Source organism: Microtus oregoni, unplaced genomic scaffold (assembly GCF_018167655.1).
Source record: "Microtus oregoni isolate MIOR12 unplaced genomic scaffold, Mior012 000121F_000, whole genome shotgun sequence".
Classification (NCBI taxonomy): Eukaryota; Metazoa; Chordata; class Mammalia; order Rodentia; family Cricetidae; genus Microtus; species Microtus oregoni.
In genome coordinates, this window is record NW_024544750.1 from 476,354 (window position 1) to 548,442 (window position 72,089).

The 72,089-nt window shown below is 40.1% G+C and overlaps 2 protein-coding genes across 5 annotated transcripts in view; one reads left to right on the forward strand and one right to left on the reverse strand.

Annotated features, from left to right (window-relative positions):
- Nucleotides 1–2,729: 2,729 nt before the first annotated feature.
- Nbdy (negative regulator of P-body association) lies at nt 2,730–19,493 on the reverse strand. 4 transcript variants are annotated; one of them, XM_041646120.1, is made up of 5 exons: nt 19,132–19,493; nt 17,227–17,363; nt 13,838–13,915; nt 12,573–12,643; nt 2,730–2,989 (listed from the first exon to the last, which is right to left on the reverse strand). In XM_041646120.1, the coding sequence occupies exon 1, from the start codon at nt 19,365–19,367 to the stop codon at nt 19,161–19,163; it is 207 nt and encodes a 68-aa protein (XP_041502054.1). In that variant the 5' UTR covers nt 19,368–19,493; the 3' UTR covers nt 2,730–2,989; nt 12,573–12,643; nt 13,838–13,915; nt 17,227–17,363; nt 19,132–19,160. The 4 variants fall into 4 exon arrangements, with proteins under 4 accessions (XP_041502054.1, XP_041502055.1, XP_041502053.1 ...); XM_041646121.1 differs by lacking the exon at nt 13,838–13,915; XM_041646119.1 differs by lacking the exon at nt 12,573–12,643.
- Nucleotides 19,494–67,373: 47,880 nt separating this feature from the next.
- The window catches only part of LOC121444304 (BTB/POZ domain-containing protein KCTD12-like), a 6,762-nt gene continuing 2,046 nt past the window's right edge, over nt 67,374–72,089 (forward strand). The window contains exons 1-2 of the mRNA XM_041646125.1: nt 67,374–67,497; nt 71,090–72,089. The exon at nt 71,090–72,089 is cut by the window's right edge and continues 2,046 nt beyond it. Of these exons, the coding sequence (XP_041502059.1) occupies nt 71,096–71,974 (879 nt within the window). The 5' untranslated portion in view covers nt 67,374–67,497; nt 71,090–71,095 and the 3' untranslated portion in view covers nt 71,975–72,089. The remainder of the gene's footprint in view (nt 67,498–71,089) is intronic.

Consider the following 72,089-nt stretch of genomic DNA (forward strand, 5'->3'; position numbering starts at 1 on the left):
GATGTTTCACAATGGAAGAAACGTCTGCCGTGCCCTTGTGTATGTGAGCCTGCATGCAAGTCACAAGTTTCTTGGGGCCCACACCCTCAGCTTAGTCTCAACCTGTAAAGAGAGGTGGTTGGGACTTGGAGGCACATAAATGAAAGTACCTCTGATCCTTAGGTTTGATGGTAAGACCCCTCTTTAGGATTCTGTGGCACTGTACCAGTGAGCAAGCAGAGAGTTCAGGGAACTCCTCCAGTGTTCGACGTCTATGTAGGTCACAAGTGCCCAGCCTCCTCGCTGCCTTTTTCTTTTCTTTTTTTGGGGGGATGGGGTGGAATGGGGTTTCCAAGACAGGGTTTCTCTGTGTAGCCCTGGCTGTCCTGGAACTAACTCTGTAGACCAGGCTGGCCTTGAACTCAGAGATCTGCCTGCCTCTGCCTTCCGGGTGCTGGGATTAAAGGAGGTGCACCACCACCTCGCCACCCCAACCACTAGTGGCTCATTTTGTTTTTCAAACTGTATTTTTGCAGAATGCAAGAACTGTGAAGTTCACTGGGACACTTCAATTTACAGCCCCACTGTCCTACTGAAGAACATTTTGACTTCTTGCCTAGGTTGTGATCAAACGTCAATGCAAGGTTGTCCCCCCCAGCCCCGGTTTTCTGAGACATCGTTTCCGGAACTCACAGAAATGAACCTGCCTCTCAAGTGCTCGGATTAAAGGCATGCATTAAAGTTGGTGGTGGCAGAGGCAGTGGCGTACACCTTTAATCCCAGCACTCGGCAAGCAGATCTCTGAGTTCAAGGCTGGTCTGATCTACAGAGCAAGTTCCAGTACTGCCAAGGCTACACAGAGAAATCCTGTTTCGAAGGGGTGGAACGAGGAACGCGTCACCACCCCTAGTCTCTATTGTTGTTTCTTTTATAAATTTAACATCCAATATCTCTGGATTTCCTGGCCTCTATTCTTGCTCAAGTACTCAAGTACTTTTCCACGTCACCGTCTCTCCTTGAAGACAAACCTCTGCTTTATTTTAATATAGCAGATATAGGAAAATGCTAGAAGTCTCCAACCCACCACTTTCCTCTCCTCATTGTGCTCTTTGAAATAATCCTTTAATTTTTTGACTAAAATAACATATGTAATTATAATATCAAGATTACTCACATTTCTCATTGTAACTTGTTCTTTTTGCACAAAATCTAAAATAGATAATTTGAGCTGACAAATACACCTGTTTCTTTCCAAGAATTTTAGAATGTAACCATTGGGTTGATGTCTTTGATATATTTAAGGTTAAGTTTTGACTGCGTGTCAGGTGGGTATTTAGCTTCATTCTTTTGTATGTGGATGGCCGCTAGTCGCAACACCGTCTGGTGAAAACACCATTCTTTTTAGCCTTCCTTGGTAACCTTTCAGAAATTGCCCATAAAAATGACAGCTTGTTTCTAGGTTGCTGATTTGATTTCATTAATCAATATGTCTATCATGCACCATTTTGCTTATTGTATTTCTGTACCAAATTTTCATATCTGGAAAAATAAGATATCCTGGAAATGTTTTGGCTTTTTGAGTTCCATCACTTTTCTATGACCTTTATATCATCTTGGAACTTCTGAAGGCAACGTGAACTCAGATACAGATTACACTGCATATTTCAGAAATTGGCATCATCTGGACACTGTTGAGTCTTTGGCCCATGACTTGCCTATCACCAGTTATCATTGGGTTCAAGAAGTCCATGATTTCTGTTTGGAGTTTTTGTGCTCCTTCAATAGTTTTAAAGCTCTAAAGGGCAATGAGATACAGGGTTTTTAATGTCCTTGCTCAGAATGTATTAATTGTGCATGGAATAGAAATAATTATCAGTGTATTTGTGATTAATTTTTTCCAGATCCCTTGCTTCTGGGGCAAGGACTGATTTCAGTGTTCAGAATCAAATACATTTCACACCTTTTTAAAAATATTTTTCAGCTTTAACTATTACTTGAACAAATTATGTGATCATTATATATACTAACCTATAGGCATGTTTATATGTTGCTTTCAGATATGCTGTGTACTTAGAAAAAAGTACTTTTCCATTATTATAATTCAGAAGACAGAATTCTCCTTCTTATACCTCTGTCTTACAGTTGTTATAGTACATACACAATTTTCCTGTGACTCTCTAATCCCTCCCCCAAACCCTTGTTGGCATTATTCCTAGTTTAGGCTCTGGCACTTTGGAGGACTAATCCGGGGACCTGCTGTGTTAGGCAAGTGCTTTAGCATTCAGCTACTTAAACCCCTAATCATGAATAATTAATGAGCAATTCATTAACTATGTCAAGTGTAAGACTATGCAATTAAAGTTTTACCATATTATGTGTGATTTTACCACACAATGCCTATAAATATTTGTAATTAGGATACTCACTGTATTTAATTCTGGCCATTTAAGAAGTAGCAAATTAGAAAAACAAGCCCACAAACCATCTTGACGAAGAAAATAGTTAAAATGTGGACTCCAGGCATAATACGGCATAAATCAACTGTCAATTAATGTAGCTTACTGGCAAGCTAACTCTTAAGTTTTTACCTACCCATGCCTTTCCTGCCATAGTCACACTACCGTGATGATTAGATGACCATCTGTAGAAAAAGATCGAATTTGGGGACTAATTTTAGAACTAGTTTATATTTAGAATTTTCACATGATACTTAATTCAAACTCAAAATTTAGTGATAATTGACACATAGCTAGAACACAGCAACAACACAAAATTTATTTGGACACCAATGCATTTATGAAGCTTTAATGCAATAGAGCAAAGACTGGGTGTCAACAAAAGAGAGCAATGATTGGCTTCTGCAGGACCATGTCAAGGGCTTGCTTTGGTGAGTTTACCATGATCCACACACACCATGGCCTTCAGTCCTAGAAGTATACAACCCGATCTTGCCCACGTCCTAAATTCATCCAAATTCTGGAGGTGAAATCACAGTCATTACATCATAATACTGAAAGATATAAAAAGAGAAACATATTCATTTACAATGAGAAATGCAATTATACAGGTCAAACACGTGTTCAGAAGGCAATGCTTCAGATCCCCTTCTAAACAGGCTATAGGAGAAACAGATCATAGGGTCCTGATAATCTGCTAGTGCTCGGTACCTAATGTGTTTGAATGTAAAAAAAAGCTTTTGTGTCAACGAGATCAGATGTCTCTACTACCCTTAGTGTAATTTTCTCCCAGAGAATTGCTGGAATGCCTATTTCAGTGGCTCTTGCTTTCCTAGGAAAGCTGCTTCACCGCTCGTGACTACCTTCTTATGTTCTTTAGAAAATTCATATTTAAACAATATAAATAGAAACTTTCTTGTCACCAGACTTTTACCATTCCTCAGATTTCCCTGTATCTCCAGATAAAAACATCAGCATCGATTACTTCTTTACCATTGTCTATGTATGTTTGTATGTATGTACATACACATACATGGTGGTTACAATACAGTATTTTAGATTTGGAGTTTGGAATATGAATTACATCATCAATTTATATACTTCTTCACTAATTTTTTACCCATTTAAGTTCTAGCTGTTTTTCTTTTTGTGATAATATCTCACTACCACTGTACAGCCAGGGCTAGCCTCAAACTCAGAATTTCCCTCCTGCCTGTTTCCCAAGTGCAGGGATTATGGGTGTGTACCATTATAACCTGCTCCCTTAATAATATTTCGTTATAAAAATTAACTTGTCTCACTGTTTCAGTTGTCTCATTCTATTATATGGCAATATTACCTATTAAATTATTCCTCTGTTAAATGGCATCAAGTGTGATTGCAACTTTTACTTATGAAAAACAATAAAGTCGATTTATTCTTACATAGGGTCACTTTCATCAACTCCACAAATGAAAGACAGGTCAAAATACATACCTGGAAAAATGCTGATGTTGTTAAAAAATCTTTCAACTGTTTATACTTTCATTGTATGTAATTCACATATTATATATTTGGCATTATCATTTATAAATCTGAGGATTATGGAGAATTCATCTTTTGTGTGTTAATAGGGTGTGTGTGTGTGTGTGTGTGTGCATGTGTGTGTATGCATTCACATGTGGGTGTACATGTTCCATGATGTGCATATGGATGTCAGAAGATAATCTCAGATGTTGGTTCTCACCTTCCACCTTGTCTGACACAGGGTCTCTCTGTTGGTCACAGGTGCGGAGGCCAGGCTAGCTGGCCCACAAGCTTCCAAGGATTCACCTCCCATCTTGGCGTAGGAGTGCTGAGATTACAGATGTGTGGTTCCACACCCAGTTTTACCTGGTTTATGGGGACTCGAACTCAGGGCTTCACACTCATGCAGCAAGCACTTTACCCACTGAGCCATCTCCCAAGAATTTTGACTACTACAAATAGAATGAACTAATAGTGAATTTGTAAAATTGGGGATTTCCCTCTTGTCTCTGTTTCCCAAGTGCTGAGATTATGGTATACACCACCACACCCACCAAATTCACTTTATAAACATTCTTTAAAAAAACTGGCTTACCTCAATATTTTATTGTTTCACAATGTTACTTTACATTATATTACAATGTTAACTTCTTTAATCATTCAGTTGTTGAATGGCATTGAGTATGATATAGTTAGTACAAATGAGAGATTCCCCAACGGTTGATTTATGACAGAATGGGGGTGGCTCCTGTTTGTATGTTCAGTTTTGATTTCAACAGATTCAACTGCCTTTTGACTTCCAGTAAAGAATGCACAAAGTCATTCATCGTGGTTGACCACATACATTCTGTCTTCCATGACCTGTCCATTCTTTTAATTCATGTTTTTTTTTTTTACTAAAAGACAGGACTATTTGATAGGTTATTAGGAGTAATTAATGAATTATTCATTATACACATTTGTATGTGTGCATTAATGTAACCGGAGTGTGTATCAACTGACTTCATATTGTTTATGATTTCTTTCTTTATATATAAGCTTAAAAGTTTCATTAAAATTATTTTAAGATAGGTATAGTAATAAGGGATAAAATATAAAATGTATAAAGACAAGATTAGAAGCTAGGTGTAGTGCATACATGCCTGTAATCTCAGCATTTGGGAAGTTGAGACAGGATAATTAGGCTGGCTAAGTAAGACCCTATGTCTAAAAAAACAAGAGAAAGAAAAGTTTAGTAATTTTTTTCCCAATAAGTCCCATTTCTAGTCTCTGCAGGTTGACAGATGTAGTCTAGAGTACATGCTCCCATTTTTAAATTCATCATAAACAGATATATTGACAAATATGTAGGTTTCCCATTTGTTATTAAAATGAGTTTATATAATATACATTATTATGCAATGTTTTCATTACTTATCATTTTACATTTAGTATATATTATAGATTTAATATACTCTTTTGAATATGTATAAAATAGTATACCACAAGATTTTACAACTTAATAATTCTCTAAATAAAGGGCATGGAATATCTTTCCAATTGTTTTCCTTTTATTGTTTTTTGAGACAGGGTTTCTCTGTGTAGTCTTGGCTGTCCTAGAACTCACTCTATAGACCAGACAGGCCTCAAACTCAAAGAGATCCATCTGCTTCTGCCTACTGATTGCTGGGAGTAATGGCATGTGCTATTACCACCTGGTTCCAATTGTTTTCATAAATATCCAAATATATTCTCAGCCTGTTGGATTATGAGGCAAACCAAATTTCAAGTTTCCCCAAGTATCTACCTGCCAGGAAATGGATCCCAAACTCTGTTAATATTTAACTCCCTTGTATAAATTGGCATCATATTTCCATATAAATGACATGCATGCTTACATTCTCATATATAAATATCATAGATTACTTGCAATGCCTAAAACAATATAAATGCTATGCAAATAGTTGTTATATGGTTTAAGTAGTCATATAAAAAAGTCTACCAGCAAAACAATCAAAGATTCACTAATACAGTATAGGACAACCATAGCAACAAAAGGACATTTGAGCTAACCGGGGCTGGAGCTAACTGAATCCATCAACACAGAGCCTTTGATGGAGGGCCAACTGTGCTCTCTTAAAATAGGTATAATAATTCATTCTCTACATGTCTCTACATGAGGCAGACCTCAGACAGAACTAGTGGCTCTTTTACTTAAAGTTTATGAAACATGAAATAAACATTTGATAGCTATGTATCAGCACAATTATGAGGTTATATAAACAATTTTTTTTTAAAAAAATACCTTTAGCTTCTTTAAATGTAGTATTTCATGTTCAAAAACAAATTATAAGCAGGATGTGGTAACACATGACTGGAATTCTATCACTTGGGAGGTAAATGTAGTCAGATCAGGAGACTGAAAGCAACCCACTGTGGTGAGTTCCAGTCAAGCCTGGGCTCCATAGCAAGAGGTTATCTAAAAGAATTTATACTTAAAATTCCATTGGAGACCTTAGTAAAAGCTACACTAACCTCCTAAATAGATTTAAATTTTCCTTCCAAATATAATATTTTACAATATAATACACTGGGTCTTGAATTTATTTTAGGAGGTGTTTTGGTGCTATGAAACAAACCCAGGGACTCATACAAGATAGGCATGTTTTCTATCAATGAACTATATGCTTAATGTATGATGCAGTGTTTTATGAACTAGTATTTTGCTTTGTTTTGCAAAACAGTACAGAAAACAAGCAAAGACAAAAAGTGTTAAGAAGCACATTGTGGCTGATGGACAAGTGAAAAACTTTCATTTGTACCAAGTAATGTCAACTTACACAGGCAATATAGACAAGTCAGAGAAAGTAATCCTTTCCTCAAATAGGAAAAGCATCAATGCACACAAAATATAAGGAGTGAAGGAAGTAAAGAATATGATGCACACTTTAGTATGATTTGAAATGGTAGGACAAAAACCATAAAAAGATGCAGAGAGATTACAGTTAATTATTTTTGAAAGAGATTGTGTGACATTGAAAGCGGGAATCCCACCATTCACTTGTCCAGATCTCTGCACGTCTCTCCCTCCTCTTATCTTTCACAGCTGAAGTGGTGGCCTTGTATCTAATACAAGACTTAGGAAAAGTCTCTCAGTGGTTGATGAATGACAGACATTTGCTACTATTTGTGAGTCTGGTTTTGGACTCATCATATTTAACTGTTGTTCCAGTAAAGAATGCGCAGAACGCTTATTTCTCAATTCAGTCCACAGAAAAATGCCAGAATGCCTTGGGAGGACAACTTTCAAATTTGTCAAGAAGCTCTGTGCATTCCCAGTGTGGCCTATGCCTCTAAGGAGGTACAAGTGAAGAGAAAGCATTGGTCATATTGAAGAAAATACCAGCATTGCATAGCATAGTATTCTATATGCACTTAGTGTTCTAGAGACCCATCACCTCCAAAAGTGAAACCCTAGGACAACACAGGTAGCAGCATGGAGGCCAGTGAACCTTAACATTAAATCATGTGGGGCTAGGTCATTGGCCAGTGACTTAGGCACTGGGCCATTGATACTGGTATCCTTTGTGAAGATCAACAGTGTGACCAATCCTGAGAGCTACAGGCATGCTGGACCGGGTCGCTCCTTTCCTCACAGGAACACCAGTGGGGGGTAGGGACACAACAGTAGCGTGGTTAGGCATTTGTACTTGGAAGTTCCAGGCCTCTGTCTCTGGGAGCCTACCACCATATCTGCCTCTCCCTTCTCAGAGTGCTCCCAAGCAGTGGAAGCCAGGTGCCTTTCCTTCTTGTAGTAAGTCCAGTTAAAGTGTCACCCGGAAGACATATGCTACTGGCATTTACTCTGTGCTTTCCACTGATGGGCATCACTTACACTTTCCTCTGGATCGTCACAGATCACAGCTACAACTCTTTCCCTGCCCATCTGTTGATGTGGTCCTCGAACCATTCCAACTGCTAGCAAAGACCAAGAAAGTGCTAAGCAAGAGGCTAAGAAACTAGGGACTAGTTGGCTAGGGGCCTCACAGGAATCCTGTTCAAGCAGCAGCTTGACTTTCCCCTCCCTTTGGCCTTCTCAGTCTCCCTTGGTTCCTGCTGTAACTTACAAGAAGAAAAAAAAAATTTTAAAGTTAAAACACACACATGTAGTTCCCTGTGACCCCATAGGAAGATTCAAGTCATAGTCCAGCTCTCCACAGTAGAAAGTGCTGGTCACAGTACTGACTTGATCATTATTTTGCTGCAGGATTACTTTCTGACAGGCCTGTGAATTCAGCTGGAGACCATACTGTAACCTTGAGCCCAGCCAAGCAAACGGCCAGGGAAGACAACCATGGGGTAGAAGACACGGGTGTCTCTTATATGAGCACCAGGTAGCTCACCCATGTGCAGAGAATGGACTGACCATCAACAGAGAGCCCAGAGAAGGCCACCAGATAGCTGAAAGGCCCAAGATCTCTCTTTAGAGCATTTCCTCTGCCCTGTTCTGTTCTCTTATCAATTAGGAGTGGGCCAGAAGGGAAAGAATGGGACACGGAAGGTGAAGAGGGGAAAAACTTGGTCAGCTCATGCTAAGGGGATGTTTCCTTGCTCCAGAGCTTTGGAATGGGCGGTAACTCACATATCTAGTGAAGAAACAATAGGAACTCCCTCCTTCCTGGAAAGGGTCATAATACCAAAAGGCCTCTTGTTGATCTGAGGCCCCTCTAATAAGTACAAGGGCATTGATCCAGCTGTAGGCCTAAAGGACCTAAAGATGGTAAAAGATGAGTCTGAATTGTACCCTTATTTTGTCACCAGCACAGTTTAATGGGACAGAGATGGTCCCAAAGCCAACTGTGCATTTCAATATAATAAAAAAAATGTAGTATTTTATTTTACCCTAGGTCTCTGGACTATCTAGTCTCAAGTCACCCAAAAAGTATTGGGTATGGGTTCCATCTCATATAGTGGGTCTTAAGTCAAACCAGACACTGGCTGGTTATGCTCAGAAGCTTTGCCATAAATGATTGCACTAGTGTATCTTGAAGCCAGGACAGATTGTAGATCAAGGATTTTATGGCTGGGTAGTGGCTCGGTTGATTTTAAGTTTCTCTTTTGGTAGCCTGTAGAGTGCCTTCCTATATCAAAGACACTAGAATGGAGGCACGAGCTAGACCTCTCCATGTTCAATGAGTCGTGTATGTTGTCTTCAGCAATAGGCCCCACTGTCAGTTTGTGAAGAACAACTTATTCTCTTAGCAACAGCCTGGGTTGTTTAGGGATTTCCATGGGACCTCTTCTACTGGTCTCTTTTAAAGTAGGGATAAAATGACTCCTAATGGCATTCTGCTACACTCATAGATCAATACCTTACTCAGCCATCATCAGAAAAGCTTCTTCCTGCAGCAGATGGAAACAAATCCAAGACCCACAGCCACACATTACGGGGAGAGGGGTGTTGAATGCACAGCTCTAATGGGATGTCTCCATCAAATCCCTCCCTCAGACCTCAGGGAACCCCGTGAAAAGAGGAGGCAGAAAGACACCAAAAGAACAAAGCCCTCTAAATCAAGTGAGCAAAAGTCATCTGAACTCACAGAGACTGAAGCAGCACGCACAGGGACTGCACGGGTCTGCACCAGGTCCTCTGTGTATATACTATGGCTTCCAGTTGAGTGTTTTTATGGGAATCCTGAGTGTGTGAACTGGTGGGTCTCTGACTCCTGTGCTTTATCTCGGGATCTTTTCTTTCTGTTGATTTGTCTTATCCAACTTGGATGTGAAAGCTTTGTTTTTAGCTTATCGTATTTTGTTTTGTTATGTTGTTATCTCTTAGAAGCCTGTTCATTTCTAGTGAGAGAAAGGGGGTGGGTCCAGAGGGGAGGGCAAGTGGCGAGGAGCTAGGAGGAGTAGAGGGAGGGGAAACTGTGTTAGAAAAAAAGTCTATTTTCAATAAAAAGGGGAGAAATAAGTAGACCCAGCAAAGCTCTGTTGTTCACAGCACTGTTCACACCACCGTTCACAATCCACAAGGTGGAACTTAGCAACACCGAAATTTCTGAGTGTGTCTACTATTTTGATATCTGATATGTGCAAACAAATACAAATACTGGAACCAGAAATAAAGATGATTACAAAGATGCAATAATAATGGCTTCTTGAAGTCAGGGAATTAGGGTTAAATCCCCCAAGGCCATGACAGATAGGCGGCTTTGTAAGGCAGACTGCAGAGACATCAGAGTTCCAAATGTAATATGAAATGAGCCTGAAGTAACAAGAAGTTCAAGAGAATCATAGTGGGATAAGGAATCCAATGAAGCTGGGCAGTTTGAGGCCAGCCTGGTCTACAAAGCAAGTTCCAGGCAGGTCAGCCAGTACTACAAAGAGAAACCCTGTCCTGAAAAAAACAAAACAAAACCATGAAAGGAAAAAGAAAAAAAATCCAACAAAAGGCTTTTGTGCAGTTGGTATAAGGTGAAATGCTCACTGGTAATACATCAGGCTTGAGAGACATGGCATATGTAATCTTGCAAGCCATTTAAGATTTTATTGTAGATATGAGGAAATCATTAAAGAATTTTAAGCAGAGAAACATTATGTGTATATATATATATATATATATATATATATATATTAGAGACATCATTCTCAAGGCTGTGTTAAAAGTGAAAAGGCAAAAGTAAAAAAATTTCAATATATTAAACCCTTTGCCATATATGACAGTTGCTTCCTGAATTTTCTTTCAAATCTGGACAGCAAACTCTCCCAGGACCTGCCCTCTAAATCCCCTTCGTTTGTCTTTCTCAGCTGCTCTTGAAATGTCGGTGATTTTAGAGTTGATTTCAGACAGTTTTCTCTATGGATTTGTGCTTTAGAGTATCTAATTTGCTCCCTTGCCCTAAATGGTCACTCTTGATAGCAGTTTTTACCCTACTTATCAAAAGTGCTCTTGTCACCTCAGAGCTTTACCAGCTTGCCAGGAATCTCTCTGTCTAGCGAGCTTACTGAAAATAGTGAAAATTATCCCATGTATTGCATTCTGTCCCTCAGACAGTGACTTCACACAATACTAAATTCAGAAATTTGAGAACTGCCTTCCTTCATATAGAATTCTTATCTGTCACGAACGTTTGTTGCTAGTTGGCTAGCTTAGAATCTACGGTCCCAGGGCAGCTGTGAAGGTATTTTGCTTTTCTTGTGGCTGACATCTGCAACCAGCTGGCTTTAAATAAGGAGCTGGGAGATAATCTTGCGAGATCTGATTTAGTCAATTGATAGGCATGAAGAATAGAGATAAAACTTCTCTGAAATATGTATCTCAGTTGTAGCCTGAGCTGGAGAATTTCAGGGGGCCCATCCCACGAACCTACTCTACAGATTTCAGACCCAAGTCAATACACCACAATTGTATATAATTTCTTATTACATATTTCCTACTGATCATGTTTCACAGGCTAAATCCTGAATAATATACCATCTGATCAATATTTCAAAAATCATTCTTAATCCATTTCTCTGTATTTCATCTCAACTATCAATGGCTAAGCTCAGAGTTTTATTACTTGAAGGGTTTTCACATTATTAACTGTCTTTTCAATCCAGTATCTTCCTATGCTATCTTCTGCATGAAGACTGGTATATGAACATAACACTCTCCTTATAAGAGACCCTGTTTTAAGGCAGGGCCTGACTATGTAGCCTGGGCTAGCCTGGACATTGCTATGTAGACCAGTTTCACCTTGAACTCACAGAGAGCCACCTGCCTCTTCCTTCCAAGTGCTGGGATTAAAGGAGTGTGCTACCACATTTGGCTTTCCTTAAAAGTTTGTAATGACTTTATATTTCTTATTGATTTATCTGGAAACTATTCAGTAAAGAGCACAAAATTTGCATATTCACCCTACATCCTAGGAAGTTACATGACTTGCAGACGTAGCAACTATTACCTGTGTCCTCTAAAAGAACAGGCTGTCCTGAGCTCTGTATTTTTGGTCATTACAGTCTCACTACTTATTCTCTACTTGCCCTTATGATGGTTTGAATGAGAAATGTCCCCAGTATTTGACACTTGGTCCCCAGTGGATTAGTGCTGTTCGGAAATGTTATGGACGTGGTGGCACATGCCTGTAATCCTAGAAACTTGGAGGTTGGGCAGGATTGGTGCTTAAGAGTTCAGGGCCAACCTCCTGGATTTCAGGAAATGTTATGGAACCTTTCTGATCTAGAGCCTTTCTGGAGGAAGCAAGGAAGTGGGGGGGGGGGAAGTGACCATTGGGGGTGTAGAGCCTTGCCCCACTTCCTGTTAGCTTTCTCTGCTTTCTGTTCCTGGATAAAATGTGATCAGCCAGCCTCTTGCTCCAGCTGACTGCTGACATGCCTTCCTCACCATTACGGATTGTCTCTCTGGAACCTTAAACCAAAATAAACCCCTTCTTCCTTGGGTTGTTTTTGATCATAGTATTTTATCAGAGCAACAGAAAGTAACTAATACATTTTACCACTCCCCAGCCTTAATACCTAAGAGTACTCTTTAAGTCCCAGCACAGACATCGATGCACACAAAAATCCATCCTGGTATTTCTCATCTAGGCAGTACAGCCTCTTGCATTCTCTTAAACGGCAGTATGTGCTAATTCCTACGAAACTTACCAAACTGGTTTATGGCTTTAGTGGGTGAGTTAGACATCTTATTTTGGCAGTATGGGCACTTGGTACAATGTCTGTAATATAACAGATGTTTGCTTTAATATATGTTTAATATATGTTTTAAAAAATATTTCTGCTGGTTGAATGAAAGAATGGATTATCAAACACTGAATTACGGTTATGGTTAACTGCAATAATGGGATGTGTGGAAAGCAGAATAATAGGTACATAAAGGGGTTCACATCATAATTCTCAGGACTGGCGACTATATCGCTTTTCATGGTAAAAGAACTCTGGCAATGTAATTCGGTTACGGATTTGAAGACAGAATAATTTCCTCTGGATTAACTGGGTGGCATACCTTGGCTGATTGTATATTAAACATAGAAATCCTTTTCCTACCTGAGCAGAGAGAGGGTGGATGAGAAAAAGAAACAGAGAAGTTTTAAGTGTGTAGGGGACTCAACTGAGAGTTGGCTTCGAAGACAATGAAAGAGGGTCACAAATGAAGGGCTTCTAAAAGCGGAGGACACCTGTCAGCTGCCATCCAACAAGGAAATGGGGCTCTCACTCTTAGCTTTGTAAGGAACTCAGTTCTACCAACAACCTAAGGAGCAGAGAACCAATTGTCTTCTGGAGCCTCTGGGAAGAAATGCAGCTGGCCAGCACTCTGATTTAACCAGATAAAACCTACACCAGATCTATAGCAGTGTAATATAATAAAGCTGTTACTTTGAGCCCTAAATTCACAACAAACAAAAGAATGCAAGAAAACAGGATACATAGCAAAAAAAAAAAAAAAAATGAGTGAGGCAAGGCATGGTGGCGCACGCCTTTAATCCTAACACTCAGAAGGCAGAGGCAGGAGGATCTCTGGGAGTTCCAGGCCTCTCAGGGCTATATCTCAACAGAAAGATGACTAGATTAAAGAACTGAAAAGCAAATGCCATCGCCACAATGGAATCTTGCAAACAAAATAGATTCTAAGGAAAGATTTAAGAAAAGGGTCACAAAAAGGATAAAAGTTGTATCCTAGACTTTACTAAGACCTAGGAGACTTATACAACACAGTAACACATTTAGCAGATATTTATAGATCCCTATAACAGGCTGAATATACAAACCTCTTACAAACATACAAGCAATAGTAATCATTAAGTTCTCTAAGACATTCGGCAAATTTCAACAACTATGAAACCATGTTTGTACTCTAAAATTAAATGTGAAATAACAAAGGATTAAAAAAAAAAAGATCCATAGATCCACACCTCAGCTTGCAAATATGATCTCCCAGGAACACAGTCAAATAGAGAAATGGTCAATGGGGTAGAAAATATGAGATGAGCCTGAAAGTAAGGAAGAAAAGAAATGTTAAAATAAATATCTCTCAAAGAATGGTGCCATGCCAAAGGGTAGAGAAAACAAGCTGAGTAAAATAATTATGATAGCAACAGGCTATTTATAAAATAACATAAAAATTTAGGTGTTTAAATATAATAAATAAATACAGAAAAGCTTTCTCTTCAAGTAGAATATACACTAGTAAATGCAATAAAAATGATGGAGCTTGAAATTCATTATTCTGTAGTCATAGTAAAAACATTTAGTCAAGAATAATCAACAGATACAAAAACTAGTAGAAGATAGTTTGATAAGGAACAGAAAAGATACACAATCTCCAAGTATTCAGAGCAAAATTATTGGGGGCTGGAGAGATGGCTCAGAGGTTAAGAGCATTAGCTGTTCCTCCGGAGGTCCTGAGTTCAATTCCCAGCAACCACATGGTGGCTCACAACCATCTGTAATGAGATCTAGTGCCCTCTTCTGGCCTGCAGGCACACATGCAGGCAGAATATTGTATACATAATAAATAAATAAATCTTTTTAAAAAATTATTGACTGTAACAAGAAAACAAAGGATTAATCCAACAAAATCCCAGCAACTTAAGCAAGAAGTCAATGTGGATATGACATCTGCATCATGAGCAAATTATGACTATGATGCCCAGAGAAAAACTTAATATGAATTCTGAGGTCTTCCTGCCAACATACATCATCAAAATATAAAAAGGAGGAAATGATACTGACACCTAAATTGAGGAGCATTCTATAAAATAATTATCTTATATTTTGAAAAATTGTCAATGTAAACAAAGACAAAGAAGATTGAAGAAACTGAAGAAACTTCCTGATCAAGGACTAGAAAGACACACACACACACAAAAAAAAAACAAAAACAAAAACAAAAAAACTAAGTATAACACATCATCCTGGACTGCAACTTCAACCAAAAAAACAGATAATGTATGAGAAAGTATTTATTCCAAGTAAACACAGTGAAGTATTAAGAAGTAAAGCAGAAATATAGCTGCAAATTCCTTTTAGATGGTAGAAGGAAAAAGAATGGTAGGGCAAATGTGGCAAAATACTTGCTGATAAATGTGGAGAAAGATATGGGAGGTTTTCTATAATATCCTCATGGTTTAACTGTGGATTTCAATTAAACATCCTAACCATGATCTTTGTATTGAAGAAAGAAAAAAAGCTTTCAGTTTTTGTTTTGTTTGTAGACAAGGTGTCATTATGTAGCCCAGGCTAGCCTGACTCACTCTATAGACTAGGCTGGCCTCAAACTCAGAGATCCACCTGTCTCTGCCTCCTGGATACCGGAATTAAAGGTGTGCGCCACCATACCTAGCAAAAAAAGCTTTATATTACCAAATTCTATTGAGATGTACAGCATATATGTAAATTTCTTTTCTGTTGTTGCTGCAAGGAAGTTTAAAAATATGTTAAAGTAGCAGAAAATAAAACTTAACTTATAGCTTGGTGAATGGTTTCATCATACAATTATTTCGAAAAGAATGCATAAATAACTGGAAATTTAAAAAGCAAAACTCTTCAGCTGGGGCTGAAGAGATGCTGGTTCAGCGGTTAAGAGCACTTGTTGCTCTTGCAGAGGAGCCGAATTCAGTTCCCAGAACCCACATGGCCACTCACAGCCATCTGTAGTTCCAGTTCCAGAGGATCCAATGCTCTCCTCTGACATCCCTAAGCATTAAGCATACATATTTACATGCAGGCAAAACACCCACACATATAAAATTGCCAAATTAAAAAATCATTTAGACATCATAAAGCAATAATTGTTAAAGTATAACAAAATAATAAGCAAATTCTTACAAACTGGTAGAGAATAATTTGTAGTTTTCACCTTTTTAGAAAAGAAATACTAATGAGCTAGAGTTCAATTCATTAAATCAGAAAATGAACAAATGAAAGGGAATTAGAAGAAAAAGAAATATAGATTAAATAATTAAAGGAGAAAGCAGGGCTGGAGAGGTGGCTCAGTAAGCAAACTGCTCACTATTCAAGCAAAAAGACCTAAATTCTAACTCTAGCACCTAAATAAAAGCTGGGCATGGTGGCCAGGCTTGTAATCCCAGTGCTGGGGAGGTAGGGACAGTGGTCACCTGGGCTTACTGGCCAGTCAGCCTATCCTCATCAGGACCCAGTAACAGCTCTTGTCTCAAAAAACAAAACAAAACACAAACAGACAAAACACACAAAAAAGCAGATGATTCCTGAAGACCAATATAGGAGGCTAATCTCTGTCCTATCCCCATCCCCCAAAATAAAAAAGCCTTGTTAAAACCAAAAAAAGGAAATTCATTAAAATTATTGTAACTTATCACATTGTCATATTGCCATATAAATGGGGAAAATGCTTATGCAAGTAGATATAGACAAAATATTTGGTGGGGAAAAAAACTCCATAACCATTCACAATAAGTCTTCTCAGCAAACTATGAAAATTGAATTGAATAAAATGTATGCTCTGGCAATGCTGAAGTGTGCATGGGCAGCCCGTATATGGCGGTTCTGTTGAACTTGTCCATATTGGGTTTCATGGTCTAAGCTGAGGAGGACGACTGACCAGGGCATCAGATCTCATTACAGATGGTTGTGAGCCACCATGTGGTTGCTGGGAATTGAACTCAGGACCTTTGGAAGGGCAGGCAGTGTTCTTAACCATTGATCCATCTCTCCAGCTAACTGTGAATACTAACTAATTTTCAGCTGGGTGGTGGTTGCCCACACCTTTAATCCCAATACTCAGGAGACAGGAAGTGCTCTGTGAGGTCAAATCCAGCCTGTTCTATAGAGTGAGTTCCAGGACAGCCAGGACTGTTACACAGAGAAACCCTGTCTCAAAACACCCCCTCCCCCCAAAAAATTTTCTTGGGCAAACTAAAACAATGCATTTTGGTAAAAAAGACAGTGCCAATACAATATAATTACAAATAGCCCAAAACAATCTACAAATTACTAGAAAAATATAATTCAGAAAGGATGCATGTTATAAAATCAATATAAAAGTACAAATCATTTTCCCCTTCACTAGTAACAATTACAAAATGGGCTTTAAAAAGACTCACTTTGCAGAAACTATAAACTAATCAGCAGTAAATTTACTAAAGTGCTTCACAGATTTACCTGGCTAGTTTTTGGTGCATATGGTTTCAATTTTATCGTTAATGCTAGCTTTTGGGGTTTTGTCAGTTATTTTGAACGTGTCATTTTCAATTCCTTTCTTTTTTCTTTACATGCATTTTTAGTAAAGAAAAAAAAAAGAAAAACAAAACAAAAAGATTACCTTTAGCAACACAACTTCCAGCTGCGGGACACCAGCAAAAGCAGGGTAGCATTGGCAAGGATCTTCATGGTGGTCAATGGGTGAACTGTGTTACAAACGCACCAGGGAAATGGAATCATACTGCAACCTCTCAACGACTAGAAAACAGGAAGCAAGGTGAAGTCATTCTGTCTGCCACATTCAGTCTGACTCATCTTCCCTCGACTTTTCCAATTCCTTATGTTCCTTTCAGCTCCCAATTCAATGACACAATTCTTATTAAATAGGTACGCAGTATAAGGGGGCATGTTCAGCACAGCAGCTTACAGCATCAAGTCTCTGGAACCAAGCATTTTCTTTTTAATCAAATCTCAACGTGTCTCATCACTGGTAGTAACTTAGGAACTTATGGCCTTATCCAGACATCCTTTGGTGGATATGTGATTAAACTCTAACACACCAAACCCTTTAGAAAATGTATGGGACACAAAAAAAATTCACTAAGTTTCACCATTACAATTTTTTATGATTTAAATCACTGGGGAGAAATTACATAGCTCCTACACACTTCTTGCCCTGAATAGCTTCCTTTGTTTTCTAGGTGAGCATCTCCCTCCCTATAGCCCGCATTATCACATTTTGCCTTTGAATAGAGGTTTAAAAAAAAAAAGACCCACATGGGAGGAAAAGCCTATGGAATAACTAAGGATCAGCTGCTTTCGGATGAAATGGAACTCCTTCCTTTCTTATGTTTTAGCAACAAACCTAAACCCAGAAGATCCACAGTTGCCAATGTTATTCATAACTTGCTTAAATATCTATTTCACTCCTGCTACGCAACAGCCACTGCACCTTCGCCATCTGCCCCCACATCTCCCTGTGCAAGGCCTAACCACAGCAAGGACTCCAGAAACGCACGCGAGGAAGAAGGATTGATGAGACTTGAGTCAAACCTGGGTTCCCCCCGCCTTTTTTTTTTGTTTGTTTGTTTTTACAATCTATAAGGCTCATTTAAACAGGCTATTACTTTCCCGAAAGGAAGAATTAGTCTTAAAACACAAATGGCGCTTGTTTGGAAATCGCCTATGATGATATTCCTTGCTTCGAGAAAAAACTGCTTACTCCTTAGCAAATGGTCAAAGTCTGTAGCTCATTTCTTTCACACAGTCAGGATTACAGGCAAGCTGCCTCAGAACAAGCCTGCCCTGGGCCTTTCATCCTGGAAACACTAGGCCTAAATAGCAGTCCATCTCAGATGGCAGATGTCACTCACCCTTTAAGGCCCACCCAAAGTTTTCCCTTCCTCTTAGATGGCTCTCATTACTAACAAGCGGTGACTTGGTCCATCCATGATGTCTCAATACCTCGGACAAGCACATTTTTATGGTACTTGGGTTTGAGCATCATTTTGTAACTTTTGTTTTCACTTACTAAATCCCATTTTACATTAAGAAAAAAAAAACTAGTTCTCAGAGCTCATCTTACAGGCCGTAGGCCTTACGCACATCTTTGCTCTTGAACTAAGCATTTCCATTTAAATGGAAAAAAATTCCAATATACACAAAAGTAGAGAGAACAGTATAGTAAATTCCCATTCAGTTTTAATTTATCGAGCAGGGAACATTTTGTTAGTACCTCGCTACACCGTGGCCTGTCACGAAAATCAAAATACTGCAGTTTACTTTAAAAACTCAGTTATCTCACGTGAAATATCTTAATTACTCAATGCAATCAAATAATCATTCCATCCACGCGTACTTTGTAAAAGAGCCATTCAACGCCTATAAGTTGTTTCTCTTTTTCTTATTCTTTTTTTTTTTTTTTTTTGAATTTGTGGAAAGAACAGGAAAGGGAGAACAGCTGGGGAAAAGCACAATTAAGTTCCAGAGAGCCTGGATGTCCCAAATGAGAAAGAAAGTATCTGACCTGATTTAGGCTGGGAAAAATCTATTTCACTACTTCTCCGGAGGAGGAGGGTGCGACTTCAGTCCATCAGATGCAGGAGGAGGCGCCGAGGGGAGAGTGGTACTACCTCCACTGGGAGTCCCTTCGGGATAATCCCACCGCGGAGCCAGGAGACAGCGCCTTCTTGGAGGCTTGGGTTCCCGCGTTTCTCCTGGTGGGAGCGTGGATCCCCCGGAGGCACAAGGTTGGTCCCCCATAGGTATGGCCGGACCAGAGCGTCAGTTTTCTCTGGTGGGCCCTGGCAAGGCCGAGAGATCTGAGATGGCGGATCCCCTCCAGGCACGGGGCTGGCTTCCTCCTGGTTTCGCTGTTACCGTATTTCCTGTATCCCTGAGACGTATATCCCTTCTCCGCCTCCGCAGCGCTCCGTGCCCCATCCCACTTTAACCTTTCTACGAGAACGGAATGCAAAAAAAAAAAAAAAAAGCACATTTAATAAAAAGCTTTTCCACAGCACATCTAGCACATCTCTCCCACAGTTTAATTAACTGCGGAGAGTTTTGTACAGTTTCATTTTTAAAATGTCAATTTGCTTGTAACTTGCCAACAGGGCATGTCTTAATTAATGGCTGTGTGGGAGGGTCGCGGGGGTGCTGTAACCAAAGAAATTAAGCATTTTACAGTGCAGTTTTATACACACATCACAGAATCATGAAAGCGGGCACAACCATCTAAAAAGCTGTGTATAAATATGTTGACTAATTTGCTACACTGTTAAATTTCAAGCCGATTATGGAAATTGATGCCCAATAAATTCAACATGTGTCATCCAACCCAGGACCACTGCGGTTCCTCCATCGTTTTAAATTTTTTTGTCATCTTGAAAATTCACTGTATTTTTTTTTCTCATTCCAACATCCAAGATTTCTCTGAAAACAGACAACTGGTGGCACTTCGTGTTTGATTGGCAACATTTTCTTTCTTTCTTAGGGCTATGGAAAACAATGACTCATCTTACTATTGTGCCATGTTGACATATTCTATGTTATATGGTAAGAAACCAGAAAGAGTAACCAGAAGGTGCCACAAAACTGGGAAAAAGTTTCTGTGTTTCTTTGATCTTCATCTCTCAATAAATTTTATGTCTCTGTCCCTTTGTTCACAAACTAAACCACACTTTCCCACTTCTAGCCTCATTCTTTTAATGAAGAAGCTTCAACCCATAATGTCACAAGCATTCCCTTTTAACAAACTTTCCTGTTCACAAGTTCTGCAGTATTTAATTAATTAAATTATTGGAATTTGTTTTCTAGCTATGATTATTTATGTGCAAAATTATGCCATCTTCAAGATACTTACTTAAAGCACTTACTGCCAGAGCTACCTCACACCTCAAAGATGGCTACCTTCCTCCAACCATTCTGCACAGCCTATTACATAAGTTAGGTACCAACAGAGATTTGGTAAAATTCAATGGCCCTGTGTTTTTTTTTAGATTAAAAAAATGAGATTAAAATCTAATGTCATCATTTCCCCCTTTGCCTTTCCTACATTCAATATGTCCCCCAACTCAGCCCTATAACTATAGATAACCATATCAATCACTACTAATAAAAACAGAAAATCTTATCCAAAAATAAGAGGATATTGAGAGATAGGTTAGAGCCAGAACATTTTTACCAAAATGTAATAATATAGGAGTCAGCATTGTACAAGTAATAGCTGAAATTATGGGTGTAGGTGCTCTCCCAAGAGAAACTAGAACTGGCAAGAAATGGAATTTAATGGCAGATGGAAGAAATGCTGCAGCCAAGTTTGAGAAAAAGTGAGCAAAATCAGAAGACTCTGGCCTGAGATTTCTGAAACTTGATGTTGATGACCTCCTCAAGTGGATTTTTGTTGTTGTTGTTGTTGTTGTTTGTGACTGTGACCTGACAGTAGAACATTTAGTGATATCCCAAACTAGGGCTATGGGGAGTAGCACTCTCTACACATCAGTTGTGATAACTAAAAATACCACAAGACATTGCCAAATGTCTTCCGGGGACCGAGTACTCCTTAGCAGGGGTGGGCAGATGATGCAGCAGTTAAGAACACTAGATGCTCTTCCAGGGGACCTGAGTTTAATTCCCAGCACCCACATGGCAGCGCACAGCTCTCTGTAACTCCAGTTCCAGGGGATCCAACACCCTCACTATGTGCAGGAAAAACACCAACTTACATAAAAAATAATGAAAATGAAGATAATTTAGTCCTCCATTCAGCTGTACACTACAGCTTTTATATCATTCAAACTAAGGACCATATCATTTGTCAAAATAATTAACAGTTTCTTAATCTTTTTATACATATTTCTATAAGTGTGTAAGACCAAATATATCAGCATAAAAATTAAGATTAAGTTGTTTCATAGCTATATTTAGCAAGTTTAGAGAAATGACTGATAATTTCTGTAAAATGACAGGAATTAAAATTTCCAGTAAATTCAGGAAGGTTTGATTTATGATAAACTTTACTTGAGGTAATAAAGTCTTAACTTAGACTGCTACCATCCCTCTGGACCACTTATACTACAACTAGATTGGTTTTCAGTTTTGCCCATTTCTTTGAGACAGGGTCTCAGTGCGGCTTAGAGAACTCTTAGCCTTTGCTTCCACCTCCCAGTTGCTGATATTACAGGTATTTGCCATCATTCCTGATTTCTGATTAGACGAATTGAACTACATACCCACCCCGTTTGTTTGTATTTGATTATGGTAAAATGCACACTCCATAATTTCTATTATCTTAACCATGTCCAAATATGCAGTAGATCTATAGTGTTACCATATATTCACCTAATTATACAATCTCCCAACATTTTTAGTCCCATTAAACATATATTCCCATCTTCGCTTTTCTCTAGAAACCACCATTACACTCAAAACCTGTTTTTTAAAATTCATTGTTTGTTTTGTTAGGGAATAAAGCCCCTTTTTCCTTAGAGGTTTCAAAATGATTTTTCCCCTCATTCTTCAAGTTGGTCTTTTTTTTCCTGCTCATAGAACCCGCGCAGTACGGACCACAGAAACAGTAGAGGGCGCTGTTGTGTTGATGGCCTGTTACGCCAGTTTAAAAAAAATACGCCATGGATCCAAATTGCTTTCACACTCAACAGTGCTCGGAGGATGAGAACAAGAGGGCAAAGTGAGCTCACCTTTGGGTGATATTTGCTTGTTTTAATATTTTATTTTATGAAGAAATTGGTTAATTAATTGGATTCTTTTAACAATCACTTTTCATTTCAAGTCTAAGAACTGATCTTACTTGCATATATAAAAGATATTTGTTTCTGTTCATTGCGTTTAAGTACAAACCTAAGGACAAAAACCATGGAATTCATGTAACAGTCTCATAAGATAAAAAATAAAAATTATCCAGAGGGACACAACACAGGTTTTCTTGCTCTTTGCTTTATTTTATTGAACAAATCTGACTAGGAATGTTTTATAAAACTAAGAGAGAGATACAAGGAAGAAAACTATGATCTTGATCAACCTCTAAACCTTCCCCCCGCCCCATTTTTGGGTTTTTGGATTTTTTTTTTTTTTTTTTTTTTGAGACTGGGTTTCTCTGTGTAGCTTTGGAACTGTCCTGGAACTCTCTCTGTACACCAGGCTGACCTCAAACTCACTGAGATCCACCTGCCTCTGTCTCCTGAGTACTGGGATTAAAGGCATGTGCTGCCACTATGGCCGACTTTTAAACCATTATTTTACTGTTTGTTTTTAGAGACAGGGCCTGACTATGTAGCCCAACCAGGCTGGCCTGGAACTCGTTGTGTGGATCAGGGTGGCTTCAGAGATCTGCCTGCCTCTGCCTCCCAAGTGCTGGGATTAATGTCGTGCACAACCACAACCTACATCTAAAACCTTTTAGAAGTCTAAATAAATGAGATATAAGTATTATAAGACTAGAAAAAAAACCTTTATTTTGTCTGTATGGGTATATATGCATTATGCCACTTCATTGCCCACAGAGGCCAGAAGAGGGCACTGGATGAGCATTGTTAGCCACCACATCGGATCCTGGACTTGAACCTAAGTCTTCTGTAAGAGTAGTGTATATTGTTAACTGCTGGTCTCTCCAGCGGGAAAAAAAAAAACATAATATAGCAAAAATATATGAATTGAAAAGTCTATGGTTAGTCACTATGATGGCTTTTTAATGTTGGGGTTTTTAGAGAATAGGGATATATACGTGTGCACACATACACAGATACTTGTGTGTGAAATCCTTCACCCAATATTTGTATTGCTTTTTATTCTTAACAAATGTTTTTAACAATGAGGTACCTTAGCACTTTTTCACATGGCATGTCCTGTCTCATCACTGTTTAATGGTTCTTTAGTGGCTGCTTATAATGCTATTATGTAGACCTCCCATAATTTTTCACATAATTAATTTTTATGAAAGGGTATTTATGAACAAGTAAATTGTTTCTAGGCTTTTAAATTGAAAATTAATCTACTAACAATTCATTTTAATAGTACACATTTAGATTTTTAAAGTATATTCAGCTAGATATATTTCCACATTGTTTAATCTAAGCATATTGTTATAGCGTCAAGTAGAGTATGTACTCATAAATATCTCTTATTTATCCATGACCCCTAGATTCTGGAAAACAAGTGTTCTCTGTCTGCATGAGTTTGCCCATCCTGACCATTTTATATAATCATATTCTGTGCTATATGGTCTGAAGGTTTTATCTTTATATGTCAAAAATATATATGTATGTATATCTATTCATATATTCCATGCCTTTGATGTCAGTTTCTTCCCCTATATCTATCCAAATTATTTATAGGTTTGGTCTTTTCATCGTGTTCCAGATATTCTGAGTGTTTTATGCCTTTTTTTTTTTCAGATTTAACATTGCCTTTGACTGAACTATCCATTGGTTCTATCTTGACTTCAAGACCTGAAATTTCCTCTTCGGTGTTGGTCAGTGTGTAGGTAAGACTTACCCTAGGAGCTTTTCGTTGAACTTGCTAAGTTTTTTGTTTCCAATTTATTTTCAATTTGTTTTATTTTTTGGGGGAGGGGGGAGTTGGTAATTCTATTTTCTTTTTAAATTCTTTTTGAAATGTTTTCATTATTTCATTTAACTTCTCTGTGTTTTCATGTTCTTTAAGGCATTTATTTGCATCCTCTTTAGAGTCCTTGAACATAGTCAGAATTACTACTTAAAAGTTCTTGTCTTGTGCTTCAGCAGCTATATTGCATTTCTCAGCACCTATTCAATAGAGTGGCTGGCTTCTGGAGGAGGCATACTATTTTTAGATGTTCATGTTTGCGTATTAGCTCCAGGATCTACGCACCTGGAGTCAATGCCAGTTGAAATGTTTCTTAGTCTAGATATTTCATCTTGTCTTTGTTAGGTGTATGTTCTGTTCTTTGGCTACTACTGCCTACTCCGGTTCCTAGTTAAGTGTGACAGCTGTGGGATTCTTGATAGGGAATGGTTCTGTGGGCCAGAAGGAGCCATAAAAGAATGGACACAATCTACAAGAAAAAGATGAAATGGGCAGTGGGAAAGAACTTGGAAAGGAAATTTGGGTCTGGACCAGGAGCCTGAGTCCCTAGAGGATGGAGGTGAGCTGGGAGGAGGGGGTTCTGTGAATGGGTTGTAACAAGACTGAGTCTGAAGAGACAAGAATGGAGCACAGGAAGGATAATAAAGATCACCTATTTCATCTTAAATTTTTCTTATTTGTAAAATGTTATTACATTGATGTGTGTGTTTGTGTGAGTGTGTGTGAGTGTGTGTGTGTGTGTGTGTGTGTGTGCAAGCCACTGCACAAGCATGGAGGGCAGAGGACAACTTGTAGTACTCAATTGGCTCTTTCTTTCTACACTGTAGTTCTCGGGCTCAAACTCAGGTCTTCAGACTTGGCAGCAAGTACTTTTACCACTGGGCCATCTTGATAGTCTTCATCTTAATGAAATTTTAGTGTCAATTCGCAGTATTGTCTATTGTACTCCTCTCCACTTGTGTTCTCTTGTAACAGGCCCACAGACCTTAGCACAACTGACTCCATGATGGGAGTGCCAATCAGGCTATAAAACTCAGCACAACAACAGGAGCACCTGCCTAAATTAAAACAAAGACCTAATCCATCAAATCACATAGTTCTGGGAAAGTATAAATGTACTAACCTTGCTTTTGGCTTCTGTAGTTTTGCTTCTAGCCAGTTCTTGTTAACTGAAGTATGCCAACCCAGAACATGGATTTTGTTCTTTTTTTTTTTTTTTAATTTGTTTCATGCTCACCTTACGAGACCTGGATAGAGGTGGGCAGTCCTTGGGCTTCCCACAGGTCAGGGAACCCTGATTGCTCTTCGAGCAGATGATGGATTTTGTTCTTAAAAGCTCACCCTGAGAAAGCTTTGGGGCTACACTAAGATTCTGAACACTCGGTGTAGTCAGTGCCCTGCTAATAAAGACTTTCTGTTGGCTTAAACTCAAGTCTGAGCAGTTTTCTCTGGTGAATAGCCTGTGATATTTCTGAAGATTGCACCAAGATACCAAAGACCATATTTTGAGACACCAGAGGTCTCAGAGCCCCTTGAAGTAAGAAGAGTGTGGTGGTCAGGGTACACAGCCTGAGATGTTCCAGGTCCCCAGAGCTCCCTTTGATCAATCACTGCCTAATGCTTCAGAGGGATCTGACACCAAGAAACAAATTAGAAAGTCTCCTGGTCTGTCACCTTTGGAGGTGAATCTGGTTAAGGTGCATTCTGTTTGGACACATAGGAGAGAGGTGGGACCTGGCTGTTGCTCCAGTGTCATGGATCCATGAGAGGAATCACTGGCTCCCTTTGTCTGTTCAGATGTATGAATGTGTGCGGGCCACCCCTGGTTGTCTTTACTGTGTCTCTCTGTGTGCATATGTATGCCTGTGTCTATGTGTTCTGTCCATTCTGTTTCACTGTTACTGGTCAGTGGCTTTCTCTGGCGTGAGAACCCCCTGGCTTGGTATCTGTGCCCTCTCCTGGTAGGAACCTAAATCCTTTGGGCTCTGTCAGGTCTCAGAGAGGGGAAAAATACCTTCCACCTAGCCCTCTTCAAGAGCTGGAGTTCTTGCTTGTTGCTCACTGTCAGGGTTCGTCCCTGTGTGTAGGTGGGGAGGGGCTAGGCCTCTCATCCAGGGTCCCTTTCCATCTAAGCAGAATGCAGACAGGGAGGGGGAAATAGTTCCACCAATGATCATTCCCTCAACTCTGGGCCAGCTCTGCTCAAGCAGGCTCAGGGAAGGGGAAGAGTTCCCCAGGGGTGAGCCAGAAAGTAGAAGAGAAAGTTCCACTTCTTTTTCTTTCATGATTTACTTCTCCTTATGTCTCTATAATTGAAAAACCCAAAACTTGGGAGAGGAGAGGATGGGGTAGGGCTGGGTGGAGTGGAGGGAGGGAAAACTTCAGTTGGGATGCAATGTATGAGAGAAGAATAAAAAAGAAAAAGAAAAACCCACCATTTTCTGAAGAAAAAGGAAGAAAAACCGTCCCTGGTCTGGGCAAGGGAATAACTGGCAGATAACACAGCCTAAAGAGAATAGATTTTCTCTTCTGTCCAGCACTGACCAAGGAGACTTTAAACAACCTCTAGTGGGTCCTTTTTAAAAGATTAAAGACAGATGCTAAATTCCTTTCTTGCCTTGTTGGCCCCAGATATTATAAAGAAGGTATAAAAGCATTTTTTAATTCAAGGTTTAAGTATAGCCCAGTTGCTGGAGATAGCTCAAAAGTATTTAACAGCAGCAAACTGATTGGAATGAGACCTTTTGCCTAAAATGAAAGCCGCCGTCACCTCTTTTGATAATGAGATGTAGTTAGACTTATAGACACCCAGCAAAATTTTGATGTCCTACCCTTTGACAGAAGAAATATCTCCTAACAGAAAGTTCTGTCTCCAATCAAAAGGAGTTGGGCTATCTCTCAAATTGACAACAAAGATTCCTGGAGTATGGGCAGAATCCAGCCTCCCAGGACTGACCCAATAGCAAGTTCCTATCAGTACAGCTACCCCATTCCGGATCAAACAATACCCAACAACTCTGGAAACAAAAGGGGAAATTGCAGTCCATACTTCCTGGCTTGAAGAGACAGGCATCCTGGTGCCCTGTCAGTCACCCTGGACTACAGCTTTCCTGAATCTGAAGACACCTGGGACCTCTGATTCTCGTGAGTCTGATTCTCCCACAGAAACAGTTGTACACATTCTTGGACCTGAAAGATGCATTTTTCAGTCTCCTATTGGCAGACGTGAGTTAACCCATCTCTGCTTTTAAATGGAAAGACCCAGAGGGATATTTTATTGACAACATACCTGAACCAGGTTGTCCCAAGTATTTAAAAAAAAATGTTCCGCCGGGCGGTGGTAGCACACACCTTTAATCCCAGCACTCGGGAGGCAGAGGCAGGCGGATCTCTGTGAGTTCGAGGCCAGCCTGGTCTACAGAGCTAGTTCCAGGACAGGAACCAAAAGCTACGGAGAAACCCTGTCTCGAAAAATCAAAAAAAAAAAAAAAGTTCCAACCCTGTTTGATGAGAAACTAAATGCTGACCTCCTGCCCTTCAGTCAGAGGTTTCCTTGGAAATGGATTATAAAAGGACTACTGAGGGACTGCTGCAAGACTTACAGACATTGGGCCACAGAATGTTGGGTAAGAAAGCCCAACTTTAGGCTGGAGAGATGGCTCAGCAGTTAAGAACACTGCCTGCTCTTCCTCAGGTCCTGAGTTCAATTGTCAGCAACCACATGGTGGCGCACAACCATCTCTAGTGGGATGTGATGTCCTCCTCTGGCATAAAGTTGTACATGCAGATGAAAAAGCAAGCAAACAAAAACAAGTCAACTCTGGGTCAAGATCTCATAATCACAGCACACACACACCCTCAATGACACAGTTGAGGCCCTCCTCTGAGAAGGACCAAAACACTGGCTGTCTAATGACCCTGTGACACAATACCAGGCCATACTACTGGTCCACCCCAGCTATCAATTGGGTTATCCTCTTCCTGATGATACAAGTGCTCATCCATGACTGCCAGGAGATGAAAGATGAAACAAAAGACATAGTTCATTTAACTGAAACAATTTGAGCTCAAGCCAGGTAGCTCAGCCTAGAGAGCAAAGCTGATAGAACTGAGCCGGGTTCTTAGATGAGAAAAAGGAGAGTCTACCACCATATGCATGGACCGCCAGTCAGTGCTTTTATTAGTGGGCATGCCCACAGTATAATCTACAGATGAAGAGAGCTTCTCATCACTGGGGAAAAGGACATTTAAAAAAATCTTAGCTTCCTAGAGGCTATTTGATTTCCCCTGACAAATCACTGTCCTCCACTGTTGGCTTCTGACCTAGCTGAACCAGTGCTGCCTGAAACTCCATGGTAAAGAAATGGACAGCTCAAACCCCCAGGTGAATGGAGGACACCAGAGAGAAAGATCATTCTGCAGAAACAACTGGCAGGACTCTGGTAACTGACCTCCACCAGGCTACTCATCCGGGACCCACAAAACTTTCTGAGTTGCTCAGACCAAGGTGTGTTAGTGTGTTATTATGGACAGCCTAGTGCAGATGTCTCTCAGCCAGATGGCAGCTTTGCGCTCAAGTGAATCTAAAACGAAGAGACCCTACCCAGGAAGGGTCCAACACCCCCAGAGAACTCTGGGAAGCTGACTTCACCAAGATCCAGCCTGCTGGGGGAGGATAAAAGTACTTGTTAGTTTTCACAGATACCTTTTCCAGGTGGATAGAAGAGTTCTCCATCTGGACTGAAACTGCCCAAATAGTAGCTCAAAAGCTCTTCCAGGAACTGGTCCCTGATTTGGCCTCCCCCTCGCAATGGAGACTGACAGTGGAGTAGCTTTCATAGCCCAAACCTCCCAATTAATAGCTAAAGCTTTAAACATAGATTTAAAACTTCATTGTGCATATAAACTTGAGAGTTCTGGGCAGGTTAACAAAAATAAACAGGGCATTAAAAGAAACCCTAATAAAACTCTCCTTAGAGTTCAGCAAAGGATGGATAGGCCTTACTTTGCTTAGCCTGCTGCACCCCATATAGGGAGGGATTTACCCACTATGAGACTATGTTTGGAAGACTTCCCCTCTGCTTCCCAGGCTCAGGGAGCAGCAGTTGGTAGAACTCTCTAACCATTCCTTTCTCAGAACACTACAGGCCCTCCAGTTATCTACTGAACTATCCGAGAGAGCCAATTGATCTCAGAGTCCACTACCAGTTTCCCCTTGTTGGAGTCCAGTGATACCATCTGGGTCAAGCAAGTAGCCAAAGGGGCAGGGAAACTATCCTGGAAAGGACCCTACAAGGTGATTCTCTCCACTCCACGGCATTGAAGGGAGCTGGCATCGCACCACGGATCCACCACACACAGGTCAAGAAAGCAGAAGCCACAGCTCCTACTACCAAATGGACTGTCTCTGGACTATGGATCCATTGAAATTAAAATTTCATTGGGCCCTAGGTCCTCCCACTCCCTGCCCCTCTATCTCCTCCTGAGACCTGTATTTGGTATGAATACAGGGTCATGGTCTAACCGCCTCTGCCCTTGCACCTGGACCTGGGAACTAGGAAAGACAGATACAGGGAAGAAATTAGCTGGTGTGACTAAGACCAGCAACCCATCTTCATCTTGACCTTTACTCACAGATGCTCACTTTAAAAGTTTAGTTATAATGGAGAACCAGAATAGACGGGAACTTCTTTTCTGAGATAGGAATTCAGAGTTTATAGTTCTATGCATGCCCTGCAGCTGGGCCCCAGGAACAAGGGTGTTTCCTTTACAAAAGTTGGGTCTGTAAAACTGAGGCTTCCTGAAATTTTCCTTTAAAAAGATTCTGACCTTTGGGAAACAGGAAAAACCTGGGGAAACAGACTCCATGCCACAGGAAGGGACCCTGGGGATAGAGTTTATCACTCCCAGCCAGAAATCAGGCAGGACTGCTGGTTAGGTTTAGCATCTGGCCCCTGTAGTGCCAGCCCATTGCCTGACAAAATTCACTGTGACTCGGGGCACCTAAATTAATATTAGAGCATTACAAGCGACTGAAACTTGTCTAATCGCCAAAGCCTTTAACCTAGGTTCTTCCCCTTATTCTGATGCCCATTATTCTGACTTATGGGTTATTTCACCCGGGTAATAGCAATATTAGCAAACCTCTGAGACTATTTCATGGGCATGTACCAATGGTTTGCCTAAATCTGTCTCTTCTGATGCTTTCCAAGCTAAGTAGAAAGGTTGATAATAACCTGGTGGTATTAAAACAAGATTTAGATTCCCTTGTAGAAATGGTCATACAAAATTGGAGAGCCTTAGACTTACTTCTCATAAGAAAACTGTGTCTGGCTTTGGGAGAAACCTGTTTCTATGCTAATTGGTCAAGGTAATTAAAAAAACCTTGCCATGGTTGGGGAAATAACTGGTAGCAGTCTTTTGTTCCTCTGGCTAACTACTCTATCATCACAGGTTGAGCCTTTAGTTATCACTCTGATTGGATGAACAGTGGGACCCTGCATCATAAACTAAAACAGAAGGAGCCCATGATTTGACTCATTTACTAAGGCCAGTGAAGGAGTGTACCTGGGCCTCAGACTTAGAAGACCCTGAGACCTTAACACAACTGATTCCATGAAGAAAGTACCATTCAGGCCATAGAACCCAGCATTTAGGCAGTACCACCCACCAATTAAAACAAAGACCTAATCTATCAAATTTCATAGTTCTAGAAAAGTCTCTAACTGTACTCACCTTGCTTTTTGGCTTCTATAGTTCCACTTCTGGCTAACTGCTCTTGCTAACTGAAGTATGTCATTCAGAATATGTTTTTTTGTGCTTCAAAGCTCACCCTGAGAAAGGCTCAGGGCTACACTGGGATCCTGAACACCCAGTGTAGTCACTAGCCGACTAATAAAGACTTTCTGTTGACTTAAACTCATGTCTGAGCAGTCTTCTCTGGTGAACACTCCACAACACTCTAGGCCTTAGCAATCACCATTCTACTTTTGATATTTGCAAACTGACTCATCGGACTTATTGACAGATAGCTCAGTGCTTGCTGTTCTTCGAGAGGACACAAGTTCAGTTCCCAGCACCCGTGTCTGGTGGCTCACAACTGTGTGTAAGCCTGGATCCAGGAGATGGAGACCCTTTTGTTTTGTCTTCCTCCAGTACCTGCACATATGTTCCATACATACACATAAACACAGGCACACACATTGAAAAAAATGAAATAAAAATTCTGGAAGAAATGTGGCAACTGGGGATGCTTTGTGCTGGTGGAATTGAAGTCATATTTGTCTTTTCATGACTCAACTTTTTCTCTGTTTAATATTCTCAGGACTTGTCCATTGCTGAGGCATATCTCAGAATTTCCTTCTTTTGAAAAACTAAATATGGGCCACTGAGATGGCTCCACAAGTAAAAGCACTTGCTGTGACTATCTCCATGGGACCAGCATGGTGTGGAACGGTGGAAGGGAAGCATCAGTTCCCACAAGTCGTCCTCTTACTTCCACATATACACTGTGGCATGTTCTCTCTCTCTCTCTCTCTCTCTCTCTCTCTCTCTCTCTCTCTCTCTCTCTCTCTCTCTCTTGTGCGCATGCACACGCGCGTGCACACACACAGAAATATATGTAATAGCAATTTAAAAACTAACTGTATTGTACGCACATTGTATCATGCACACATCCCATTTTGTGTTTCCACTCATCCACGAAGAGACCCTCATGTTGAGTCTCGCTTTTAGCCACTGTGAATAATGAAGCAATGAACATGGATAGACACACTTCTTCAAGACCTTGTTTTCAAGTCTTTCAGGCACATACTCAAAAACAGAATTTCTGAGTCATTTGGTAACTTGTGTTTCAATTTTACAATTTTTTTCCTGTCCTGTTAAATTTTACAATTTTTTCCTGTCCTGTTAAATTTTACAGTTTTTCCTGTCCTGTCCTGTCCCACGTAAACTTTTATCCTTACGTCAATTGACTGTTTGTGTATGCATGTGAACTTGTATATTTTTGGAATTTACAGGACAGCTTTGTAAAGTCTGTTCTTTCTTTCTACCATGTGGATTTTGATGATCCAACTTGGGTCTCAGGCTTGGCAGCCAACATCTTTACCAGCTGAGCCACCTCCCTGGGTTGTTGTCTCATTTTAAAGCGGTCATTCCAATGAGTATGAAGTAACATCTCATCACGGTGTCCGTTTTTATGTCCCTAATGCTTTGTGATGTTGAGCCCTTATTCACCATCCACACAGCTTTCTCTTAGAGAAATATCTATTTTTTAAAGTCCTTTGCCCATTGTTATTGTCTTGTGTTGTAGGAAGACAAGATAGACAAGGAAAACTAAGAGAACATGAGATGGGAAAAAGCCTTTCACGCTGGAGTATGCTTAAAGCATCTCACTAGACTCAGAATTTCACCACAGTTAACATGTGCTATGAAGGTTGCTGACAGAGACAGTATTCCCTCCATCTGGCCTTTATAGAAAGAGAGTTCAAATGTCAATCTGTAGAAGAATGAAAATAGATCCATATCTATCACCATGCACAAAACTCAAGTCCAAATGGATTAAAGACCTCAATATCAGTCCGAACACACTGAACCTGATAGAAGAGAAAGTGGGAAGTACTCTACAGCACATGGGCACAGGAGACCACTTCCTACGTATAACCCCAGCAGCACAGACACTAAGGGCATCATTGAATAAATGGGACTTCCTGAGGCTGAGAAGCTTCTGTAAAGCAAAGGACACTGTCACTAAGACAAAAAGGCAACCCACTGACTGGGAGAAGATCTTCACCAACCCTGCAACTGACAAAGGTTTGATCTCCAAAATATATAAAGAACTCAAGAAACTAGACTGCAAAATGCTAATCAACCCAATTATAAAATGGGGCACTGAGCTGAACAGAGAATTCTCAACAGAAGAACTTCAAATGGCCAAAAGACACTTAAGGTCATGCTCAACTTCCTTAGTGATCAGGGAAATGCAAATCAAGACAACTTTAAGATACCACCTTACACCTGTCAGAATGGCTAAAATAAAAAACACCAATGATAGCCTTTGCTGGAGAGGTTGTGGAGAAAGGGGTACACTCACCCATTGCTGGTGGGAATGCAAACTTGTGCAACCACTCTGGAAAGCAGTGTTTCGGTTTCTCAGGAAATTCGGGATCAACCTACCCCTGGATCCAGCAATACCACTCTTGGGAATATACCCAAGAGAGGCCCTATCATACAACAAAAGTATATGCTCAACTATGTTCATGGCAGCATTGTTTGTAAAAGCCAGAACCTGGAAACAACCTAGATGCCCTTCAACGGAAGAATGGATGAAGAAAGTATGGAATATATACATATTAGAGTATTACTCAGCAGTAAAAAACAATGACTTCTTGAATTTTGCATACAAATGGATGGAAATAGAAAACACTATCCTGAGTGAGGTAAGCCAGACCCAAAAAGAGGAACATGGGATGTACTCACTCATATTTGGTTTCTAGCCATAAATAAAGGACATTGAGCTTATAATTCATATTCCTAGAGAAGCTAAATAAGAAGGTGAATCCAAAGACAAACACATAGGCATCCTCATGAATACTAACCTTCATCAGGCGATGAAAGGAGACAGAGACAGAGACCCACATGGGAGCACCGGACAGAAATCTCAAGGTCCAAATCAGGAGCAGAAGGAGACGGAGCACGAGCAAGGAACTCAGGACCACGAGGGGTGCACCCACACACTAAGACAATGGGGATATTCTATTGGGATCTCACCAAGGCCAGCTGGCCTAGGTCTGAAAAAGCATGGGATAAATCCGGACTAGCTGAACATAGCGGACAATGAGGAATACTGAGAATTCAAGAACAATTGCAGTGGGTTTTTGATCCTACTGCACGTACTGGCTTTGTGGGAGCCTAGGCAGTTTGGATGCTCACCTTACGAGACCTGGATAGAGGTGGGCAGTCCTTGGGCTTCCCACAGGTCAGGGAACCCTGATTGCTCTTCGAGCAGATGAGGGAGGGGGACTTGATCGGGGGAGGGGGAGGGAAATGTGAAGCGGTTGTGGGGACGAGGCAGAAATCCTTAATAAATAAATAAATTTAAATAAAAAAATAAAAAAAAGAAAGAGAGTTCAAATGAAAATGCTCAGCAGTGGGGACTTGTGCTAACTTGTAAGAGTAAAATGGCCTTTGCCCTTTCTCCTCTGCAAAACTGTTATTTTCCAGGAATCAGACAATAAAATTACAGTATTGGGTAGGTCTTAACCCCCTTGTGAAACCTTTGTGGCCCATGGTTTAGTAAATCAGATTACAATCCTACCCAAGATATCCCCAAAGCCACTTTATAATCTCTTTTATCAAAATACAGAAAAAAGGGGGAAAAGTGAATTTCTTAGCCACTTTTTAAGATCTAACTTGGGAGCTACCAAAAATTGGATGTAATTCTTCTGTCAAGACATTTAAATGTGATTTTTTTCTTTTAAGAAGCTACATTTTGTGCAGTGGTGGCATATGGCTTTAATTCCAGAACTTGTGAGAGGGTGAGAGGCAGAGGCAGGAGGATCTCTGTGAGTTCAAGGTTAACCTGGTCTACATGGTGAGTTCTGGGGCTACACAGAGAAACCTGTCTCAAAAAAAACACAAAAACAAAGCTCGACTTACAGTGGGGTGTGTCTTTTTAGTTCCGTGAATGTCTCTGCCGTTAACCCTGTGCCTAGTCTGTGGTAATAGATCTTATAGGTCTCACCTCCGCTGCCTCCACCTACACTGGTTCAGCCTGAATTTCTGTCCTTGGCCACAAGGTCAAGAATGCAGGCTTTGGCTATTACAAACAATGCTGCTATGAACATAGTTGAGAATATACTTTTGTTGTATGATAGGGCATCTCCTGGGTATATTCCCAAGAGTGGTATTGCTGGGTCCAGGGGAATTTTGATCCCGAATTTCCTGAGAAACCCCCACACTGCTTTCCAAAGTGGTTGCACAAGTTTGCATTCCCACCAGCAATGGATAAGTGTACCCCTTACTCCACAACCTCTCCAGCTAAGGCTATCATTGGTGTTTCTGATTCTAGCCATTCTGACAGGTGTAAAATGGTATCTTAAAGTTGTCTTGATTTGCATTTCCCTGATCGCTAAGGAGGTTGAGCATGACCTTAAGTGTCTTTTGGCCATTTGAAGTTCTTCTGTTGAGACTTCTCTGTTCAGCTCAGTGCCCCATTTTATAATTGGGTTGATTAGCATTTTGCAGTCTAGTTTCTTGAGTTCTTTATATATTTTGGAGATCAGACCTTTGTCTGTTGCGGGGTTGGTGAAGATCTTCTCCCAGTCAGTGGGTTGCCTTCTTGTCTTAGTGACAGTGTCCTTTGCTTTACAGAAGCTTCTCAGTTTCAGGAGGTCCCATTTATTCAATGTTGTCCTTAATGTCTATGCTGCTGGGGTAATACATAGGAAGTGGTCTCCTGTGCCCTTGTGTTGTAGAGTACTTCCCACTTTCCCTTCTATCAGGTTCAGTGTGTTCGGACTGATATTGAGGTCTTTAATTCATTTGGTCTTGAGTTTTGTGCATGGTGATAGATATGGATCTATTTTCATTCTTCTACAGATTGACATCCAGTTATGCCAGCACAATTTGTTTAAGATGCTCTCTTTTTTCCATTGTATACTTTTTGCTCCTTTATCAAAAACCAGGTGTTCATAGGTTTGTGGGTTAAAGTCCGGGTCTTCTATTCAATTCCATTGGTCGACTTCTCTGTTTTTATGCCAATACCAAGCTGTTTTCAATACTGTAGCTCTGTAATAGAGTTTGAAGTCAGGAAAATGGGAGGCGGTGGTGGGGAGGAGGCAGAAATCTTAATAAATAAATAAATAAATAAATAAATAAATAAATAAATTTTAAAAAAGAATAATAAAAATAATTCTAAATTTTTATAAAATAATAAAAAAAACATAAAAAAAATATGTGATCTCCTCGGCACCATTTCCTCTGTGAGACAAAGGTCAAGACTAGCTTCTCTGCCCAGGACCTAGACCCTGTTAATAATAACTAAGATCTTCTGTAATGTATCTTCAACAGGTAATGGGGTACATGTAACACCACGTTGCTTGAATTTATTTAAAGATTAATAAAACATTATTATGATTTCTTGTCAAAAAAAAAAAAGAATGCAGGCTTTGTCTGGGAAGAGGTCTCTGAAGGGGTCTCCATACTGCAGGTGGCAGTATGGAGCTATCTCAGACTCCTGGTCCACTACCGCTGCCAGGAGGAATTCCTTACTTCCTATCTTCCTTTACCACATTACACGTAGGATTTCCTTCCATGGTTTTGTATTCCATAGCCTGACTTTGCACTCTGTTAATTGTGTCCTGAGGTGTCTAAGTTTTAAATCTTTCTTTCTTTTTCTTTCTTTCTTTCTTTTTTTTTTTTGAAACAAGATTTCGCTGTAGCTTTGGAGCATGTCCTGGAACTAGCTCCTGTAGACCAGGCTGGCCTCAAACTCACAGAGATTCACCTGGCTCTGCCTCCCAAGTATTGGGGTTAAAGGCATGTTCCACCACTGCCAGGCTTAAGTTTTTAATTTAATAAAATTCAATTCTCCTCTTTTTATTTATGTTAACTGTCATGTTGGTGGCGTATCCATGAAATTATTCCCACTTCTTCTTTCCTTCTTGGCCTCCATATTTTCCTCTGAATATTCTGTAAGTTTTAGCTCATACATTTTGGTCTTTGATACATTGTATGTTAATTTTTGTATTGATTTAAGGTAAGCGACTAACTTTCATTTTTTTTCCATGCCTGTCGACATTTTTCTTTCTTTTTTTTTATTGCGAAAAGAAGAAAAAAAAAATAAACAAAAAACAAGTTTCCACCTCCTCCCAGCCTCCCATTTCCCTTCCCCTCCTCCCACCCTTCTCCCCCTCCTCCCACCCTTCTCCCCCTCCTCCCACCCTTCTCCCCCTCCCCCCACTCCTCTCCCCCTCCCTCTCCAGTCCACAGAGCAGTCTGGGTTCCCTGCCCTGTGTTAAGTCCTAGGCCCTCCCCCCTCCGTCCATATCTAGGAAGGTGAACATCCAAACTGGCTAGGCTCCCACAAAGCCAGCACATTAAGTAGGATCAAAACCCCCTGCCATTGTCCTTGGTGTCTTATCAGCCCTCATTGTTCGGCATGTTCAGAGAGTCCGGTTTTATCCCATGCTTTTTCGGTCACAGTCCAGCTGGCCTTGGTGAGCTCCCCGTAGATCAGCTCCACTGTCTCAGTGGGTGGATGCACGCCTCGTGGTCCCGAATTCTTTGCTCATGTTCTCCCTCCTTCTGCTCCTCTTTGGGACCTTGGGAGCTCAGTCCAGTGCTCCTGTGTGGGTCTCTGTCTCTATCTCTATCCATCACCAGATGAAGATTCTATGATGATATGCAAGATGTTAGTCAGTATTGCTCTAGGATAGGGTCATTTCAGGTTCCCAATCCTCAGCTGCCCAAGGAACTAACTGGGAACCTCATCTTGGGCACTAGGGAGCCCCTCTAGGGTCAAGTCTCTTGCCCACCCTAAAGTGGCTCCCTTAACTAAGAATTGTGGTTCCGTGCTCCCCTATCCACCTTTCCTTTATCCCAATTCTCCTGTTTCCCCAGGTACCCCCTCCTTCCCTTCTACATTTTCTCTCCCGATCTCCCCTTACCCCCATCCCACCCCACCCCCAAGATCCCATTTTCTCCCCGGAAATTTGGTCTACTTCCCTTAGCCAAGAGGATAACTATATGTTTTTCCTTGGGTTCACCTTCTTACTTAGCTTCTTTAGGTTCACCTATTGTAGACTCCGTGGTCCTTATTTATGGCTAGAAACCAATTATGAGTGAGTACATCCCATATTCATCTTTTTGGGTCTGGGACACCTCACTCAGGATAGTGTTTTCTATTTCCATCCATTTGCATGCAAAATTCGAGAAGTCATTGTTTTTTACCGCAGCGTAGTACTCTAATGTGTAGATATTCCACACTTTCTTCATCCATTCTTCCATTGAAGGGCAACTAGGTTGTTTCCAGGTTCTGGCTATTACAAATAATACTGCTATGAACATAGTTGAACAAATGCTTTTGTCATTTGATAGAGCATCTCTTGGGTATATTCCCAAGAGTGGTATTGCTGGGAACAGGGGTAAGTTGATCCCAAATTTCCTGAGAAACCGAAACACTGACTTCCACAGTGGTTGCACAAGATTGCATTCCCACCAGCAATGGATGAGGGTACCCGTTCCTCCACAGCCTCTCCAGCAAAGGTTATCCTTGGTGTTTTTGACTTTAGCCATTCTGACAGGTGTAAGATGATATCTCAAAGTTGTTTTGATTTGCATTTCCCTGATTGCTAAGGAAGTTGAGCACGACCTTAAGTGTCTTTTGGCCATTTGAACTTCTTCTGTTGAGAATTCTCTGTTCAGTTCAGTGCCCCATTTTTTAATTGGGTTAATTAGCATTTTAAAGTCTAGTTTCTTGAGTTCTCTATATATTTTGGAGATCAGACCTTTGTCTGTTGCGGGATTGGTGAAGATCTTCTCCCAGTCAGTAGGTTGCCTTTGTGTCTTTGTGACCATGTCCTTTGCTTTACAGAAGCTTCTCAGTTTCAGGAGGTCCCATTTATTCAATGTTGCCCTTAATGTCTGTGCTTCTGGGGTTATACATAGGAAGCGATCTCCTGTGCCCATCTGTTGTAGGGTATTTCCCACTTTCTCTTCTATCAGGTTCAGTGTGTTCGGGCTGATATTGAGGTCTTTAATCCATTTGGACTTGAGTTTTGTGCACGGTGAGAGATATGGGTCTATTTTCATTCTTCTACAGGTTGACATCCAGTTGTGCCAGCACCATTTGTTGAAGATGCTTTCTTTCTTCCATTGTATACTTTTAGCTCCTTTATCGAAAATGAGGTGTTCATAGGTTTGTGGGATAAAATCCGGGTCTTCTATACGATTCCATTGGTCGACTTCTCTGTTTTTATGCCAGTACCACACTGTTTTCATTACTGTAGCTCTGTAATAGAGTTTGAAGTCAGGGATGGTAATGCCTCCAGAAGATCCTTTATTGTATAGGATTGTTTTGGCTATCCTGGGTTTTTTTGTTTTTCCATATAAAGTTGATTATTGTCTTCTCCAGATCTGTGAAGAATTTTGATGGGATCTTGATGGGGATTGCATTGAATCTATAAATTGCCTTTGGTAGAATTGCCATTTTTACTATGTTGATCCTCCCAATCCAAGAGCAAGGGAGGTCCATCCATTTTTTGGTATCCTCTTCAATTTCTTTCTTCAATGCCTTAAAGTTCTTGTCAAATAGATCTTTCACTTCCTTGGTTAGATTTACCCCAAGATATTTTATGCTGTTTGTGGCTATCGTGAATGGTGAAGCTTCTCTGATTTCCCTCTCTGCTTCCATATCCTTTGTGTATAAGAGGGCGACTGATTTTTTGGAGTTGATCTTGTATCCTGCCACATTACTAAAGCTGTTTATCAGCTGTATAAGTTCTTTGGTGGAGTTTTGGGGGTCGCTTAAGTACACTATCATATCATCTGCGAATAACGAAAGTTTAACTTCTTCCTTTCCAATTCGAATCCCCTTGATCCCATTATGTTGTCTTATTGCTATTGCTAGAACTTCAACCACTATATTGAAGAGGTATGGCGAGAGTGGACAGCCTTGCGGTGTTCCTGAGTTAAGTGGGATGGCTTTGAGTTTCTCTCCGTTTAATTTGATGTTAGCTGTTGGCTTGCTGTATATAGCTTTTATTATATTTAGGTATGACCCTTGTATCCCTAATCTCTCCAAGACTTTTAACATAAAGGGATGTTGAATTTTGTCAAATGCTTTTTCAGCATCTAATGAAATGATCATATGGTTTTTTTCTTTCAGTTTATTTATATGCTGGATTACATTGATAGATTTTCGTATGTTGAACCAGCCCTGCATCTGAGGAATGAAGCCTACTTGATCATAATGGATAATTTTTCGGATGTGTTCTTGGATTCGATTTGCCAGTATTTTGTTGAGGATTTTTGCGTCGATATTCATGAGTGAGATTGGCCTGTAGTTCTCTTTCCTGGTTGGGTCTTTGAGTGGTTTTGGTATCAGAGTAATTGTGGCTTCATAAAAGGAATTTGGTAATGACCCTTCTGTTTCTATATTGTGGAATACATTAAGGAGTATAGGTATTAGGTCTTCTTGGAAGTTCTGGTAGAATTCTGCATTGAAACCATCTGGTCCTGGGCTTTTTTTGGTAGGGAGGTTTTTGATAACAGCTTCTAATTCTTCGCGACTTACAGGTCTGTTTAGATTGTTCACCTGGTCCTGGTTTAGTTTTGGTAAATGGTATTTATCTAAAAAAGCGTCCATTTCTTTTACATTTTCCAGTTTTGTGGCATACAGGCTTTTGTAGTAAGATCTAATGACTCTCTGAATTTCCTCTGTGTCTGTGGTTATGTCCCCCTTTTCATTTCTGATCTTATTAATTTGCGTGTTCTCTCTCTGTCGTTTGATTAGTTTGGATAGGGGTTTATCAATCTTGTTGATTTTCTCCAGGAACCAGCTTTTTGTTTCATTGATTCTTTGGATTGTTTTCTGTGTTTCTATTTTGTTGATTTCAGCCCTCAATTTGATTATTTCCAGTCTTCTACTCCTACTAGGTGAGTCGGCTTCTTTTTTTTCTAGAGCTTTCAAGTGGGCTGTTAAGTCTCCAATATGTGCTTTCTCTGTTTTCTTTAGGTGGGCACTTAGTGCTATGAATTTTCCTCTCAGGACTGCTTTCATAGTGTCCCATAAGTTCGAGTATGTTGTTTCTTTATTTTCATTGAATTCAAGGAAGACTTTAATTTCTTTCTTTATTTCTTCCTTAATCCAGGTATGGTTCAGTAGATGACTGTTCAGTTTCCATGAGTTTGTAGGCTTTCTGGGGGTAGCATTGTTGTTGAATTCTAACTTTAATCCATGGTGATCTGATAAGACACAGGTGGTTACTAATATTTTTTTGTAACTGTGTAAGTTAGCTTTGTTACCAAGTATGTGGTCAATTTTCGAGAAGGTTCCATGAGCTGCAGAGAAGAAGGTATATTCTTTCCTCTTTGGGTGGAATAATCTATAGATGTCTGTTAAGTCCATTTGCTTCATTACCTCCATTAATTCTCTAATTTCTCTGTTAGGTTTCTGTCTGATTGACCTGTCCATTGGTGAGAGAGGAGTGTTGAAGTCTCCTACTATTAGTGTGTGCGGTTTGATGGCTGCCTTGAGTTTTAGTAATGTTTCTTTTACGTACGTGGGTGCTTTTATATTAGGGGCATAGATATTCAGGATTGAGACTTCTTCCTGATGAATTGTTCCTGTTATGAGTATAAAATGTCCCTCTCCATCTCTTCTGATTGATTTAAGTTTGAAGTCAACTTTGTTAGAAATTAGTATGGCCACACCTGCTTGTTTCTTAGGTCCGTTTGCTTGATAAGCCTTTTCCCAGCCCTTTACTCTGAGTAGGTGCCTGTCTTTGTGGTTGAGGTGTGTTTCTTGTAGACAGCAGAATGTTGGATCCTGTTTTCTTATCCAATCTCTTAGCCTGTGCCTTTTTATAGGTGAGTTGAGCCCATTGATATTAAGTGATATTAATGACCAGTGGTTGTTAACTCCGGTCACTTTTTTAGTAGTAGGGTTTGTGTGTTTTCCTTCTTTGATTTGCGCTGGTGAAGAGTCTCTAGATGTCTGAGTTATTGTGGTCATTGTTGGACTCCTTGGTTAGTGATTTTCCTTCTATTATTTTCTGTAAGGCTGGATTTGTGGCTACGTATTGTTTAAATTTGTTTTTATCCTGGAAAATTTTGTTTTCTCCATTTATAGTGAATGAAAGTTTGGCTGGATATAGTAGTCTGGGCTTGCATCCGTGGTCTCTTAGTTTTTGGAGAACATCTATCCAGGACCTTCTGGCTTTCATAGTTTCCATAGAGAAGTCAGGTGTAAGTCTGATAGGTTTACCTTTATAAGTAACTTGGCCTTTTTCCTTTGAGGCTCTTAATATTCTTTCTTTATTCTGTATATTTTGTGTTTTGATTATTATATGGCGAGGGGATGTTTTCTTTTGATCCAGCCTATTTGGTGTTCTGTATGCTTCTTGAACCTTCATAGGTACATCTGTCTTCAGGTTGGGAAAGTTTTCTTCTATAATTTTATTAAGTATATTTTCTGTACCGTTGAGCTGCACTTCTCCTTCTTCTACTCCAATTATTCTTAGGTTTGGTCTTTTTATTGTGTCCCATATTTCCTGAATGTTTTGTGATGAGAGTTTGTTGGACTTGCTGTTTTCTTTGATCAGAGCGTTTATTTTCTCTATGTTATCCTCAGAATCTGAGATTCTTTCTTCTATCTCTTGTATTCTGCTGGTTATACTTGATTCTGTAGTCTCTATTCGTTTACCTAGATTTTCCATGTCCAGCCGGCCCTCTGTTTGTGTTTTCTTCTTTGCCTCCATTTCAGTTTTCAAGTCATGAACTGTTTCCTTTATCTGCTTGATTGTTTTTCCTTGGTTTCCTAGGGTATCATTCACTGATTTACTCAATTCCTCGAACTTTCTATTATACTTCTCATCCATTTCTATAAGGGCGTTTTTTATATGCTGTTTAAGGGTGTCAATCACTTTCATGAAGTCAGTTTTTTCTACTTCTTCTTGATTAAGGTGTTCATGTCCTCCTGTTGTGGGGTCACTGGCTTCTGGTGGTTTCGTGTTGTTTTTCAGATTGTTGTGAGAATTCCTGCATTGGCGTCTGCCCATCTCTTCCTCCCAATACTCCCCTTTGGATCTTCTTTTACAGGATCAGGTTTTCTTGCCCACTGATGTACCTTCCCAGTGATGTCACTCCCCAGAGATGTTTCTCCACAATGATGTTTCACTCGGTGCCCAGATCGGCACTCCGCGCTGCTTGGTTAGCTCGCGAACAAAGGGCTCACCCCGCTTGCTGCGGGCAGGCTATGGGAACAAAGGAGCTACTGGCCACCCCTTTGTCCTCCCGGTTCGGATTCGGTCCCAGCGTCCTAGCAGGCTGAGCAGGGAGGCGCTATGCCCCAAAAGAGGGAGGGAGGGAGGGAGACAGGGGGTGTGGGGATCTGGATGTAAGCTGAATGGGATAGGAAGAGAGAGGCGGTTTGGGCAGTATAGCCCCTGTAGGATGGCCAGGAAGTCCTAACTTTCATTTTTGTTTCTTTTCCTTTCTTCGTTCTTTCCTTCCTTCCATCTTCCTTACTTTATTCCTTCCTTTTATCAGTTGTTTCCACAACACAGTTATGGGAAATGCACTCCTTTTCTTATTGAATCTTCGTAACACACTTGTCAGAATAATTTTGTTATTAGGATTATTAAGGGTCACAGAGACTTGGGCCTGGATAGTTCAATAAACCAGGTTCAGCCATTCATCCTTAATAAGCCAATTAAATAAACAAGTAACAGGATTACATTTTTAAAAAATGAGATTTATCCAATGTGGCTACACTGAGAAGTGGAACAAAACTCCAGTGACATCACTCACTCTGAGTATATGTTGGGGGTCCTAACATTAGGGTTAGTGGAAAGCTATGCATAATGATGCCGTCTTGGTGAAGGGGTGGTCCCTCCCATCATTCTTTCCTCTCCAATCTCTCCAGCAATTACTCTGACTATGGCGTGTGACACCACATCCTAGAGACAAGCTCCCCTCTGACTGACACTAGGCTTCAACCTCTTTCTTCTCCTGGGGAAGTTCTGATTCCCTTGCATGCTTTGTTTCATAGTCCACATAGCCAAAGTAAAGGATGCAAGGGTCTCTTTAGGGCATCCACATACTTTCCAGACATGTGGTTACTATTTGACCATATATGCAAGGAATGGCATGGGGAATTTCTAATAGATGAATCTGTGTGTTGCCAGTATTGTAATTTGAAGTGCTGTAGCTTTACAATGAGCTGATTTTTTTTCTTTTGCACAATTGTGCCTGTGCAGGTTTACCTATTTCTGCAAAACAAAAATAAAAGGTCACTCAGAATTTATTAAGAACTATATTATTTGGTATGTTGATCACGTTCAGCAGCATTGATATCTTTTTTATTGATTTTATTGAGCTATACATTTTTCTCTGTTCCCCTCCCTTCCTCTTCCCTCCCCTTCAACCCTTTCCCATTTACTCAGGAGATCTTGTCTTTTTCTACTTTCCATGTAGATTAGATCGATGTATGTCTCTCTTAAGGTCCTCATTGTGGCCTAGGTTCCCTGGGATTGTGAGTTGTAGGCTGGTTTTCTTTGCTTTTTGTTTAAAAACCACTTATGAATGAGTACATGTGATAATTGTCTTTCTGGGTCTCAGTTACCTCACTTAAAATGATGTTTTTTAGCTCCATCCATTTGCTTTCAAATTTCAAGATGTAATTATTTTTCTCTGCTGTGTAGTACTCCATTATATAAATGTACCACATTTTCCTTATCCATTCTTTGGATAAGGGCATTTAGTTTGACAAATAATGCTGCTATGAACATAGTTGAACAGATGTCCTTGTGGTATGATTAAACATCCTTTGAATATAACACTCAAAAGTGGTACTACTGGGTCTTGAGGAAGATTTTTTCCTGATTTTCTGAGAAATCACCATACTGATATCCAAAGGGGCTGTACCAGCTTGCACTCCCACCAGCAATGCAGGAGTATACGCTTTACCCCACAACCTCTCCAGCATAAGCTGTCATCAGTATTTTTGATCTTAGCCATTCTTACAGGTATAAGAATCTTACAGGTATGGAATTTCAGAGTTGTTTTGATTTGCATTTCTCTAATGGCTAAAGATGGTGGATAAGAGCCATCCCACCCCACCCCCAACACGCCGATCCATGCAAGCTCTGTGGAGACCAATCCTTGGTGGACATAAGAGGTGAGACAACAATGGCCCTGGGACCCCGAGCTCTCCACTCCCTAAAAACTCCACGTTGGAGAAAGGCCAGGGCCCCCCCCTCCCCAGGTGCCTTCAGCATTCCCAACAGCCAGCATGGAGCTTTTTTGCTAGACAGCCATCTACCCCGCCGCCAATGCATCGGTCCCTGCAAGCTCCATGGAGACCAATTCTTGGTGGACATAAGAGATATAAGAGTTGAAGGAAGAAATGGGAAGGCTCCAATACAAGAACTCCTCCAACATCCTAAAAAGCAACATGGTACCACCAGAACCCAGATCCTAGCTCTAGAAAAAAAAAAAAGCAGATTCATTCAAAAGGAGAAGACAGGAAATAATCAAGTTGAGGGTTGAAATCAACAAAATAGAAACACAGAAAACCATACAAAGAATCAATGAAACAAATAACTGGTTCTTTGAGAAAATCAACAAGATTGACAAACCCTTATCCAAACTAATCAAAAGGCAGAGAGACAACATCCAAATTAACAAAATCAGAAATGAAAAGGGGGACATAACAACAGACACTGAGGAAATTCAGAGAATCATTACATCCTACTACAAAAATCCGTATTCCACAAAACTGGAAAATGTAAAATAAATAGACAATTTTTTTAGGTAGATACCACCTACCAAAATTAAATCAAGACCAGGTGAGCAATTTAAATAGACCTATAAGCCACAAGAAGATAGAAGCTGCCATCAAAAACCTCCCAACCAAAAAAAGTCCAGGGCCAGATGGTTTTAGTGCGGAATTTCTACTAGAACTTCCAAGAAGAGCTAATACATATGCTCCTCAAAGTGTTCCACATAATAGAAACAGAAGGCTCACTGCTAAACTCTTTTTATTAAGCTACAGTTACCTTGATACCAAAACAACATAAAGACTCAACCAAGAAAGAGAATTACAGACCAATCTCACTCATGAACATGGATGCAAAAATTCTTAATAAAATTCTGGCAAACCAAATCCAAGAACATATAAAAAAAATCATATATCATGACCAAGTAGGCTTCATCCCAGACATGCAGGGTTGGATCAACATATAAAAATCAATCAATGCAATCCACCATATAAATAAACTGAAAGAAAAAAAACCATATGATCATTACATTGGATGCAGAAAAAGCATTTAACAAAATTCTGCACCCCTTTATGATAAAGGTCTTGGAGAGATTAGGAATACAAGAAACATATCTAAATATAATAAAAGCAATATACAGCAAGCCGACAGCTAACATCAAATTAAATGGAGAGAAACTCAAAGCAATTCCACTAATATCAGGAACAAGACAAGGCTGTCCGCTCTCTCCATGTCTCTTCAACATAGTTCTTGAAGCTTTAGCAATAGCAATAAGACAACATAAGGAGATAAAAGGGATTCAAATCGGGAAGGAAGAAGTTAAACTTTTGTTATTTGCAGATAATATGATACTGTATATAAGTGACCCCAAAAACTCTACCAGAAAACTCCTACAGCTCATAAATACCTACAGTGAAGTGGCAGGATACAAGATCAACTCAAAAAAAAAAAATCAGTAGCCCTCCTATACACAAAGTATAAAGAAGCTGTAAGGAAAATTAGAGAAACATCACCTTTCACGATAGCCACAAATCACATAAAATATCTTGGAATAATACTAACAAAGGACATGAAAGACCTATTTGATAAGAACTTTATGTCTTTGAAAAAAGAAATTGACGAAGATACCAGAAAAATGGAAAGATCTCCCATGCTCTTGGATACGAAGGATCAACATAGTAAAAATGGCAATCTTACCAAAGGCAATCTGTAGATTCAATGCAATACCCATCAAAATCCCACATAGTTCTTCACAGACCTTAAAAGACCTTAACTTCATATGGAAAAACAAGAAACCCAAGATAGCCAAAACAATCCTGTACAACAAAGGAACTGCCGGAGGCATTACCATCCCTGACATCAAAGCTCTATTACAGAGCTACAGTATTGAAAACAGCTTGGTATTAGCATAATAACAGAGATGTTGACCAATGGAATCAAATTGAAGACATGGATATTAATTCTCACACCGATGAACACCTGATTTTTGACAAAGAAGCAAAAAAATTACAATGGAAAAAAGAAAGCATCTTCAACAAATGGTGCTCCATAGCTGGATATCATCCTGTAAAAGAATGAAAATAGATCTGTATCTGTTGCCATGCACAAAATTCAAGTCCAAGTGGATTAAAGACCTCCATACAAATTTGACCACACTAAACCTGATAGAGGAGAAAGTGGGGAGTAGCCTTCAATGCATGGGCACAGGAGACCACTTCCTAAATATAACCACAGTAGCACAGACAATAAGAGCATCAATAAATAAATGGGACCTCCTGAAACTGAGATTCTTCCGTAAAGCAAAGGACACAGTCAATAAAACAAAAAAGCAGCCTACTGAATGGGAAAAAATCTTCACCAGCCCCACATCAGACAAAGGATTGATCTCCAAAATATATAAAGAACTCAAGAAATTAGACAATAAAATTCTAAATAACCCAATTAAAAAGTGGTGTACTGAACTAAACAGAGAATTCTCAACAGAAGAATTTCATATGGCCAAAAGATACTTAAGGATGTGTTCTTCTTCCTTAGCTATCAAGGAAATGCAAATCAAAACAACTTTGAGGTACCATCTTATACCTGTCAGAATGTCTAAGATCAAAAACACTAATGATACCTTATGCTGGAGAGGTTATGGAGCAAGGGAAACACTCATCTTATTTCTGCTGGGAATGCAAACTTGTGCAACCACTTTGGAAATCAGTGTGATGGTTTCTCAGAAAACTGGGAATCAACCTACCTCAGGATCCAGTAATTCCACTCTTGGGAATATACCCAAAAGATGCTCAATCATACTACAAGAGCATTTGTTAAACTATGTTCATAGCAGCATTATTTGTAATAGTGAGAACCTGGAAACAACATAGATGCCCCTCAACTGAAGAATGCATAAAGAAAATGAGGCACATCTACACATTAGAGTACTACTCAGCAGTAAAAAATAATGACATCTTGAATTTTGCATGCAAATGAACGAAATTAGAAAACATTATCCTGAGTGAGGTACCCCAGACCAAAAAAAAAAAAAAAAACAAAACAAAAACGAATATGGTATGTACTCACTCATAAGTGGATATTAGCCATAAACAAAGGGCAATCAGCCTATAGTTCAGGATCCTAGAGAATCTAAGTAATAAGGTGAACACAAAGAAAAACATATACCTGGAAATTAGAATCAGATAAAAATTTGGGAGCAGGGGGGCAGGGGGTAGAAGGAAGGGGAAAAGGGGGGTTGAGGAGAACTTGAGGGAATGGGATAGTTGAGATGGAGGAAGAACAAATATGAGAGCAAGGAAAGAGATATCTTGATTGAGGGAACCATTATGGAGTTAGCAAGAAACATGGTTCTAGAAAAATGCCCAAGAACCCACAGGGATGACCCCAGCTAAGACCCTAAGCAATAGAGGAGAGGGTGTCTGAACTGACCTTACCCTATAGTCAGACTGATGATTATCTTAAATATCACCATAGAAACAGAGGCAATGAGCCACATCGGAGCACTGGATTGAGCTCCCAAGATTCAGTTGAAGAGTGGAAGGAGTGAGAGTATGAACAAAGAATTCAAGACCATGAGGGGATCATCCACTGAGACAGTTTGCTTGAACTAATGGGAACTCACCAACTCCAACTGGACTGGGAGTAAATGAGCATGGGAACAACCAAGGCCCTCTGAAGGGGGTTGACAGCTGGGGCAGACTAGGGGCCACTGATAGTGACACTGGGATTTGTCTCTACTGCATATACAGGCTTCATGGGCTCCTGTTATCTTTGGATGTAAACCTTGCTCAACCTAGAAGTAGTAGGGAGGGCCTTGGACTTTCCACAGGGTGGGGTGCTTGGCACTCCCTTAGAGTTGAAAAGTTTGGGGAGTGTCTGTGGAGGGAGAGGGAGGGGAGTGGGAGGAGGGGAGGGAGTGGAAGTTTGGATTGGTATTTTGTTAAGTAATAATAAAAAAAAATTTAAAGATGTTGAGCATTTCCTTAAGTGTCTTTCATTCATTTTAGATTCCTCTGTTTAGAGTTCTCTGTTTAGGTCTGTACTCCATTTTTTATTGGATTTTATTTGTTCTTTTGATGACCAATTTCTCGAGTTCTTTGTATATTTTGGAGATCAGATCTCTGTCCAATGTGGACTTGATGAAGATCTTTTCCCATTCTGTAGGCTGCCATTTTGTCTTATTGACTGTGTCCTTTGCTTTACAGAAGCTTTTCAGTTTCAGGAGGTCCCATTTATTAATTGTTTCTCTCAGTGTCTATGCTACTGTGGTTATATTTAGGAATTGGTCTCTGTGCCAATGTGTTCAAGCATACTTCCCACCTTCTCTTCTATGAGGTTCAGTGTAGCTGGCTTTATGTTGAGAACTTTGATCCATTTGGTCTTGAGCTTTGTGCATGGTGATAGATATGGATCTATTTTCATTCTTCTACATGTTAATATCCAGTTATGCCAGCACCATTTGTTAAATATGCTTTCTTTTTTCCATTTAATAATTTTTTGCTTCTTTGTCAAAAATCAGGTGTTCAAAGATGTGTAGATTAATATCTGGGTCTTCTATTCAGTTCCATTGGTCCTCCTGTCTGTTTTTTATGCCAATACCAGGCTGTTTTCAGTACTGTAGCTCTGTAGTTGAGTTTGAAGTCAGGGATTTGATTCTTCCAGAACTTTTTTTATTGTGCAGGATTGTTTTATCTATTCTAGGTTTTTTGCTTTTCCATATGAAGGTCTGTGAAGAATTTTGTAGGGATTTTAATGGGCATTGCATTAAATCTGTAGATTGATTTTGGTAAGATTGCCATTTTTACTAGCAGCATTGATATCTTAACAATATTAAGATAGGAACATAAGCCAGGCGGTGGTGGCGCACACCTTTAATCCCAACACTTGGGAGGCAGAGGCAGGCGGATCTCTGGGAATTCGAGGCTAGCCTGGTCTACAAGAGCTAATTCCGGGACAGGCACCAAAGCTACAGAGAAACCCTGTCTCGAAAAAAACAACAACAACAAAAAAGATAGGAACATAAGAGTTATTTGTGACTTGACTGAAGTTTTTTCAGCAACACTTTGTATTTTCAAATGTGTAGGATTTTTACCACCTAAATATTTTATTTGTGACACTATGGAATTTTTTGGCTAATTTTCTTTTTGAGTGATTAATAGTTAATGTGTACTGTGAACTGAAGTTCCCAGGGGAAAAAATGTTATATACCTGTGTTAAAGATTGCACAAGGCTAACTGACTAAATCTTCAGTGCTTCTAAAAGGCTGTAATGTTGCAAGTGAGGAGCCTAATATCTCTGACCAGCGTTAGTCTCCTAAAAAAAAAAAAAACAACATTATTGCCTACCCCTATTTTTTCCTTTATGGAATGGACAAACAGATCCCATAATTTTCTTCATCCTAAAGGCAACGAATGACATCAGGTGATATCTTAGGCCTATGACAGAGATTTGCCTACTCTCCTGTGACCAGCCCACACAACATTTCCGCCAAAGGAGTTTGAAAGTGCCTTGATTCATGACTCTCTTTGTTCTGTTACTTTATAAAAAAACTCCATGATTTCCTGAGTATGTTGGAACATGTTCTTTGAGGTAACTTAGGTTTGTTCCCAGGTCATTGTCACTCACATTTGGCTCCTAAATAAATTGTCCTCTTCCCTTTGAGGCAAGAGCTGTGTTTTTGCTGTGACACTAGTAATCCCACTGAGTGTTGTTTGCTTGTTTTGTGTCTTGTAACTTCGATGATTTTATTGCTTCTAACAAAGAGTTTTCATTTGTTTGTTTTTAGTAGACTCTTTAGGATGTTTTACATATAAGTAAGCCTGTGAACAAATACAGTTCTGTTTCTTCCTTCATGGCATATTCCCTATTTCAATAGTCACCTTTGCCTTTTTTATAAACAGGCATTCTGAGCCGTCCTCTTTTTAATCTGGTAACTTTGTCAGTTGAGAGGAAGCAGACACAGCTTCACACTACTGCCTCAGCAGATTGAGACCATTCACTAGACTTTTAGGGATCTTGACTCAGTCTAAACTAAGATTCATGGCTTCACCACTGAAAAGTATTTCAGCACGGGCCTATATGTGAAGATGCAATGTTGGCTCTTATTAAAGTTTTTTTCAGTATAAGCTTAACTCTGGGAGTTAAGAAAGGCCCTTAGAAAGAAAAACACCAGAAAGCATGGATGTGGGCTTCTCCAAAAAAGTCATAGAAAATAAGACATGCCCAAGTGTGGGTACAGGCTCCCCAAGACAGTTATTTGTTATTTGTACAGTTATTTGTCTTATCAAGAGCTATTTTCATGGGTCTCAAGTTAAATCACACCAAGTTGCTATGAAATCTTTTTTGATTTTCTCTCTTTTGATAAGTGAGACAAGTGAGGTGGTTCTGAAGATAGAATTGTAATTTGATTGAAGAAAACCAAGAGCTGCAGGGATTGCACAAAGAGGTTAGTTTGTGTCCTTTAAACTTTAAATAGGGTTTCGGTGTGGGGGGGATTCCTAGAAAATTGAAGGTTTGCCTCTGGGAAGGAAGACTTTAACCAATTGGTAGTTGTGTTTGATTTCTTGCTTTTCTTGCTTCTCTACTGTCAGGAGGCCAGGGTGATTTCAGAGTGAAGTCTCTTTTACCTTCTTTTTGTCCCCCAAATTTTCCTTGCCTTTTAATATTTCCTCAACCTTACTCTACTTCTCTCATTGGACTCAAAGAACATCAGAAAAGAGGTATTTTTTTCCTTTCATTTGACAATTTCACAGTCTGAACTGGACTCATATCCCCTGACATTGCCCATTCTGTCCCCACTTAATCCCAGATCATATAATAGTGCAATTTTTTTTAAGAATCAGAGAAAGAAACAGACAGATAATTTCTGGGTAGGGGACTTCTGCTTCTTCCCAATGACAGCCCGTTCTGTTTTGGCTGGAACTGGAAACATGTTTGCTTAGAGGCACTGATTCCTCTACTGGTTTCCTACTCATATCTTTTTTTCCCTTTCACATATCAATAGCTACCTGGAGTCTTGGGTCACCTTTAAGGTGTGACCAAAACTGCAAACCAGCCACCAGCCTGTGAAAGGACACCAATACTTCATAGGTAAGTCCAGTTTTCTTACCTATGAGGTATTCATGTCCTTTCACATCTTGGTCAATATGGCTTAAGATTGAAAAATGGAGCCTTATTGACTTTAGTGGGACCTCCAGTGGTAACCCATCCTTGGGACCCATTCTTGCTATACAAGACCCCTGCTAACTTCCTTTCTCACAGTCTGTCACCTATAATAAAACTCAGCTCTGCAACTTACTGTTCCATTGTCCATGAACATGTCTTTGAGTTCCAGAGACAAAGGATCTGGAAGCCGCTGGTCCAGGTAGTCTAGTGGTCTGTTGGTTGTCTAACAACTTAGCACCTGAGTCATGGCTCACCTGAGTTGAAAAAGGCTCCATTACAATCATGCACCCCCCCAGCTTTTCTCCCATATTGTAACAGAAATAATGTACCTTCCCAATGAGAAATCACTCACACAGTTCAAGGGTAGCAAAGGAAAAACTCTTTATGGAAAATGTACATGACCAGCTGTTGATACTGTCTAAGGAAGAACTGGCCTCAGAAAGCTGATTTCACTAGCTTAGATACACCATACACTATTATCTGCATACACTGCCATCCTTAAATCTCTTTCCAGTCCTGGCTACTGGTTACACTTTGAATAATTTAAACAAAGTCAGTAGACTCCAGTCTGACCACTTGGGCAGATGGGAGAATTACCCAGCAGAGATATTGCCAGAATTCTTCCTTCAGTACACCTGTACTGTTCTTTTCCAATAGTTGTTACCCTAGGTCATCTTGCCCACCTGACAGATTTATGCTGTTCCTGAAAAGAGAACTTTAACTTAATAACAGAGAAGGGCTTAATGGTGGTTGGAACCCTGCACTGCCCCCTAATCTCAGACACCTGGAACATACAAAAGTAGAGAGACTTCAGCATAAACTTTTCTTCAGACTCCTACTTAATTTTACTTAAAAAGCCAATGCAATATAAAAATGGAGACAATTAGTCAAAATATGACATTTAGAAAATTTAAAGCCCAGGGATTTCACATGTAGAATAAACACAAGTCTTTTTTTAAAAAAAATTATTTATTTATTATGTATACAGTGTTCCTGTGCCAGTAAGCCAGAAGAGGGCACCAGGTCCAGATCTTACTACAGATGGTTGGGAGCCACCATGTGGTTGCTGGGAATTGAACTCAGGACCTCTGGAGGAGCAGGCAGCTCTCTTAACTACTGAGCCATCTCGCCATCCCTAAGTGCAAGTCTTGAATTCATCGAAGTTACTAATGAGGGTGAAAGGCCAGAAAAGATTCCATTTCTGTGCTAGGCCCTTTTGGAATCTTGAACTACACCCCAGCCCCCAGGATAAGCTGAAGGCTGTAGGACCCCTCTTTGGGGGAAGTATTAGCTAATGGAGAAACCTAAGTTATATAAAGTTGCTGACTGCAGCCCATTCCCCCACCCCACTTCCCCTATCAACTGGGCAATATTTCAAGCAACCCCTGCGGTTTAGCACACAGTCAGCAGATGTCTGGAGGATGTAACCAGGGGGGCTGTTGCTATCCCCCTTGGATACTAACAGCCTATCAGGAACTAACAGCTGAGCTTTACCTCACCTTTAGCCAATTATAATATAGGATAGGTAATTTTGTATTTTGAGCCTGTAACCTTGTGACTGTTTTGTGTTTTTTGTTTTGTTTGGTTTTATTTTGTTTTTGTCTTTATAAAACCCTTACAATAGTAGGCGGGGTCCTTCTCCCTCCATCTGCTGTGTCAGACTGTGAAGTAGAGGACCCGTGCTAGCCTGTACTAAATAAACAAAACCTTGCTTTTGCATTCAGAAGTATGGCTCTGTGGTGGTCTTCTTGGGGTCCTAGGACTCAGGCACAATTAGGGAACTGGCAGAATAATTATTTTGGTGTCATTTAGTGAACTAGAAAGCTTCACACATCAAATGCAAGATGTTTAAAAAAAACAGTATGCAGTGCTAGATACAATACTATTTAATACCATGGATACCATACATTTAGATAAACCATATTCACTGGGGTTGTAATTTTTCATCAGAAAAAAATTATTCATAACTCTCTAACAAAAAAAAATACACAAGTTAACATACAGCTTTAATGTCTGGGCTTTAATTAAAGTCAAAAATTCAAAATCGCTGGGCAGTGGTGGCGCATGCCTTTAATCCCAGCACTCGAGAGACAGAGGCAGGTGGATCTCTGGGAGTTTGAAACCAGCCTGGTCTACAGCCTCCAAAGCTACAGAGAAACCCTGTCTCGAAAAACCAAAAAAAAAAAAAGCAAAATCAAAATCAAATAGTGTCACATTTCCTGAGAGAACTAACAACTTATTGGATGGGCTAATCCAATAATGTTCCATTGAATATAAAGTTCCCTGAAGAAGCTGTTTGTGTTGAAGCTCCTGCAGACTGATGCTTTGAGATTGAGGTGAAAAGAGGATGAATGAAATTTATCTTGGAATATCTTTGGTCTCCTTAACTTCGTGTTGGGTGTCGCTGGTCTCCTTAACTTTGCAGTGGGTCTTCTGGAGGTTCTTGATTCTTTTTTTCTTGAAAGTCAAGAGTCACAGACATTTTGCTTCTCCTATGTTTTCTTCTTTCAGATGCTAGCAGAGTCCGCCTATGCCTTTTCTAGTCGGACTTTTCCACTGATCTTACACAGCTCCTCTCCCTTTCCATGTGGCTCCTTGTCTGCCACATGGCTGACCTCCGTGTCTAAATCAAATGACATGGCTTTCTCTCTCTCTCTGAAACTCCCACCTCTCCATCTATAATAAAGTTTTCTCTAAAACTCACCTTCTGTGGCCTGTGAATTTCATTTCATAAGTTCACGAGACAAGCACCCAAAAGCCACTCACTAATGCAGAGCGGATTTGATGGCTGTGGAGTTTTCCAGGACCTCAATAAAGGCTCTGTCATTCTCAAAGACAGCCTAATATTCCCATATCATTTTGAGCAGACAGCTATTTAGCAAGACAACAGAAACAAAGTTAAACAAAGCAAATATTGCAAGGAGAAAGTGGGGAGCATCCTAGAAAGAAAGCCTGTGCTTAAAAAAGGGTGTGGGATAGACTTCTTCAACCTGAGGAGCAGGATAGTAGATTCTGCTTTGCGGATTTTCAAGACATTTTAATGAGTATTTATGAGGTAATTGGCATAGTCATGTAGTAAGGTGGCCCCCTTTTTAATCCCCAATCGTGCAACCAGATCATTCTCTTAAGATATTTCCACAAAAGGAAAGGCTGTCAGAGTCATAATGAAAGTGAGAATACAACAGCATGGGGTGTGTTGAGAATGTTAGAGCACATGTTCAACGGCATGGCCTGGTTCTTTAGCTTCCGACATAGTGGAAGCAATCTAATAACAACATTAGCGGGTTTTAACTGCCAGAGGGACGTTTGGTCATCAGGAGGCACAGCTACCAGGATTCAACTAGTTTCCATTTATTATCTCATATCTAACTTGTTGTTTCTGTGGAGGTCTGGGGTGCTATGCTTCATGGAATAGGTAGAGGCTTTCCTTTAAAGGTCATCTTTATCCACGACTTCCTCTGTTATGATTAGATGCATTAGAAACATATGTGAAATATCAGCAGTGCCTTCCTTGTGTTCCTTGGGGTGGGTTGGGTGTGTCTGCCAGTGCTACTCAGGGCCTGCTAAGAAAGACCTCAGCCAACGTTGCTGTTTTTTTTTTCCTACAACCCTGTCCTCCCTCTTATCTGGTCAGCTTGGCAAGCTCTCTCCTTTGCCTTCCTCAGCGTTCATGACCTTGCCATTTTAACCCTATCATTTTAGCATTTGTTTTTACCCTAACATTTTTTTCTACCACAACAATACCATTCATTGCCAACCTGTCTATATTTGACATAACATCCTTGTGATTGTTGGGTATAGCTTGTGGAATGTATTACTTAGAAGACCACTAGCTTCCACCAATTCTAAAGCTAAACATGTTGTAAGAAGGCGTCAGAAACACAGAAGAAAATTCCCACTCTACTGTGAGCCTTGACCTTATATCCCAATCAATGCCTTTGGTAACTGTGTTGATATGGCTTTCTTTTGTTACGGGACTGTAGATGTTCAAGTTATCTCATTCACATCACTTGGGGGAACTTGATTGTTGGCTCATGGTCCATAGTCATTCCTACTTGGCCCAGAATCTACATAAACAGAGAGGCATGGTATGTAACTTTTACCATACATATGTGTGTGTGTGTGTGTGTGATCAAATATATGTGGGTATACCTTCATATATATATATATATATCATATATATATATATACACACACACACATACATACCTTCGTGTGTGTGTGTGTGTGTGTGTGTGTGTGTGTGTGTGTGTGTTTGTCTTTGGTAACTGTATTGATTTGTGACATTCTTTTACTATGGGACTATAGAAGTTTATGTTATCTCATTGACATCATTTGGGGGAACCTGAAAGTGTATTCCTTGTCCATATATACCTACTCTATCAGCTTTGTTTCTCTAGAGAACCATGACTAATAGACTAGTTTTAGAAAGGGTCCCTTTGTCCATGCACAACTATATCTTTTCATAGTCACTGTTACAATTGCTTGTACAGTCTTCTTTTATGTACTCATTGCTTCAACACTGGTATTGCCAACTTTCCATTCTGGAGTCAATATTCTACAAATGTGCCTTATATTCTATTTCTCCACATTTTGTACATGATATGTGACTCAACAAACATTTATGAAGCATTGTATTAGAATATTTTAATGTAGAATTAGAAAACACAATGAATTTTCCTTTAAAGAAGCTCTAAGAGAGCATGATGACTGTAGGTAATTGCAGTAATATAACATTTCTAGAATATCAAGTATAAATTATGATGGAGATCAATGAACTTTAGAAACAATACTACTGTATCTTATATGTTGTCATGCTTCCTTTTCTCTTGCTGTGGCAAAATGCCATGACCAAGGCAACTTATAGAAGAAAGACTTTACTGTGGGCTACAGTTCCAATGATACTGTAGTGAAGGAGCAGCTTTGAGCTCACGTCTTGATCCACCACCATGAGGCAGACTGAGAGAGTGCACTGGGGGTCTCATGAGTCTTTTGAAATCTCAAAGCCCACTCCATCTCACCCAGTGACACACCTATTCTAAGAAAGATACAACCTCCCAATCCTTCCCAAACCATTCCAACAATTGAGGACCAAGTACTCAAATACATAAGCCTGTGGTGGCTATTCTTATTCAAACCATGTAAGCTATAGGAAGGTATAAAAAAGTCTTAAAAGAATGGTATTTCAGATATGAGACATAGATCATTCTGGCAGGTGAATGAGTGATGGGATTAGTGAAAGGCGGGATAATACCTAGGACTCAATATTATGAAGGACAGAAGGAGTAGAGGGAATCTTCACTTGAGAAAAAGAATAACTGACAATGAAGGGAAAACATGCAAAAGGGCATACACACACACATACACACACACACACACACACACACACACACACACACACACACATATATATATATACTTTGCAAAAGCTTTTTTGTGGAGTTGTGGATGCAGAATTTAGATATCAGTTGGTAGAGACTTAGGTATGGTGTAAGCAAACAGAACACACATAGTATGGGCTGCTATCTTAATAATTTTGGTGTACTGCTTTTGGCTGCCCAATAGAACAAGATGGCAGGACTCTATAGCTGAAGATACCACACACTTTTGTTGCAAAAAACTGAGAAATCAGTCTTGAACTGACCAGGAGACTGCCTGCTGGCTAGCTTTAGCAGTTCTAGAAGGTGTTATGCAAGAGGCTGAAAGAGAAAAGATTTCAGTGGTCTTACACAATCCTGGACTCTGCATGCAACAATATTAGCTGCTAGGCAAGATATGTTCACTGTTGCAGTAGTGGAATATCTGGGAAGAGGGAATCTTAATTGAAAAAATTCCTCCCTAAGATTGGCCAATGGTACATTATTTTAAATTAATGATTGATGTGAGCGGGTTCATGCCATGGAGAGTAGTGCCATCCCTGACTGTTACATAGAAATGTAAAATGAAATAAACTTTTGTTCCACAAGTTGCATTTGGTCATGGTGATTCATTATAATAGAATCCCTAAGTAAGACAGAAATTGGACTACTTCTCCACAATGGAGGTAAGGAAAATAATATCTGGGATACAGGAGATCCTTTAGGGCATCTCTTAGTGCTACCAGGTCCTGTGATTAAAGTCTGTGGGAGATTGCAACAGTTTAATCCAGGTAGAATGACAAAGAGCACAGGCTCTTCAGGAATTAAGGTATGGGTCACTTCTCCAGGAAAAGAATCAAGAGTTGCTGAGGTATTTTCTGAGGGTGGAAGATGTACACTGTAAGTAGGGTTTCTCTACCCTACCACTCAGCTCTGTCCTGCCAGTCACCTTCCAAGTAATCACATTAGAGGCTTAATATTAATTGTAAATGCTTGGTCAATAGCTTAGGCTTGTTACAAACTAGCTCTTACATCTTAAATTGATCCATATTTATTATCTATGCTCTACCATGTGGCAGAACTTTTTTCCAGCAAAGCATGTTCATATTTTGCTTTCTCTGTGTCTCGCTGGAGACTCTACCTTTCTTCTTCCCGGCACCCTCTCAGTTTGTCTCCCCGCCCCAACCTCTTCCTGTATAGCTATTGGCCATTTAGCCTTTTATAAAACCAATCAGAAGGTGTTTTCACAGAGACATATCTTCACAGTATACAAAAAGATTATTCCATAACAAGAATTGCAATTGCCATGAGGGTTTCTGGCCTATGTCTGTCCTATGAACATGTTTTGTATATATAAATACATGTTTAGATATTTTTGTTTTCCTTACTGTATTTTTACCATGTAATATAATATAGAATGAGACATTATCAGTAGTTTTTATCAAATTTAAGTTATGAGGCACTAAAAAAACTAAACACTCTGAAAGGGACATTTTCTTTTTTTTTTTTTTCATTGAATTTCCTGTCAGTTGTGTTACTGACTTTATTTGATTTGATTTAATGAATGATTTTATAAGTTCACATTTGGCCAGAGATTATTTAGACAATATGATGAATGAGGGAGCAAAGAACATTTTCACCTCGCCTAAAATATATAAGACAATTTTAGTTGTTCCTGGGATAGTTATATCATGTTAGATGAAATTATGACCTGATTTTTATTTTCATTTCAATATGACACAAGGAGATGTGCTTGTATGTCAAATTGGCAATGGGTATATTTGTGGTTGACTGTCAACTTGATTACTTCTGGAATCAACTAAAACCCAAGCAGATAAATATTCTTGTGAGGGATTTTCTTGACTGAATTATTTGAAGCGGGAAGACCTACCCTAAATCTGGGCCACACCTTCTGATGCCAGTCCAAATAAAAGGACCTGAAAGAAGGAAGCTTCTGATTGTTGCCTGCCTGCCTTCGTGCTTGCTGACAAGTTCAGCTATCCTGTTCTTGAGGTATTCCTTTGCAGGTATTAGAATCTACTTTTTTGGGATTTCAATGTAGAATAAAGACCAGGAGATTTCTAAGAATCCTCTAAGACTCCAGCAAGAGATTGACTGTTGATACCTGTTATTTTTTGTCATCTTTGCTGCTGTTGCTCTTGGAGATGGAGGTGCTTCTGGTGGCAGTGGTAGTGGTGGTGGTGGTGGTAGTGGTGGTGTGTCTGTGCCTCCCTTCTTTTGATTTGCCGAATTGTTTATTGCTTCTGTTTTCCTGGATATGATTAACCTCTTTAAGTTGGAGATTTCATTCTAGCCCCTTCTGTAAGACTGGGTTTGAAGATAGATGTTCCTTAAATTTGATTTTATCATAAAATATCTTATTTTCTCCATCCATGGTGATTGATAGTTTTGTTTGGTATAGGAGCCTGGGATGGCATCTGTGGTCTCTTTGAGAAGTCAAGTGTAATTCTAATAGGTCTGCCTTTATATGCTAGTTGGTCTTTCTGTCCTAGTAGCTTTTAATAGTCTTTCTTTGTTTTGTTTATGTAATGTTTTGATTAATGTGTGCTGAGGGGACTTTCTTTTCTAATCTAGTCTATTTAGTGTTCTGTATGCTTCTTGTACCTTGATAGGTATCTCCTCCTTTAGGTTAGTGAAGTTTTCTATGATTCTTTTGAAAGTATTGTCAGTGCCTTTGACTTGAATTTATTCTCATTTCTCTGTTTCTATCATTCTTGGATTTCAACTTTTCATAGATGTCCTGGATGGTTTGTGCCGTGAGTTTTTTAGATGTAACATTTTCTTGAACCAAGACATCCATTTCTCCCATTGTGTCTTTGATGCCGGAGCTTATCATTTACATCTTTTGTACCGTCTGAGGCTTGCCTCTGAGTTTCGGGTTCAAGTTCCTAAATTTTTCATTACCAGATTCCTCTCATTTTTATTAATCTGTTTCCACTTTCAAGTTTTATGTTTTTTACTCATTTTCTGTCACTGTTTGTTTGTGTTTTCATAGATTTCTTTATGGGATTTTTTTCATTTCCTCTTTAAGGATCTGTATCATATTCGTAACAGCTATTTTAAGATCTCGGTCTTGTGCTTCAGCTATGTTGCAATTTTCAGGATCTATGTTGATATCTGGTCTTTGTTCCTTGATTTCTGTTGCCCTCTGTGGTTCTTAGAGGGTGTGGTGGCTGTGTCTTGCTTGGTAGGGAAATCTTTTGGAGTCTTACTAGGTGTAGCCACTGGGAGTTCACGGTAAACTGTGTTTTCTCTGTTGGGAGAGGACACCTAGAAAGGGAATGGCTCAGAGAGGGGGAGGCTGAGAGGTTTCATAGGATAAGGTGGAGGAAAGCAGGGTCTGCTTAGTCCCCTGGGGATGGGAGTAGAGAGAGGGCTGGAGAGGCTACAACAGGTAGCTTGCTACAGAGCTGGGGATGAAACAAGAGGAGGGATTGAATTTGGAGGAGAGAAAGGAGAGTGAAGTCTGAACTTGCTTGCCTGTTTTATTTACCTACTTTCTTTTCTGGCAGGTTTAGCTGGTGGGTTCCCAGGGAATATCTGCAGGAGTTCAGGGGCTTGGGTAACAGGATGAGTATGAGGAGGATGGAGGGGATCTGTGTGATCTGCTGGAAATGGGGACAGAGAGGAAAAGGATGTTGGAGGTAGTCTGCTAAGGGGTTGGGGGTAAGATGGGGGATGGGAGTGGATTTAGAGGAGAGAAGGGAGAGGTACAAATTTACAGTTAACCTACCTGCTTTCTTGGAAGGAGTGTCCTGCAGATTCCCAGGGGATGCCTGTTGGGGTTCAGAGCTGAGACAAAGTGATGAGCAGTGGTGGGGGTTGTTCAGGGGAAGATCTGAAAGATCCACTGGAGGTGGGCACAGGGAAGGAAGGGAAGCTACAGGAAGTAGTCTGCTATAGAGTTGAGGGTGAGAGTGCAGGATTGGAGAGAGATTTGAAGGGGAATGGGGCGTGGTGAAGATCTGCAGATAGCCTATTGACTCAGTAACTTTTCGAACAATCGGACAAACTTCCCCTTTACTAATTTATCCACCAAAATGATTTTATTCATACCCATCCTGCTGAAAACTACTCGTAGTAACTTGAAGTTCTGGATATATATGTCTGTGGCATAATTTAGCTTGGAGTTTCGTTTTCTTCAAGGCAAGGTCTTAGAATGATAGCATGTTCATAAACTGATAGGAGGCTACCCCCAGCACAATGCTTTTGTGTCAGATTCAGCTGAAGCGTCTCATTGATTCAGTGCAACATGCAAGGTTTAATTAGGTTATGACTGGTGTCTGATAAAGAGTCTATAGTTACTGCCATCTTTGGTCCTAGGAAGATATCATCTGTTGGCTATGCCTGTCTCTGATTTGGTATTCCTCTTGTCTAGTTTTAAGATTGGGCTATTTGGGGCCTTGTTTGTTTGCTGGTCTGCTTTTGCTGTTGCATCAAATGAGTTACTTTCTCATTTTCGACATTTACTCTTATTGGGTATATAGTTTGCAAATGTTTTCTCCCATTCTGTAGGTTGCCTACCATTCTGTTGACTGTCCCCTCTTCTGTGCAAAAATTCTTTTTTTATAGTGTCACTGGTTTAGTTCAGCTTCCATTGTCTCTGTGTTGGGTGCCTAATCTGAAAAATTATTGCTAAGGAACTTGAGTTGACTTTTGTGTATGATGTACCGTAAAGATCTAATTTCTTCACATATGAAGATCTAGTTATCCCCAAATCACTGTGACAGTTACTGCCAACCTGACACAAGTTAGACTTATCTGAGAAGAAGGAACTCTAATTGAGAAAATGTTTCTATAAGATTGGCCTATGGGCAAGCCTGTAGACTTACTGGGGGTAGTACCGCCCGTGGGCTGATGGTCCTACTATGAAAAAGAAGTCTGAGCAATCCAGTAAGCAGCACTCTTCTGCAGCCTCTGCTTCAGTTTCGTACTCCTCTGACTTATTTCAATGACGGACCATGACATGGACCCATAAGGTAAAATAAAACCTTTTTATTTCTTGTTTGCTTTTGGTCACGGTGTTTTATCACAAACAATAGAAACTCTAACTGAGACAATGACTTAACATAGAAATTATCAATTCTTCCTCTGTATTCTTGGTGCATTTTTTGAGAGTTGGTTGATTATATTCACTTGGGTTTATGCCTGGCATTCTATTCTGTTCAATTGGCCTATAAACCACGTTTTATGCCAGTACCACACTGACATAATTATCAGTGATTTCTACATCATTTAAAAATCAGAAAATGTGATGCATGCAGCTTAGTTCTAGGTCAAGATTATTTCAACTATTTGGAACTAGATATTTGACAAAGGATTAATACCAAAATGGTGGAGACTATTGAACTATTCAGCAAGTGCTATTGGAGCCAGTTGACATAAAGCCAGAAACTTCAAACAGATCTTATGCAGTTTACAACATTTAACTCAAAATGGAGTTCAAGATGGAACTAACACGGAGAAATGGTCCCGGGTCTGCAAGCTAGGCTGAGTGAAGGCTTGGCTGAAGGAAGCCTGGGACAGTGAGGAGAGCTTCATTCTTTTTTATTGAGAGAGAGTTTCACTATGCACCTCTGTCTCACTAAGAGTGCATAAAATAGGTACCAAAGTGTGAAAATTCTTGCTACAAAAATGACGTTGCTTTGAAAGGCACACATTATCTATTATGAACAAGAAATCGTTTTGTCAAATGATTTAGAAGTTAGTGATTGTACTCCATTAATTTTAAATTCAGATGAGCACTATGAAAATTTTGCAAATCTCTCTTCCCCTATAATTTTTTCCACACAAGAATCTGCGCATAACACCCACTCTTCCCAAAGTAACAGCAATTCCAAAAGCTGTTCTCCAGATCCCATCAAAACACAAGTCAAACCTGGCTGCTTCAGGAACAGTTAAAGCAGAGGCAGCCGGGAAAGGGTTCCTGAAAGCGTCTGAGAGGCTGCTCTTGTGTGAGAGACTTTTCTTGGCAGATGCAAGCATACATACATATGTGCGCATGTGCATGTACACACAAGCACTGACATACACACACGCATACAAGCACCTACCTACTCACCCCCAGAACAGGTACTAACAACACACATGACTTGCAGGCAGCCTGACAGGTTCAAAAGTTCCACTTTCAACAGGCTTAGCAGGTCTCTCCACCCCTCACAGCTGTTCACCACTTCTAGAATGTTGGAAAGGGGCCCTGGGAATCTTGAAAGTTTGATCTCTCGTAGATGTGTGAACTTCATTTACCCCCAGACCCTCAAGGTTCAGTGTGAGATCCTCTCCCAAGGGAATAAGGCAGTGACAAAACAGGACAGAACAGAACATCCTTGCCGACCTCTACAGGTAAACACTTGCACATATATGTACAGATGCATCATACACACACACACACACACACACACACACACACACACACACACACACACATTCTCTCTCTCTTTCTCTCTCTCTCTCTCTCTCTCTCTCTCTCACACACACACACACACACACACACACACACACAAATCAGTGAGAGACAGAGAGAGCTCAAAGGGAGGAGAAAAAGCAATGGTTTGTAGACACTATTGAGTACTTAACTGCCACTTGGAAATTTGGCCCCAGATTACTTTTTCAGATTTTACCCATCATACTCACCAGAGGAAACTGCATCCATCCCTACTCCAGAGAATGATTTAAAATAGATTAAGCCAATGATGTTACATTTTCCTTGCATATAACATAATCTGGGGGAATATGATCTGTAGGAATGTCTGGGACTACAGGTAAATTTTCTGGAAAGGGTTTTACCACTTTAAAAAGAAATGTCTAACTGACAGGTAATTGAGTCTCAGAATAAAAGACCAAACTGCTTTTGACTGTAACCGCTGCCTTTTAATTCACTTCTGTGTCTTTAGAACTTGCCTACATATGCAGTGTGTGCAGCTGCTAAAGCCATTCAGAGAGCATAACGGGAGTTGCTTACATGTCAAAGCCAGTGTCTTGTTTAGCTTTCTAGTGCAGTGACAAAGACCATGACTAAATGAAACCTGGAAAGAAAGTGTGTCTTTCATCTTCCACTTCCAGGTTACAGTCCAACACTGAAGAAAATCAGAAATGGAATCTGGAGGCGGGAACTGAGCAGGGTCCATGGAGAAATACTTCTTGACTTTCTTTCTTATATAGCCAAGGACCAACCTGTGTAGAGGTGGCACCACCCATAGTGGGCTGGGCCCTCTCACATCAGTTATTAATCCAGAAAATGCCCTCACAGACTTGCCTACAGGGCAATCTGATGTAGACAATTCCTGTATTGAGATTCCCTCTTTCCAGATATGTCTAGGTTTGTGTCAAGTTGACAAAAAAAAAAAAATCAGCAAAGCCAGTTAAACATATTAATGAGAGAAATTTTAATGAATTTCATTCAGTTGCTAGAATTCAGTGAACAAACTGACCTAAGATTTATTATACAAAAATGTCCCCATACTATTCAGTCTGGGTTTTTGATTTCTACATACAGATGATATAACCTCACTCCAAAGCAAGTCATTTTTAAATCAACCTCTCAGAAATATGTTTTACTATTTGCCTGAGAAAGAAGTTTAAGATTTGAAGAAGCTGTTTCTGGAGAAAGGGGTACACTCACCCATTGCTGGTGGGAATGCAAACTTGTGCAACCACTCTGGAAAGCAGTGTTTCGGTTTCTCAGGAAATTCGGGATCAACCTACCCCTGGATCCAGCAATACCACTCTTGGGAATATACCCAAGAGAGGCCCTATCATACAACAAAAGTATATGCTCAACTATGTTCATGGCAGCATTGTTTGTAATAGCCAGAACCTGGAAACAACCTAGATGCCCTTCAACGGAAGAATGGATGAAGAAAGTATGGAATATATACATATTAGAGTATTACTCAGCAGTAAAAAACAAGGACTTCTTGAATTTTGCATACAAATGGATGGAAATAGAAAACACTATCCTGAGTGAGGTAAGCCAGACCCAAAAAGAGGAACATGGGATGTACTCACTCATATTTGGTTTCTAGCCATAAATAAAGGACATTGAGCCTATAATTCATGTTCCTAGAGAAGCTAAATAAGGTGAATCCAAAGACAAACACATAGGCATCCTCAGGAATATTAACCTTCATCAGGCGATGAAAGGAGACAGAGACAGAGACCCACACGGGAGCACTGGACAGAAATCTCAAGGTCCAAATCAGGAGCAGAAGGAGACGGAGCACGAGCAAGGAACTCAGGACCACGAGGGGTGCACCCACACACTAAGACAATGGGGATGTTCTATTGGGATCTCACCAAGGCCAGCTGGCCTAGGTCTGAAAAAGCATGGGATAAATCCGGACTAGCTGAACATAGCGGACAATGAGGAATACTGAGAATTCAAGAACAATTGCAGTGGGTTTTTGATCCTACTGCACGTACTGGCTTTGTGGGAGCCTAGGCAGTTTGAATGCTCACCTTACGAGACCTGGATAGAGGTGGGTAGTCCTTGGGCTTCCCACAGGTCAGGGAACCCTGATTGCTCTTCGAGCAGATGAGGGGGGGGGACTTGATCGGGGGAGGGGGAGGGAAATGGGAAGCGGTTGTGGGGACGAGGCAGAAATCCTTAATAAATAAATAAATTAAAAAAAAAAAGATTTGAAGAAGCGTGATCCATTTTTGAATAAAAAAATCCACGTTTCAATCCAATGATTTCACTAGTGCGTATAAAGAGAAACGCACACACAACAAAATAACTTAGATGGAGAAGGGTTGAGTTTTCAGTTGGGTATATACCATGTCTGGGGACGTTAACTTGGATTTTAGGAATCGACAGTCCTACTTTCTTGACTCCAGCATTTTAAAAACAAAATGGCGTGGAGCGCCTAGTACCCTGTAGGTGTGCTTTTTCCACACTTCTTTGTCTTTGTTGACGCTGTCCCTTCTGCCTGCAATACTAATCCCACCTTTCTTCTTGTGGCTCAATTCTTATTCGTCTGGTAAAACTCACTTTGGTTTATCCTCCAGGAAGCCTTCAGATTTCTCTAACTAGCCCCGGGTTGCTTGCGTTTTGTTTCCACAGTACTGTGCTTTTCTTATCCATAACAGTTAAACACTCATAGTAAATTTATTTCTTTTTGAGAAAGAAAAATGTGTCCAGTGTGTCTTTATTTTCAGCACTTAGCATACCATCTGACATACATGATTACGCGCATTGAAGTAACTATACTTAATTTAAGTTCAGAATGTAACCAATTCTTCACTGAAAAATCCATTCAGAGTGGATGTGGTTGTCCACATCTGTGATCCCAGCACTCCAGGGGCTGACATAGAAGAATGGAAATTTCAAGGCTAGCCTGGGGTTGTTAAGAAGGCCCTGCTTCAGAAACAAACAAACAATGAGACCCTTACAAATGATTCATGTAACTGTCACTGTGAAATGTTTGCTTGCTCTGCTGGAACCAAGATGAACAGAATTTCTCTTTTTACCGCCGCCACCACCACCTTTGTTTCTCTCCCCCTCCCCCCTCTATGCCTTCCTTCTCCTTTGCTTAGCTCTGCTTCTTCCTCAGGCTGCAAAGTAGGGAGGTAGGGCTGGAGAGGAAGTCAAGGATGTCATAGCAAGGGAGGAGGGTCTACAGGACAGCTAGTTTTACAGAGGAAAACTCAAATCAAGCACCAAAGCACACAGCAAGAGGGAGGGAGAACAGGAAGGCATTCCTCCGTGGCGTTGAGCTCTCAGAACAGTGAAGCTGTGCTTGGCAGTACCTCAGAGGCTGGAGATTCCAGGTAACTATTCTATCAACCTCCTTGTCTTTCCTTTCTAGTCCATTGCTTCTGAATTCCGGAGCTTCTGCATTTGCGCTGGGGTTAGGCACGTCTGCTGTTTCTCTATTGAGAGAGGATCTACTGTTAAACCTGTGTCTGGAAAGCAGCTTAAAGCTCCCAAAGCAGCCGAAGCTCTTCCTGAGGGGAAATTCAGAAAATTCAGATTGTTTTTCAGCATCTGGTTAATTTTTAAAAGCATTTTGATTGGTTTCAATGCATCTAAATGCTAACATTTTCTTTTATGAGCGGAAAAAAGTCCCGGAGACAAGCTAGTTGGAAGCAAAGGGGAATATTGCTGAGGCAAAGAACTGTTTCTTAATTCTTGAAGTTGTTTTCTCCCTTTGCTTACACTTTCAGTTTAACTGTTAACTACTTTGGTTTCTTGGATCTCTGAACTGGTGCAGCATAAAAGGTCAGAATTGCTTTTCTAATTTAAATGTGTGGGTTTGTTCTTACAAAGGAGCGAATATTTAAAACACATTGGTATAAAGGAGGAGAGGGACAGAAGCCAATGGAGAGGGGAAAGAAAGTAAAGGACTCCAGAAGAAAATGGAAGGAGGGAGGAAATAGGAATTAGCACATAGGGATTTCAAGCTTAATGAAATTGGAAGATGGTTGTTTATAGTGTCTGGTTTTCTCAGAAACGTCTTCCTGAACATTTTCAGGCAGTCACGTATCATATTGACAAACATACAGTATGGTGTACTTTGCAGTAGCTGACTTTTGTCTTTGGAAAACATGGATCTTGGTTACAAGTAGAATTATTCAGAGTCAGAAGGGGAGAGAGACATTGGTTCGTTTCCTTGCTGGCTTTGGAGCACTAGAATACACAGCTCAGTTCTTCCGGGCTTGGAAGACAGCTGCTTTCATCTGTCTTCTCTTCAATCTGGTTTAAGCCATTTGTGTTATGTCACCTCATTTACTTCCTCCTTCCAGGGACCCTTATTTCTTTTATTTACCGAGGGCACTACCAACAAACCCTTATCAACGTCTAGTTTATTCATGAAAGAGAATAAATGAGGCATTTCAGGGTTTCTTAAAAGGCTGCCCTCTGCCCCCCAGACTTCCTACAAAAAGGAAAAAAAAAAGCATTTCAGAAACTGACTGGTGGTTCAATTAAAAGAATTCTATGTTTGTTGCTTGTTTATTTTCCTATGAACAGCAGCAACTCAGTGGGGACCACTAGGATGGAGAAAGGGAGAAAGAAGTTATACATTGCAAAAATATGCAAATAGATAAACATCTTCCTGTTTGCGGAGTATGTCCTTCCTGACTTCATGTTGTAATGCTCAAGGGGCTGTTTGGAGCTAGATTTGTTCATTATTAAAGAAATCACTTCCGTTTTCTTTCTAAAAGCAAAAAAAAAAAAAAAAAAAAAAAATCAAACCAAACAAACAAAACAACCAAACCAAACAGACACATTGAGATTCCTAACTGTGATAAATAATGTCACTTAGAACTTTCAGAGTAAAATTTCTATTTATGTTTAAAAATATATTTGAGAAAGGCAGCAATTGAAGTTCCACTGCAGTTCTGTCCTGATTTTGATTCTGATTTCTTCTTTCAGAATAAAGGCTCTTTCCTTTTGTAATTAGCTAACACTGCTTTGTTACGGTGAGTGGCAAACAAGACTGCCCAGCTTGATTCTCTAGCATAGCGGTTCTTGTTCGCAACTTTCCTAATGCTGCAACCCTTTAGTACAGTTCCTCATGTTGCGGTAACCCATGACCTCAAAATTATTTTCTTGCTTCTTTGTAACTGTAACTTTGTCACTGTTCTGAACAGTAATTTATCTGACATACAGAATATTTGATCTCTCTTTGAAAGGGTCATTCAAAACTCCAAAGGGGTCGCAACCCACAGGGTTGAGAACCACTGCCTTGGATTGACTCTAACTCTGGTTCATAAGATTTTGGATCCTTGGCTAATAACTGAAGTTTTCAGGGCTGAAGTCTGGGTTCTGGCAGCCTTTGCCCCCAATATTATTGCCTTCATTTTATTTTCCCACAGCTTTAAGATTTATTTGTTTTCTTTAATTTTATGTGCATTTTTTTTTTTTTTTTTTGCAATGGGTGTTGGATCCCCTGGAACTGGAGTTACAGACAGTTGTGAGCTGCCATGTGGGTGCTGAGAGTTGAACCCAGGTCCTCGGGAAGAGCAGCCAGTGCTCTTAACCTCTGAGCCATCTCTCCAGCCCCAGATTTGTTTTTTTACATGTAATTTAGTTTATATTATTAACTTGTGCTCATTGTAAAAATGTTAAATTATGTGCTGGGCATTGTTTTTAACAGATGAAGTAATTATTTTTTATTATTCACAAGCTGTTCAATAACAGATTCAAAAAGGTTGCCCAACATACAACTAAAAAGTAGTTATACTGGTATCTAAACACAAGCAGAATACCACAGAGCTTCTTATTAACTACCACACACATTCTATTGACTCCTTTTGATTATTTCTGCTAATACTTATATGTACAAAAAAAACATGTGTATTTCACCGTTGGCCTGGCACATAAGTCCTATATAGTGTTCGATATTCTTGTCATCAAAGAGGAGATGAACTAGCTTATAGCTTTGAGTTTTCTGGTAAGAGGTTTGGATTTGATATATAGGTAAATTGCAATTGTTTAATAGCAGTAAGCAAAGAAGATGACATAGCAACTGATCTGGTGGCAGAATTTAGAAAATTTTGTGTTGGGCAGTAGGAAAGATGAATGTGAATGTGTAATAGCCAGAGAAAGACAAAGCAATTGGGCAGATCTTACTTTAGTGTGCAATATAAAATAAGTGTCAGTAGTAACAATGTATGTCCAAGAGACGTCACAAAAGAATTGTTTCTAGGTTATTGATAAATATGGGTAAGAAAGAGACGAATCAATATGATGACTCGGCATTTAGAATTGCAATGTAGATGACGTAAAATTGTGGTCCTAACAGGAGGAAAAGTCAAAGAATATGAGCTATTTGTGCTGGAAACACGAAGACAAATAATAATGTGTCTGTTTGGTTTGATTTTTTTTGTTTTGTTTGTTTGGTTTGATTTTTTTTCTCCTTTCCAATCAATTAATAAGTGTGGGCTGTGTGTGTGTGTGTGTGTGTGTGTGTCTGTCTGTGTGTGTGTGTGTGTGTATGTGTGTGTGTGTGTGTGTGTGTGTGTGTGTGTACATGTGTACCAAGGTCTACACATGGAGGTCAGAGGACAGGATTCAGGAGTCAGTTCCCTCCTTGTACATTGTTGAGATGGAATCTCTCTTGTTTCTGTGCTAAACACTACATTAGCTGCCACATGAACTTCTAGGAAGTTCTCCCTGCCTTACCTCTTATAGGCATCTGGTCTTACAGGTAGAGGGCACTGAATCCATGTTTTGACATGGGCTTGGGATCAAACAGGTCATCAGGCTTACGTGGCAAGTGCTTTTACAAGTTGAGCAATCTCCCCAGCCTTGGGTTTCGTGATACACAGACTATATGTATGCAGAAAATGAATGATTATGAACGGACTCCCCATACTATACATTTTTATTCAAAAGTAATGTTTTGTTTATTTTCAGGTCACCATGGCCATGCCAGAAAAGTCAAGCGATGCCAACCCATCTGAGGATTGCAGCAATTTCCCTGAGATTATTGAACTCAACGTAGGTGGCCAGGTGTACATAACTCGCTACCCCACTCTCATCAGTATTCCCGGTTCCCGGCTCTGGGAAATGTTCAGTGTAAAGAACCCTTGCTCACTGATCCAGGACAACAAAGGGAGATTCTTCATAGATCGAGATGGCTTTCTCTTTCGTTATGTCCTAGACTACATGAGAGACCTGCAAGTAGTGCTTCCTGACCACTTCCCAGAGTGTGGCCGGCTCCACAGAGAAGCAGAATACTTTAAGTTGCCAGAACTTGCCAAGATGTTGGCTCTTAAAATGAACAACCTCAACTCCGTTGTCAATGACTCGTGTCAAATTGATGGAGATGAGCTTTCCCCCAGCATTGACGCCACTTTTAATTTCTCTTCAGCTAATAGCATCCATGTTAGTGGCCCTGATAATTCCGTAGTCCTCAGAGCTGCCACTGGTTCTGAGCTCAAAAAGTCTGGCTTCATCACTATTGGCTATAGAGGCTCCTATACTCTGGGCAGGGACATCCAAACAGATGCCAAATTCCGCCGTGTGGCCAGAATCATGGTGTGTGGTAAGATTTCATTAGCCAAAGAAGTATTCGGAGACACTCTGAATGAGAGCAGAGATCCAGACCGCCCTCCTGAGCGATATACTTCTCGATACTACCTTAAGTTCACGTTTCTGGAACAAGCCTTCGACAAACTAGCTGATGCTGGCTTCCACATGGTAGCATGCAACTCCACTGGCACCTGCACTGCCACACACGACCAAACAGATGACAGGATCTGGACCTCTTACACTGAATATGTTTTCTATCGTGAGTGACCATCAAAATCATCCAGGAAATAAAAGCCCCCAAAGTTTCCCTCCTCTGTTCCCGTATCAACTGCATCCTTTAGAAATAGATACACTGATCACTCTTGGCTCTTGAGTGTTGTGT

What these genes read in the sequence shown, in the direction of transcription:
- Nbdy (XM_041646118.1), bottom strand. Translation starts at nt 19,367, where the DNA reads ATGGGGGACCAACCTTGTGCCTCCGGGGGATCCACGCTCCCACCAGGA.